The sequence below is a fragment of the Adiantum capillus-veneris genome, chromosome 7 (assembly GCF_014529385.1).
Source record: "Adiantum capillus-veneris isolate H3 chromosome 7, ASM1452938v2, whole genome shotgun sequence".
NCBI classification, from domain to species: domain Eukaryota; kingdom Viridiplantae; phylum Streptophyta; class Polypodiopsida; order Polypodiales; family Pteridaceae; genus Adiantum; species Adiantum capillus-veneris.
In genome coordinates this window covers 140,139,195-140,211,283 of record NC_140937.1, presented here as the reverse complement: position 1 = coordinate 140,211,283, position 72,089 = coordinate 140,139,195, and positions in this window count along the sequence as shown.

The window sequence follows — 72,089 nt, the reverse complement described above, 5'->3', positions numbered from 1 at the left end:
TAGGGGACTTTTTCCACATCATCTTAAAAAACCTTAATTAGCTAGTCACTGGGCTAGTTGAGCCAAAAAAATAAAAAATATAAGTATATTATGGCCCATTTGTGTGTAAATATTTCATTGTATATAGGGCCTAAATAATAGGATTTTTCATAATTATTTTGGTATTTATTTAAATATTTCTACCTATGGTGTGTTATTTATGCTATGTACATTGACTCAACATTACCATATTTTTTCTTACCATTTTGCGTACTCTTTATTCCATATAAAAATAATTTCATGCAAGCTTCTCTTATTTTTGGTGTAACTCCATCCCAACAAAAATCCAAAAAAACTAGTTTATTTATGTGTATATTTTTTCACTAGTGTGATTTTTTCCTTCCTACATCTATTCTTTATTACTCTCATAAATTAGACAACCAAAAATATTCATCTTTTTATGGTAGACTTATAACGAGAGAGATTTATTTTGACCCCTTTATATTTTTTCCACCTATATTATTTATATTTGACATGTACATATTTTTTTAGACCCCTCAATATTTGATTTTCTTAGTTATACTATTCATTTATATCATGATCTCAACAATATCTTCAATTATAGACCTACCAAATAAGATAAAGGGTATGTGGAATGCATGCATGCACCATGGGGAGCTCACTCTTGGAGGTATTCAAAAGAATCATCCAAAGAAAGACCTCACAAGGACTTTGTGCAGTGGAAAAAACAGTCGGTTTTGCTGAATTTTTAAAGATAACATGCTCCCCGAATTTGAAAAGGTGATACAAGCAAACGTTGTAGCTCGTGAGCTGAACTTTTATCTCAAATTTTTTCATATTTTTTTGAGCTACGAGCTGTGAGCTATGATTTTATTGGTGGACCCCAGTTTGCTATGCAGCCACACTCCCTCTTCCACTTTATCATTTTCCTCTTTCACACACACTCCTCCCTCTCCTTCCCACTCCCAAACCTGCAACTCCCATGTCCTAATTCACCTTCTTCACCATTTCCACATCTCTCACACCTCCATAGCCTTCATCCTCCATTTCTACACCCTATGTGTCCCCCTTTCTCTCTACATATATGTCCATATTACCATACTCTCTTCATCTTTGTAAAGAACTTCAAAAATCAGCAAAAATCCAAGGATAACCTCTGCAAATGAAGGCTTTTATCATGAATTTTCCAAGGTTTGAAGATAACATAGCTTCATCGACACGCGCTACTTCGCCATGCTGACCGCTTCTTCTATCGGTGCTGTAAAGAGGTGAATGTCAACTTCTCCAAGCTTCAACCTTGCTTTACAAGCTTATCCCTTCTCTAACTTCTCTCATCATATATCTCACCATTTGGTGAATGATTTTGTAAATATTTTTTAGTGATAATTACTAACTACTAACCACTAACCTTATTGTAAAATGCACCCTCTACTAGAGTAGGCCCAAATTATTCACTCAATCCTCTCTCCTTTCATCCTCAATAATTCTCTTCCCTTGAGCCCACATCCATGTGACTCAAAGGACAAGAGAGACCCACCCTCATTAAAAAAAATAAAAATATGCATAATCTTTTATTCCTTCCAATAAACTTGATTAGGTCTAATCCTTATCGGGGATTCTAAAACCTATAAATAGAGCCCTTCTCTCCCTTGTAAATCATCACATGATCACACTACACCACACCATTCTCAATACATAACACACCACTCTTCAAGCCTAGTTGCGTAGAGTGTGTGCATTGTGAGTGCTCTATTCCATCACTACACATAGGTGCATGGAGAAGCTTGAAGTTAGTTATGCCATCTAGTGGAGTGGAGTCTTCACCACACTTGTAGCCTACTCTTGTACATAAATAAGATTTATAGTTTTGGGTGTAATTGTATGCTGCAACTACGACTCTTCTCTCCAAATTGACTTGATAAGTTGGCTCATCAGGTGGTTGAAGGTATATTGTTCTTGAAGTTTGTTGTGCCATTTCATGCTTGGTGGTTTGAGGGCTTCTTGAATTGTTTGCCAAAACTTTCAATTGTAAGAGGGTGCTCGGTGAGAGGGCTCCCGTGACCCTAAGACAATTTGTGTATTGGCACCAAGGTCAAGTTTTGTGTTGTCTCTCTATTTCTCATCGAGCTTTGTGTGCATCTAGTCTTTAAGGCTAAGACTGAGTTGCTCAAGTTTATTTGTGCTCTTTACCTCTCTCTGGTGTGGTGAATGTTTGTGTTTGGTGTGTGTGTCTATCTTGCATTCCCCTCTCTTTGTGCGTTTGAGTACAAGGAGATATCACGTGCGTCCTAGTTCGCATCTACAACTAGGTGGTTCCCCTTTTCTTGTTCGGTTTCTGGCTGTGGGTTGTTGTTGTCTCTGATTGTGCTTGCCCCAGCCCCAATTGAGCAGCACGGGAGCCTCGAAGGGTGTTTAGAGGCCGCTCTTCTTGTTGCCTGCCCCGGACCGCCTCACTGTTAATAATCGCAATTTTGGCACTTGACTTGAAGTGGGATTTGAGACCATAATCATTGTGCTTAAGTCTTATAGACTTTTCCTAGAAGTTTTTTAACGTTTGGATGTCATTTGATGCTGTGAGGAATGTGATTTCTTTGTCGATGAGCGATTGGCTTTTGGTGATTTTAGTCACTTGAGTGTAGCTTGAGTTAGATGCAAGTTGTTAGTTATTTTTTGAGAGAGTGACAGCCTCTTGTAGCCTCTATGTGCTAGTCGAGTCAGCTTCATCCCATGGATTAACAATTTAATCGTGGTTCTTGCTAAAACTACAATAAGATAGGATAGTGAGGTTAGACACACGTCCCACATTTGGCACCGCTGCCGAGGATAGAAGAGACCTAAACTACGGAAAACCATGCGAGTCTTGTGAAGTTATCCTTTAACTTCCTCTAGGAATGCCTAGAGTAGAAACTTTCTTTTAGAAACTGCATAGCCTAAGATTGTCATCTTTTGCTATGTAGAGGTAGCTTGGAAGTAATCGTACTTTCTGAGTGCCTTTAAGATTGTAGGATTGTAGAATTAGATTAGGATTTTGAGAATGATTGATAGACGAGGCAAGTCTTAAGATCAATGCTCATAAAACCATAAAAAACAAGAAAACAAGTGTTTGTGGACACTTTCCACAACTCCATTGCATGAGAACTTAAGAGTAGGGTAAGTAGGATCAGAGGTGGATTTCAGAACATTGCTCTCTCTGATAGAATCAAGTGTGATTTGTTACTGGAAGTTGTAAAATTTAATATCTACGGCAACTAGAAATACCACGAAAAGACTCCAAACCACTCAATTCGATTGGAGAGTAAGCTTAAAAGTTATATGAGCCAGTGGATAAGCTCAAGGACACTTTGAGGTAAAAATTTCTAAAGTTGGCCAAAACTCAAATTATTTGCTTTTTCTTGACATTTTGGGCCAAATTAAGTTTTGACTTGGTTCATAGGCTTAAAATAACTCATCAAAGGACTATCCTTGGAAAAAGTACAAAAATTGGTTCTTTCAAGTGTGAAGTAAATAATCGTGATTATTAACTTTCTGCTCCAAATTGAGACTCATTGCATGTGTACAAACAACTTTCTAAATGGACATTGGATTTGAATCACCAAACTGGCAAAAAACTGGGTAAAAACTAAAGTTTGTACTAACTTTTTGAAACTTGAGTGTAAATTGGGGGAAAATTTATCCAAACTTGATGAAAATTGATTTATAGGCTTATATTGATGTGATAAACATGTGTACATGATCACTTGATCAAACAGATGCAAAAAGTTGTTAGTTGTAAATAATCACGATTATTTATATCTGTCCCATTTTTCAACTTTTTTTACCAAGTTGGCATACCACAAGCTTTACCATGTTGTAATAAGCCCACAAACCAAATTTGGTAACTTGGAAGTAATTGTACTTTCCGAGTGCCTTTAGGATTGTAGGATAGTAGAAATAGATTAAGATTTTGAGAATGATTGGTAGACGAGACAAGCCTGAAGATCAGTGCTCGAAAAACCATAAAAGAGAAGAAAATAAGTGTTTGTGGACACTTTCCACAACCCTATTGCATGAGAATCTAGGAGTAGGTAAGTAGGATTCGAGGTGGATTTTAGAACATTGCTCTTTCTGAAAGAATCAAGTGTGAGTTGTTATTGAAAGTTATAGAATTTCAGGTCTACGGCTAGAAATAGCTCGAAAAGACTCCAAACCACTCAATCCGACTGGAGAGTAAGCTTAAAAGTTGTCTGAACCAGTTGGTAAGCTCAGAGACACTTCGAGGTAAAAATTTCTAAAGTTGACCAAAACTCGGATTATTTACTTTTTCTTGACATTTTAGGCCAAATTAAGTTTTGACTTGATTCATAGGCTTAAAATAGCTCATGTAAAGAGTGTCTTTGAAAAAATTGCAAAAAAGTGTCTTTGAAACTCGCAAAAAACTGGGTAAAAACTAATGTTTGTACTAACTTTTTGAATCTTGAGTATAAATTGGAAAAACATTTGCCCAATCTTGTTGAAATTTGATTCATAGGCTTATATTGATGTGATAAACATGTATACATGCTCAGTTGACCAAAAAGATGCAAAAAGTTGTCAGTTGTAAATAATCGTGATTATTTACATCTGCCCCATTTTTCAATTTTTTTGACCAAGTCAGCATACCACTAGTTTAACCATTTTATAATAAGCCCACAAACCAATTTTGGTAAGATTTGGATCACTGGACTCAAAATTGTGACCAAATTTGCAAAGTTAGTCTGCGAACAGAAAACTGATGACCATTTGACCAAAAATTGTCCAAACTTGTTGAAACTTGTCTAGGGACCTTAACTTGAGGTGCTTAACAGACTTGTGTCAAGGTTGAGACAAAAATTTGCAAAAATATAGCTGGAGTAAATAATCGTGATTATTTACATCTACGTCAAAAATTGACAATTTTGCATATTTGAGTATACCATAAGGTCAAGAATATCAAGTAGACCCCACAAATCAATTTTGGTGAAATTTAAATCACAAAATTGAGACTTAAGCCAAATTCTTGGAATCAAAGTCTGCAGACATGAAACAGTTGATAAACTTGAACAGAAATTGTCCAAACTTGTTGAAACTTGTCTAGGGACTTTAACATGTAGTATGCTTGGCAAATCAAGCCAAAAAGTGCAAAAAACTGACAAAAGTAAATAATCGTGATTATACTGCTACAAAGGGACACCAATTTTGACTTTTGAACTTGTACAATGTTAGACCAACATAATACAAAGCCACCAGGCAATCTTGGGTTCAATTGGATCCAAATTGATATATGTTCACTCAGTTTCCAAGTTGCAAATTAATCCTCTGATTTTTTGCCAAAGCCGAATCTGAAAGTCAATTGCTGACTCCCATAGCTCGATTTGAAGTGATACACACACACCAACCACAATAGTTAGCAGAATAGCTTTGTGAAAGAATAGCTAACTGGATCAAAATTGATACAAGAATCAGGTTGTAGACGAGGAATTGGCAATTTGACAAAAGTTGCAATCAAGTCAAGTGAAAACTGACAACAAGTCAATCCAAAGGTAAGTACTCTATCCAGGGCTTCACAAGTCTTTATGTTGGTCATGTACTAGGAAATCAAGGCATATTTGGAGAAACCTCCAATAGAATATGCACCGAAGAAAGCATAAATCAAGGCAATTCCTTGCACACTATCCTTGAAGAAGTCTTAGACACTTTTTTAGATTCAACATGTGAAATGTCTTCCTACTCGACTCACTCAGAGACCGGAACGACAGTGCGCTATAAGCATATACTCTCATATTATAAGACTAATCGCTATGGAGATCAGGTTTACCTAGATTCTAACGAAGAGTATGCTATTCACATTGATGACCATGGTATTGAGTTCAAAGAAGAGATTAGGGCAAACAAACAAGGAAAAATGTACATGGACAGAAATGGAACTCAGTATTTGCAAGTTGAAAACCCTGATGTGATAGAAAAATGGGGGTTAGAAGTAAACACCATAATCCCAGATATGTCAGTGAAAGAGGGACCACCAACTTTAGAATTTGAGGAATACAATCAAGTAGATTTGAAGCCTTTGAAACGGCTTAGTACAAATAATCCTAGGATCGGAGTTTATTGCTGGAAAGATAGAAATGTAAAAGATATTTTGTGGACTTCGCATGCCAAACCAGGACAACTGACGGCCATGAAGATCATCTATATCTTCAAGATCAAGGATAAGGGATCAATAGACTTACCAACCTACCTGTTTAGGGAATGTTATAATAACAACTTTGTTATGATGACTCCTAAGGAAGTATAACAAACCAAATATCAAGGGTATTCCATAAGGGATTGGATACTGGGCCAAGGACCAGAAACCATTCCAAGAGACGAACATCATGAGAGATCTTCTGAGAGTAATGTTAATAAACCAGAAACCACCTCATCACGCAAAAAACCCGGTGACACTAAGGCCAGTCCAGGGCTACATGAATCACTATTTCCAACACACTCGTTTGAAGGACTCGAAACAGGACCAACTGCCAGGAGACCGGGAGTTGAACCAAATAGACGTATCAAACCAACTGATTTACAAACATGGGTTAAAAAATACAGTGGATATGACTACTTAGCAAGCTTTAAGCAAGTGCTAAGAGCAGAACGTATATGCAATTTCCATACTCAATTGGAGGGGTTTGGAATGACATTAGAAGGAAAAGCATTGACATGGTTTTAAAACATTCCACTAAGGTCAATCATGGACTTGAACACATTAGCTCACGGATTTGTAGTTGCTTGTTCCAAAACGGGATTGAACACAATACGGTAGCTCAAATCTACAGCTTTAAACAGAAACAAGGTGAGTCTGTTAGGGATTGTGCAACTCGAATAAAGAAATACATTGCAAGATGCCCAGAGCTATGCCCTGAGCTAGGATACCTACAGAAGAACGATTGGTATCATTGTTTCTAAAGGGACTGCTAAACAAGAAACTTCATGCTATACTTTATAGCAAGAAGCACACAACCCTAGAAGACTGTGTATCAGATGTTATTGACTTAGGAGACAATTGTGATATTTTCAATGCAAAAGATGTCCCTAAGGATAGACAAAGCAAGAAAACAGTATCCACCAAACCAACACAAGTAGGAACGGTTGTTGCAGCACCACTTTCAGCCATAGAAGACATGCTCAAAAGGATAAATGACATGATGAACAACATGCAAAAAGCACCTACGAGGGGACCAAGACAAGGGATACCTCAATAGGGACAAACAATTAGGCCACAAAAATGGTGTACAATCGAGGATAAATGGACCAAACATGAGACCAATGAGTGCTACTTCCAACCAAAGTATGAATGGAATATTTAGTACGTGCATATGAGGCCACAAGGACAACCCCATGTGCAGATATCAGCCTAATATGGTCCAAGATCAAAGACCACCAATGCGTATGGAAAGAACTCAACCCATGTTGGGTCCACAACCTCCATATCCAGGACATAATGTAGTGCTTGTAAAGTACATGTATTCATAAGGAGTCATAGATGAACAAGCACTAGTGTCTGTTACACCTTATGCTGAGCCTAGCCCATCTACAATAATGGTAGAAGGAGATTGGTGTAATTCACATCCACGACCAGTGGAGGAACCTGTGACTTATGCTCCACCAGAGCTCGCACCAATGTATTATGTAGCTAATGAAGGTCTCAGATCTCCTATGGTAAGACCCATGATTAAGTCAAGAACAAAAAACTATCATAACTATGGCGCAGATGATCATTGGAAGAGTGAATGCCCAGAGCCTGACAAAAACCTCAAACCAATTGAAGCTTATTGCATACAATGTTGCAAAAAGGGAGTCCACTTCCCGGAAGATTTTCCTAAAAATCTTTTAAACAAGGGTAAAATGGTAGTAAATGTAGTCCAGGTGATGCCTAGTAGCTCATCTGAGAGTGAACCGATTGTTCCAATCAAACTAGAGCCCAGGATAAGAAAAAGACACGTAACTCCTCAAATGATTTGGAGAATACAAAATTTCCCTCTCAAAAGACCAAAAGAAGCAGAAGCAAAAGGTATGAGATGAGAAAACAAAAACAACGAGCTGAAATCGAGGAGAAAGAAAAACATCTATTCCAGGAAAAGGTGAAAGAAACTGGAAGCAAAAACAAAGAAACAACCGTGAAATCTAGAGGACCAATTTTGGTTGATAAATTTTTTGAGCCTATTAATGCAGCCTTGGAAGCCTACTAAGCAGGACCAAAACATGGAAAACAAATGGAAGAATTATCCCTCTCCAGACAGGGAAGTAGCTAAGCTTGAAGCTTATCAAAATTTGGTAAGAATCATGCAAGAAAGGATGGAAAAACAAAAACCCAAGCTTGAAAGTATGGCAAAACCTGAAGAGCTTGTGTTAAGAGACAATCAAGAAAAACCCCACCTAGAAATAAAAGAGCCAAAACTTGAAGTGGTGTGGTAAAACCCCACCTAGAAATAAAAGAGCCAAAACTTATAGTGCCAGATAGCGAAGATGCCTTAGACAAAATTGCATTTGCGGAGGAAGACTGTCCAGGACACTTATGGAAAAAAGTTCGAGAGATCGATGATCGGAGCCTAACTCTAAAGTCAGCTCCTCCTATAGACGAAGTTTGGTTAGACAACCTACCTCGTGGTATGGACATGGACGTACAATCCTTGTATGGAGATTGTAGATCTGAAGCTTCGGGAATGTCAAAACCATTGACCTTGAAAACATTACCCTCATACTTGGGAGATAACGAGAATGAGTCCATAGTATGTAAGACCACTCAAGTAAAAAGAGTAGAACAGACCCTAGAAGTAGATAACATTTATTCAATCATGTCTACACCCATCCAATGCACTCTTACCTTGGGATAACTGTTAAAACTTAGACCATAATTATGGAATGATCTACAGAAAACCCTACAAAAGGTGGGGATAATAGGGCTAATTGCAAAAATTTTGGGAGAATTGAAACACGAAATGGGCAACAAAGAGATGTGATCTGTTTCAATGAACAAAGTTGGAGAATACTACAAAGGGGAAGAAGGAAACACCACCCTTCCAGTGAAATATAATGACATAGAAACCATGGCAATGTTGGATAGTGGAGCAAGCATAGACATATCCACGAAAGCAATATGAGAATCCTGGGGATAGCTAGCCATTAGACAAACTCAAATGAAACTGCAATTGGCTGATGGACACATTGAAAGACCCTTAAAACTGCTTAAAAAGTGATAGTTAGTTCCTGTGGGATTGAATATCAACCCACTTTTGCCATAGTAGACTTTGGGAAGAAACTCAATGACAAAATCATATTGGGAAGACCTTTCATGCGATAGGTACAACTTATCCAAGATTGGGGAAACAACTATCTGTACTTGAAGCAAGTGGGATCCAGAACAAGGGCTAATGTAAAAGATTACACTTATAGAGATGTGATGAAAATACCCATACAAAAGTTTGATTCAGTCTCTTTGGCTGAAACTAAGCTGCTTCCATCTTGGTTGAACAAAGCCACTTCTATTTGGATATGCAGAGCTTCAAAAAAGGGGAGTTTAAAACGCGAAGAATGTATCTTAGAAAGGGATCACACAGACAAAGCATATATACCTGAACCCTTTCCAGAACATTTGTTTGAACCATTTGAGTGGACTCAAATTTTAGCGACAATGGATGTATGCGTGAATACATCTATGCCTACTCAATTTTGCAATGAAGATGGCTATGACATAATTCCCATCCAAATGATCTCAACCCTCCACATTGAAGATGAAATTGAGGAACACAAGGACTTGATGGAAGCTTAACAAATCTTTTTAGACCTCTACTACGATGCAACCGATGAGTTAGAAGAACATTTAGCTACTTCAGATGATTGAGGGTCGGAAAAAGAACATGTGAAAGCTAAGCTACTCATGAAAGGAGGGGAGGAAAAGTTTTTAACTTTCCTAACCAGAAACAGAAATGGCATAGATGAAAAAGAGACACCAAAAACGTGAAAACTAGACCTATGCCATTAGTCCCCAGTAGAACACGATTCCTGATGCAGATAGATGCACATGATTGTGTCAAGCATAAAATCACTAGTAGATATCCTTCAAACAAAAACCCGAAAATGTCAAAAACATTGAGAAAAATGAGGAAGGATACTCAAGAAAGACCAAAGAAGCAGGATAAGAAGCCAACAATGACACGAGTTGAGGAGAAAAAGAAATATCAAGAGCTGAAAAAAGCTCTAAAAGGAGATATATACGACTAAAATGGAAACCATAGAAGAGGATAGTAAAGCTATAATGAGTGTTCCATCCCATTACAAGAAATATACTCTCCAAAATCAAAAAATCGTAGTCGAACAACCTGTTAGGGAACTACGGAAACAAGGTGAGTTTTATGAAGGGCTTGAAAACGCAAAAAAGATAGAATTGGCTAAACCAGGAGGAGTAAGTAGACGTGCTTACATTGCACATGACCTAAAAAAAGAAAGAAGAAGAGCTTTTGTTAAGCTACTGAAAGAATACCAAGATATCTTTGCTTGGTCTTACAAGGATATCAAGGGTGTTGATCCAGAAATCTGTCAACATAACATACCCATGAGAGATGATGCGAAACCAAGTAGACAAAGGCCATACACATATAATGAAGCATTTTCCAGGAAGATCAAAGAAGAGATTGAAAAACTAAAGGAAGCCGAATTCATTTACAAAATTGAACACACAAATTGGGTGTCTCCAATTGTGGTAGTACCCAAGAAGAATGAAAAATACGAGTGTGTGTCAACCTCAAAAAGGTGAATGCATCTACCATTAGAGACAACTTTCCTCTTTCAATCACTAAGCATATTTTAGAACGACTTGCAGGAAAAAAATCTTACAGCTTTTTAGATGGATTTTCGGGATACAATCAACTTTTGGTTGACCCAAAAGATAAGCATAAAACTGCTTTTGCAACGGAATGGGGTATTTTTGCCTATTGGGTTATGCCGTTTGGGTTAACTAATGCTCCAACCACATTTCAAAGATTGATGATCCATGCTTTTAAAGAATATCTTAGGAAATTCTTGGAAATATATATGGATGATCTATGCGTACACTCATCAATTCTGGCTGATCATTTTGAACACCTCAAAAAGGTATTCAAAAAATGTAGACTTTATAGGATTTTCTTATATTTGGAAATGTGCACATTCATGGGTACACAAGGAAAAATTCTTGGACATATAGTGTCAAAATGACATAGCTACTGATATGGAGTAAATTCACGTCATTGCTAATTTTCCCAGACCAACAAAACAGCCAAGGGGGTTTAAGCCTTCATGGGACATTGTGGATATTACGAACGATTCATTTACATGTACGCTATAATTGCAAAACCCATGTATAGCTTGATTACACACTTTGAGTGGACCGAGGCATGTGAAGAATCCTTCATAAATCTCAAGCAAGATCTCACCTCACCTCCAATATTGAAAGCACCATATTGGAATAAGATATTCCACATACATGTAGATGCTTCCAATTTTGTCATCGGTTGTATACTAGCTCAACCAGGAGACGAAAAAATTGACTTTCCCATTTCTTATGCTAGTCGACAGTTGAACATGGCAGAAAAGAATTACACTACCACTGAAAGGAAAGGGTTAGTAATGATCTATGTCGTAAAAAAGTATAGACATTACCTATCAGCCAACAAGTTTGTGTTCTTTGTGGACCACCAAGCATTGTTGTACTTGGTCAACAAGCCATGCAGCACAGGAAGAGTAGTGAGATGGCTCATTATTCTTCTAGAATTTGTTTTACTGTGGTTGTAAAACAGGGCACTACACATCAAAGAGCAGATCATTTGTCAAGGATTGTTTCAGGAGAATCACCGAAAGGGGTAGACAATGATCTACTAGGTGCCTATTTATTCTTCGTGGAAATGATACCTCGATGGTCGAAAACATGGTATCATTGATGACAATAGCTCAAGTGGATTCACAAATACCACTTCCTATTACAATCGTATTAGTTGAGCAATTGGCTATGTATCAATTACTAGCTGCTAGGCTATACAAAAGGAATCAAGATGGAATATTTCTCTTATGCATTAATCCTGAAGAGAAAAACCACTATCTAAGTCAATCACATATTACCATAGTGGGACTTCATTTTGCAGAAGATCAAACTATGCAAAGAATCTTGAGACTTGGAGTATTCTCACCAACTATGAGGAGTGATGTTCGCTCTTTTGTAAAGGATTGTGATCAATGTCAGAAACAAACACCCATACCTCATGTAACATTGTTCCTAATGTCACCTATTCCTAAGTTGAGTAACTATCTATCTACTTACTTATTAAGCCAATCATTTTCTGAGGATATGAGTAAACTTCGTCAAAGAGCAATTGAAACTGAAGAAAGAGATTATGCTCTTATTGGAAACCAATTGTATTTGAGAGGTAAGGACCAACACTTACATCTTTGTGCAAATGAAAACGAGTATATTCAGATTTTAGAACAAGCACATTCTTGATTAGCTGGAGGTCACTTTTCTAGTGAGACCACTGCAACAACAATCTTAATGGCAGGCATATGGTGGCCAACACTTTTTGCAGATGCCAAAGAATATGTTTGAAGGTGTGATGCTTGTCAACGAGCAAAAATTCCAACACGTGTAGATAGCATGCCCTTAAGACCAATGATGGGGGCTAGAGATTTTGCAAAATGGGGTATAGATTTTGTTGGGCCAATACAGCCACCTGCTTATAGAACCCAAGCTCAATATATCATTGTAGCTACATACTATTTGACCAAGTGGGCGGAGGCTAAACGACTCAAAAGAATGATACCAAAACCACTGTCATCTTATATGAGTATGTATTACGAGATATAGACTGCCAATAGAAATTGTCAGTGATCAAGGAACTCATTTCCTCAATGAAGTAATCGAGTATCTGCTTAATGAGTTTATGGTTATCCATAATAAATCAGCTCCCTATCACCCACAAGCAAACGGACAAGTTGAGCATACAAATAAAATTCTTAACTCGGTATTGATTAAAGTGGTTAGTTTAGAAAGAACGTGCTGGGAAATGAATCTCCATGCAACTCTATGGCCTTATCGAGTCTCATTCAAAACAGCTTTAAATGCTACACCCTTTAACTTTGTTTATGGTCTTGATGCCATACTACCAATAGAATTTCCATTGCCAACATTAAGGGTAGCTAAAGATCTTGAGTGGAGTGGACATGAATTGTGAGAAAGACTTGAAGATTTAGAAAAGCTAGATGAGCAAAGGCTAACTGCTCTAACTCACACCTATGCATAAAAGCAAAAACAGAAAACGTTTTTTGATTCCTACCTTATTACAAAAATCTTCAAGAAAGGGGACTTAGTTTTAGTCTATTACCTTAAGCAACACATTTCCAAGTTTAAGAAAAAGGAAACCAGACAGTTTATCATTGAAGATGTATCTCCAAGTGGAGTAGTTAAGTTTTCCACCCTAGATGGTGAACCAATGGCTAATTGGATTAGTGGATTCCATTTAAATAAGTATAATCTCTCGCTAACCAATGAATTGCTAGAAAGGATGCATGCAACCAAGCAAAGAAAGATAAACGACAACAAGTTATTGATGAAGCCCAAGAGGAAGCGCGGCTTTGAGTACTCACCGGAGAAAGGGGATCAGATGATAGTTCGTCTCAGGGTTCCGATGATTGAAACTGAGGTGCCAATAGACAAGGGATGCTAGTGAAGCTATCAGTAGATCAGATAATTTCCCAGACCCACGATTATATTTTTGAAGCGGATCAGTAAAGAAGAGGTTTGAACATTGCTTTTGTTGAGGTTCGCAAGACTCTTGAGAATTCTAAAGCATGGCATAAGAAGGAAGATGATAGCCATCTATGCGACTTGCAATTGAAGGAAGATGATTGGGTGCTCTTTTGGCTTGAGAAGGCACGCCTAAGGAAACGAAAGGGAAAGAAGAGGCTTTTTCCAAAGCTAAGAATGCGGTACTATGGCTCTTTCTAGATTCAAGAGAAGATAAATGATGTATCCTTCAGACTCAAGAATTAGCAGATACCGATTCCCATCAACACTCTGGAAATAGATGACCGATAATGAGAATTGCAGAAAGATGTTGTCTCAACAGATGAGGAATGGCTAGATGGAATGGACCTTTGCATCAAAGTACAACTCAACAATCATAGAAAAAATCCATTGATCGACAGGAGAGCTCGAGTAAATGCAGTCAGTTATTCCACGTACATGAAAGCAACAAGTAAAGCATTGACAGCAGGAATAGAGACTATCAAAGGATGCAACAAGAACCCAACACCAACATTGGGAGTAGTCAACCTGAATGTGATAGTACATGGATGTTCATGTCCTCATCAGTTTGTATGCTTACCAGATGAGAATATGAATGAGACGATGATTATTGGAATTCCCTGGATGCGAGCATACAAGGCAGTACCAGATTGGGATACAAATCAGCTCAAGCTATCACCTAAAGGCGGACAACTTGTTGTTCCAATTGCACCAAGCAAAGAGGAATGGAAAGGCAATCAACAATAAAGCAAACCACAAAGCAATTATTATTCTCTATCCTCTCGACAAGTAAATGCTACAGCATGCAAGGAGTGAGGCAAATTTGGATACCAAAAGCACAGCTTAAGGACAAGCCGATTCAAATCTGGGTGCCCAAAACATCATCGACAATACCAAAGGAGATTCCAAAGGTCAAAACACAGAGACGAGCTTCTCCGAGCAAGGAACCTAACATGAAATGGGTTTGGAAGAAAAAAGAGCACTTATCTTCTCCGCAAACTGTAAATCAAATCAAGCAATGGAGAGTTAAGTCTCAAAAGACTCCACCACACAGCATTCTGCACCAAGCAAACCAAACTACCAATTGTGAGAAAAAGCTCAACAACAACCATTGTTGATACCAAAACCTTAAACAATCAGTGTGCTAAATCATCTTGATCGTACAATCAATCAAAGAGCACACAAGCTACAAGATTTTCTCTTTGGAAGACAGCAAACAGCAAGCCTCGACATCAGAAACCCTTGAGTTAATTACTCAAGACCCAACTCTTGCACAACATAATGGTTTGAATTGCATTGATCTTCAAATCATGGTAGAGCCATCCACGGCTATGCATAAGACACGATTGTTCAACCCATGCACACAACCGTCCCGGAGTACGCCATCTAGGAGGGGTGGAAGGGCACTAAGAAATTAAGGGCAATGTTTGAAGAGAGAGGAAAACAGTTTGATGTTAATGTGTGTTTTTTTGCAAAATTACCTAATAATGCCCTTATAATTCATCAACAAGGGAAAATTCACTCATAATATCTTCCCGATGAGTGTAAATAGTATATATACTATCAAAAAATCATTAAAAACTAGTCATTTTTTGTTAATTTTCATCATTTTTCTTAATATTGAGACTTAAAAATGAAGAATCCAACAAAAAATAATAAATCTTTGTTTTTCAATAGATTTTCCTAATTATTGGATTGTCACTTTGCTTTTTTAGTGCATTTTGCTATTGTCTTTGATTTTTTCAATAAACAAATAAAAAATTAATAATAAATAGCAAAGAAGCTCAGATGGAAAAATGGAAGACACGGTGGTGATAAAAAAGACAAGGCAGACAAGTACAAAAATCTTCAATGAAAGCGGGAAGCCTAAATTAGGTGGCCAGACCTACTTTTGCAAAATTCTTGCAGAATGAGCTACAAGAATCGGATCGGGGAAATTTTGGAGTCTAGCATAAATTTTACGGCCTAGTAGGACTAAAAAGGGAATATGGGAAAATATGGTTCAGAAAGTCCGGGTATAGATATCCCAGGTAGTCTAAAACCACCTCATTTCCACTTGTTACCTTTGGAGAGAGAGATTTTCGACCTCTTTCGCGCATATTTTTCGGAGTCTACAGCTGCCCATTTCAAGCGCCGTCTCACACGAGACATGAGGGATAAGTCTTTACTCATCAATGGTCCATTTTGTACGGCCACTAGCTAGTCTAAACCCCTAGAAATAACCCTAGATTCCAAGCAATGCACGAAGATCTACGTCCAAAACGTGTGACCATAGCGACTTGTCAGCTCGACCAAATCATATGGGATTTGAATTGTAGCATGCCGTAACATAGTAGAACCTTTCTATATCATCAGTTGACCATTCGGCAGGGGGTGAGGGGGTCTCCAGTAGAAAAGCTAGGTTTTTGGCAGATGCCAAAATTTGGATCTGACTCCACAGACAGCTTGCTACGAGGTCTATACACAATGTATATGATTGGTTTTGTAAAATCAATCAAGCAAAGACCTCGAAAAGAAAAAAACGACTCGAAGGCCACAAAGCATCAAATTTGACATACAAGGTCAAACTGACTCCAAATGATCTAGAATTGGATGAGTTGCTTCACAACTATGTTGTGGACAAGTCCATAGAATTAAAAGTGACTGACCAACTCAATAGGTAGTGTAGTCATAGAAATCGGTGATTTTAGAGTCGACAAAGCACAAAGTGATATGGGCAAGACCAAACTTTACCAAATTCAAGTTAGGACTTGTTTTAGGTGTATAGGATGTGTTTAGGTCAAAATGTGACTGCTGTAAATAATCACGATTATTTACTTTTGCACTATTTTTTCTTGGAAATTGTATCATCACCTCACCTATTATTTGTACACACCTATTACATGCCAAAAATCAAGTATGAGCCACAATGATCACATATACTTGGGAAAATTGCCCAAAAAATGCAAAGAAGTCCTTGTAATCCAATTTATGAGTTATGGACCACTTTTTTTTAATACAAATCACCTCATATCACATAGACAAGGTCTATACAATGCATAGAACTAAATTGTACCAAAAAATGTTAACTTTGGTTGAAAACTGAACAATCGCGATTATTTACTTTCATGCCAAAAAGGGAAAATTTTGCTATTTTGTCATCATACATCCAAAGTACATGATGTGCTAAGTCCACTAGCCAAGTTTGAACCAATTTGAAGCTCAAAATCTCAAATTTCCTTTATATCTATTTTTTCAGAGACCTAAAGCCAAAATTTGGGGGTACCATTTTCACCCCATGCATCCAAATGAGCCCATATTTCACTCAGATTATGTATTTGGTATATACTTCAAGCCTGTGATGCCAAGTTTGCAAAAAGTTGAAGAATTACTCAGCTGTAAATAATCATAATTATTTACTTTTGTAGCAATTTTTTGTTTGAACTTTATAATTTTGTTCCTTACATGTTTTTATGCATCTATGCTTGTTCAAAAACTGATTTGAAGCAAATTGAACCAAAATTGTCCGCATTTCAGACTGAAGGACATTTCAAAGAAAGATCTGTCAAATCTGCTAACTTTGACACTCTAATCACTCAACAAGGGCCATGCAAGCAGCAAAGAAGACCAAGAAGAAGCTCATCCAAAAAGAAAATTTGCAAGGACTACCAGCATACCAACTGGACCCGGATTCAATCAAAACCACCATGGAAACCTATCTTTCAAAAGAATAGCTTGAAGAGAATCACACCATAGTATTCACTGAAAAATTCAAGAGCGAGGAGGGACATCAGGTAGAGATGAAACTCCTACCAAAAGAAGCGTATGATGTCGCTGCAAAGCCCAAGACCAAAGAAGCCAACAGAAGGCTCAGACTCAGAGATTTATATGAATAAAATCCATGTGGAGTGGACTTCCAAAAAGATTATGAGCTTTTGTTCACAATCAAAGAAGATGGAACCACTTAGATTTCTGACCCTCAAGGGAATAAAGTTGAAGTGGTGATCACCAAGGAGACAGTGGAAGAAGTTCTCAAACTGCCAATAGAGGGCATGACAATGAGAGCAAGGGATAGAAAGATGGCAAGTACTTTCACCAAGGAAACTGCCACGGCCACGTTTGCAGACCTCATTCACAAACACATGGAAGAGCCCCAGGTTGTACCACCAACACTTCCACTTCCTTGCTAAGAGGCCACCAAGGTATACAACGCCCAATCATGCGGTTGCCACCACCTTTATGCAAGTCTTCAAGTCAACAACCAGGCAACCGGTTGACCATGCACATTATGTTTTGTCCACATTAAAAGGGACAAAGAAGGAAGGAAAAATCACATACCTGGGTGCACCAGAGGTTTTGACCAAGATTGTGTACCATGCCATCGGCATGGCCGACAACTTACCACCTGTCCCAAATCAGAACACTTGGATAGTGTCAGCTCAACCATCTCCTTAAGCTACAAGATCTTCCAAAAGATCATACAAGTCAGATGAAGAGTCTACTGAAAGCTCGCCAGAACGGCACACTAGTGAAAGCTCACATAACAAGAAAAGGAGAGCGCGGATAGAAGAGATGAAGAGAAAAGCCATGACAGCACACAAGGAGGAGCCCGTACAAAACCAAGACTGATTTGAAAGAGAGAAGCACTCATACCAACGTAGCCACCAACCACAAGGAAAGGACCCAGAAAAGTAGATGCCCGCTTCTCATAATAATCAATATCTAATTCTCCTAAATGATTTTCTCATATTAAACTGATCATTTAATGTGGGGAAGTGCCAGGGGAGAAAAGGCTAGAATATTGGTTAAGCTAGCAGACCGGCCACAGTAGGGATCCAAAGGAGGGAAAATAGGGATCCAAAGGGGGGGCCATCTACAAAAGATCCATGTGCAACAATGGGCTAAAAAGACCCTAAGGTTCAGCCCATTAAGACTTCCAAAATGCTAAGGTTCCAAAATTCAAAGGTTGTGTCCAAAGGGTAAAAGCTTAGGGGGAATTGGATGCTTTGTGTGCTCTCCAAAGTCAACACATATCCCTACATGCGAGGGGGCGAGCTCTTCTTCTAGGGGATGAGAGAGAAAGCCACACACACACACACACACACACAGGCTCCCTTTACACAAAGGGAATGAGGGACACATGTCTGCTCCCTAGGCCAGATGCCCACAAGGTGTTGCCAGTTTCTATTGGATGGCCCTTGAAGTGGACCAATGAGAATTAAGCTAGAGTAAATCTAGTTTAATTAATTTAAAAACATTTAATAAAAAGAAACCAATGAGAATTAAGTCTCCTAGAAGACTATTGGGCAGTCTCACAAGGGGTCCAATGAGCATTCAGGAGCCCAATGGCTTGCCTGATTCCTATTGGCCAGGAGGCAAAGGGGTCCAATGAGAGTTTAATTTAATTATTTAATTACCTAAAGCTCTCACAAAAGGGGAAAGGGGGACACATGCTAGAAGGCTATCACTTATGCTGCTTAATAGTCATTGTCTTGACTTGGGGAGAGCCAATGAGGGCTTAGCAAGAGCAAATAGCAAGAGGGCTTGCCCAAGAGAGAGAGGGGGCTGATTTTTGGAAGGAATTATCACACACACACTCACACAATCTCATGTGTGAAGAAAGAGAAGACTATCTCTTCCCAAGCTTTAATGGAGAGCTCATCACCTACTCCAAGCTTGTGAGATAGAAGCCTACATCAACACGCTCTTGGCATGTGGATGCAAATCCAATCAAGAGCCAAGCTTCAGTGCATGCTCGTCTCCTCTACCAAGATAATTACTAAGCTAAGCTATGCTAATATGAGTGATTATGAGAGGAGATGTACATCTTTCTCGTACGATACTCCTTCTTCCTCTAATTCTACTCTCATACCCTGCTAGCTCTCACCATCTTCGAAGGTGTGTGAGGTCTTGGGTCTGAGAACGGGGATAATTCAAGTTGTGTTTGCTAAGTGTTTTGCTTAGTGCATGAAGCTTTCATCTTCATTGCACTAGCTAGTCTTGAAGGAACACAAAGAATTGTATTGTACAATGTCTCTCTTGATGGGAGAAACCATAATACAAAGCCTTTTGGAGGTGGGACCGGCTCCATGCAAATCCGTTCCTCAACTGTTGTCATTAGCTTAATTTCTCTCTCTTTTGAAAGTATTGTCGATGCTATCTAACTAGGTGTTATGCTTTTTGTTGCTCTCTCCACCCAAGCACTCTTGTAATTCTCATTATGAATCTATTCTAATGAAATGCCCACTATGTTCATGCTCATTTCCGCTACACACAAGTTATTAAGCCATTAAATGTTACACCGCTGAACTTAAAGGACCAAGAACCAAGGATCACAGCAGGAAGCAAGGCCACATAGGTACTGGAATAGATGTATCAAGAATCATAATATTTAAAGCTGAAAGAAGCACAAGAAGCGGCAAGGAAAGTGACAGAGGCGGCAAAACAACAAAAGAAAGATGAGGAAGCCATTGCACAAGAAGAGACACAACATGCTCAAGGTGACATGTCTCACCGTATCTCTTCTTCTGTTTTCGAACACCATGATCACCCAATGTCGAGCCCACCACCATCACCAACAGATAGAGCTACAACCACTGAGCAAACAAAAGAGACAGAGCCTGAATAGCAAAAGTCAGTTGAATCTACACAAGAGCCTGAACAACAAGAAGTAGCTAAATTAGCAGAAAAGGCAGCTGAGTCTACACAAGAACAACAAATAGAGCACAACAACGAGGCAGAAAAGGCAGCCAATCCTGCACCTGAAGAGGACACCACAAAATTTGAGCAGCCAAGAGATCAGGAGGCCGAGGAAACACCCTCTACCTCAACACAGCAAGAGAAGGCCAAGGATTCACCCTCTACCTCAACAGAAAAGGATTAGCCACAGCGAGAGAAGGGCAACAACACCAACCGCCATGATGTAGCCAAAGGATACACAAGAGACTGCAAAAACATCAAGTCAGCTGCAAAAAATGAATACTGGAAATCAAATGACGAAGTCATCCTGCAAGTTAATGAATATGCTTAGCAAATGGAGGATATGATCGAAAGACTTTGCTCAACAGCACTTGGCCGTAGCACAAGGGCCAAAGAGTTAGAGATGGTGATTGACGCACTCCAAGGGAAGTTAGACGATTGACTCAACGTCATCACTGACTTACAAAGGCAGGTGCAAGAGTTGAAAGCAGAAGCTGAACAACATTAGCTCACAAGGGATAAGCAACATAAATAAATGGAGGAGCAGGGTGAATTGCTTACAAAATTGTCAAATGCATGCAAAGCAAAAGATGATCAGCTGATAGAAGCTACAAATGAGCTCCTAACTACAACCCTATCAACTCAAAATATCCATTTACAGCTAGATGTGGAAAATTATTCCCTACAGTACTCAGACAAAGGACAAATAATCAGGTGATATTCTTGCGGCAACTACGAGATGCCAACCATCACTTCAATCAAAGGAATAGACGAGGTCTACAAGGCATTAGAGAACAAAAATAAAGACCTCAAGCTAGAGCTAAAGTTGGATCAGTATCAGCGCAAGACCTAGCTTTAATGCGGGTCCAAAGAGAAGATGAGATACTGAAGGAAATAGTTGAACTCAAAAGAGTCAACCAGCTACTCTGAGAGGGACGGCCGGAAACACTAGAAGTGGCAAGCACTCCAGAGCAACCTCAAATAGAAATCCACGTAGTTTCATTTGTTGAGATGGAGACATAGTTAGCAGTAGAGCTAAGTGGAGAGGAGGAGTTTCAAGTACCCATTACCGAAGCAGACACAATGCCAATGGTCTAACTCTCAAAGGCTGAAGAAGATGCAGTGAAGGAAAAAAATACACAAGAGGTAGATGAGCAATGTATGGCGGCAATAGATTGGGAGCTGAGAGTACTTCATTCCATCAATGTCACACAACTCACTCCCAATCAAATCAATGTGCAATGGAATCAACAATCCTTGCCCTATCCTTTGATTAAAGTTGAGTTCCTACAAGTGAAAGAAAGGCTTTACACCAACATGCAAGTGGAGGACGCAGATAAAGACCACCGAAAGTGGAGGCTGAGCTGGTTGAACAAGAATCTCAGGTACTTGATTCTCTTCACAAGAGCACCTGCAGCCCTGCAAAAGGATCCAACCTTATGTCTTGTACCAAGAGTAAGGACCTGGATAGGACATGAGACATTACTAAAGAAGCGGCCAGCTTGGCTGAATTACCCCAGATTGCCTTCTCTAGAAAAGGGAACACCGAATAAAGAATACATAGTGAAAACCCTAACAAGTACCATGTCATTCTTTAAAAGTCTTCCAGATTTGTCATATGAAATGTTATACAAAATTTTCCGAATGCTGCTCACATGCATCGAAGTGTTCCATGAGCTAGAGTAAGCAGGCACTTCTTGGATGTCATTCCTTGAGGGTAACAAAGGGTTGTGCTATGATCTCAGTGGCCAACCTTTCGAAGAAGTCCTCTATGGCTTCTACACCAGGTGTATGTTTCTACCTTCTCATAATATGCTAGCATTTAAGGAAGCGTTCTACACAGGGTTTTTCACCTGGCAAACAAAAATATTTGGGCCAGTGATTAGCAACCTGATATCACGGTTTGTAGTCTACTCAATAGTGGAGCTGAAAAACAGAGTAACTGTGAAGTTCTTTCAAGTGCTAGTTAAAGAAAGGAAGATCGGATATCAAAAGGCTCTAACGACGCTTAAAGACCGCCTCGCCAGCCGTCAGCGTGAAGACTACTTCAGCCCATAAAGTTGTGTCAAGGGACAACATAGGCGAGGAGGGGGGAATGTTAGCAAACAGGCTAACCTGGATACCATTTTTCGAGGTTCTCTTTGTAAAAATACTTATTATTTTGATAAATTGAGAATATTGTAACTCCTATTTTTGTGATAAACCTTATAGTTGATGAGTCGGGGCTACAAGCTTCTAGATTGTATCAACTTGTCATTACCCATCTTTGGTAGAACTCCTAGATTATTAGTTTTGACCACCAAAAACCTTGGCTAAGGTATAAAAGCCATTTTTTGTAAGTTATTATTAGGTTTTGGATAATGAAATACACAGCGTGAGCTAACGACGCTCACTTCTCTCCTTCTTGTGCTTCCTACTCCCTCCCCGGTTGTCACATTGTAATCGCGTTTGTTGCATTGCAACCGCATGTAAGAGATTTATGCATTGACGTAAACACATCACAGTATTTTGTAGCTTTTGGCGTCGCCGACTCCTGGCCTAATTTCATCATAACTAGGAATTTACACTTCAAAATAAAAAAACTAAGCTTAGGCACGGTAGTGGGGCATCATTGCTAAGTATTTAGGTGCATTCTGGGCCGAAAACGACTAGGTCAAAAATCCACTGCTATTAATAATTGCAATTTTGGCACTTGACCTAAAGTGGGGTTTGAGACCGTAAGAATGTGTGCTTAGGTCTTATAAACTTGTCCTAGAAGTTTCATTACATTTGGATGTCATTTGATGCTGTAACGGATGTGATTTGTTTGCCGATGAGCAATTGGCTTTTGGTGATTTCAGTCACTTGAGTGTAGCTTGAGTTAGATGCAATTTGTTAGTTGTTTTAAGAGATATTGAAAACCTCTTATAGCCTCTATGCACTAGTCGAGTCAGCTTCGTCCCATGGATTGACAATTTAATCGTGGTTCTCGCTAAAACTGCAATAAGATAGAATAGTGAGGTTAAACACACGTCCCACAAGCCACTTGTTTTCAAGATGTAAGAATAGCCTTCATGATGAAAGGATGGGTAGCTAAATTTGGAAAAATAAACTTTCTCTTAGCCTGCTGGACAGATGGGAGTTGGGTCAGTGGTTTCTAGTGTTGTCAGAGTGTTTTTGATAAGTTACCTACTCGAAATGCAGGTTTCTCTCCAAACCTAGCTACGTACCTTGGCGGCTTGAAATCTTACTTTAGCATTGAATCCATGGAGAGAGGAAAACATCTCCATGTCGATATTGTGAATTATCAAGGGATGGCATCCCATGGACTTCACTCCTCGCAGCATTAGGACTTGAGAAAGCATCGAAGTGTCTGAAGGTTTTACAACTAAATGGTGTACGTGTAGATGACTTCTCATGCAACACCATCATTTCAAGCTATGCCAAGCATGGTGAAAGTAAGAGAACCTAAGTAATGTACACCCAAATATAGGAGCAACGTATAGCTTTGAGCATTGGTCCCTTTTTGAGTATGTTAAAAGCTCATGAGAATGTGCACGCTCTAGAAATGGGAAGAAGACTATATGCTATGGTGCACAAAAATCCTGAAAGTGATCAATTAGTCATGACCACTACTCTAATGAGCATGTATGGAAAATGTGGTAGCCTAGTGGATGCCCAACATGCCTTGGGTGAGATATCAAGAAGGGATGTCACAGGATGGAATGCATGGGTTACTGAATATGCTTGCCAAGGTGACCTCAAGTGTGTCTTAACAACATGCAAAAGGAAGTGCTACAATTGGACCAAATCACATTCCTTGCTATCCTTATTGTGTGTAATCAAGAGGGCTAGTGGGTGCAGGCCGTGTATACTTTAAGCTCATGAAAGCTGTAATTCTAGTCGAAGAGAGGTCATCTAAATAGACTCTTTACATATATAAATTCACGAAACAAAAACAACAAAGAGAGAGAGATAGAGGTGTGTTGAGAACCTTAATGCTGCTGATTGCTGGAGCAGATTTCACACGAGTTTGATGAGGCCCACTGGAGCAGATTGCACGCGAGTTTGATGAGACTGTTATGATTATTGTTGTTGATTGCCATTACAAAAAGCAAGCCAGAGAAGATGGAGATTTGCTATGCAAAGCAGGCCATGCAAATTTGCTTTATAAAGCTGTTATGTGCATTTTTTTGTGCCCGTTTTCCGTTAAAAAGTGTCGCCACGTGGACAAACCTCCAGCCAGAATCTAAAATCAGCCACGTGGGTTAACGAGAGGGCATCATTGCAATTTTTCCTTCTACGCTAACGAAGTAAAAAGGGCCATCCAATTGTCACAAACCCTCTATCAAGTCCAAAAAGATTGGCTCACTGGCCCATTAAATGAAATCTTGTAGGTTACCAGCTAGGTGGAGATGTAGAAACGCTCAAGGCAATGAAGGGACAATGGACAATCAAAAGGCTTATAAGCTTTCCTACAAGCCATACCTCTCGGAGGGGGGCGGGGGGGGGGGGGGGGGGGGGGGGGGGGGGAGAGAGAGAGAGAGAGAGAGAGAGAGAGAGAGAGAGAGAGAGAGAGAGAGAGAGAGAGAGAGAGAGAGAGAGAGAGAGAGAGAGAGAGAGAGAGAGAGAGAGAGAGAGAGAGAGAGAGAGAGAGAGAGAGAGAGAGAGAGAGAGAGAGAGAGAGAGACCTCTACAGGCAAGGTGCATGAGAAAATGGACTCAAACCCAACTTGGCAGTTGTTGTGGCTTCTTAGGTCAAGTAAGTTTCTATCTATGTCCATATGGAAATCACAAATAACCAAGCGTTTGCCCTCCCCGGTTCTCAACTCTCAGACCAAGAAATTTTCTTACACAAAGTGGAGGTTGTGCATAATAAGAAACTAGAAGGCATCCATCAAACTTTAAGATGCACTAAGAACTCACATTTTTTGGCCTACATAGAGGTTGTGGTACTTTAGGCTTTTCTATGGGTTAAAGTTAGGATTTAGATCGTGAAAATTGCTAGTTGCACTCACTCTGCTACATGCCTTGACAGTGGTGAATGAGCTGAGAAGGGCTAGGGGCAGGCTCATTAGGGGTCGAGAGAGTGGATGCCTCTATGGAGATGTCATGTATGAAGAATCTAGTACTCTTGATGATGAAGTCTGTGATGCAAAAAGAACAAGGCTTGGCCCAAGAGGGACACACCAAATGATCTTTGTTTCTACAGTTTGATGGTGTATCTGCTCCAGACTGACTAGGTCGTGTTCTCGGGAGGCTGGGGGGCATGCATCTCTTTAGTGGAAGTAGAAGGTGCATGGTGGCACCCTCGCCTTCCATGTTGGCTCTTTTGGTGGTTTGTGATTGTAACATTAAATGGTCTAAAAAGTTACGTGTAGCGGAAATTAGCATGAACATAGTGGGCATTTCATTAGGATAGATTCCTAATGAGAATTACAAGAGTGCTTCGGTGGAGAGAGCAACAAAAAACATAACACCTAGTTAGATAGCATCAACAATACTTTCAAAAGAGAGAGAAAATTAAGCTATTGACAACGGTTGAGGACCAGATTTGCATGGAGCCGGTCCCCCCTCCAAAAGGCTTTGTATTGTGGTTTCTCCCATCAAGAGAGACATTGTACAATACAATTCATTGTGTTCCTTCAAGACTAGCTAGTGCAATGAAGATGAAAGCTTCATGAACTAAGAAAAACACTTAGTAAACACAACTTTAATTATCCCCGTTCTCAGACCCAAGACCTCACACACCTTCGAACATGGTGAGAGCTAGCAGGGTATGAGAGTAGATTGAGAGGAAGAAGGATAGCTTTAGCTTAGTAATTAGCTTGATAGAGGAGATGATCATGCATTGAAGCTTCGCTCTTGGTTGGATTTGCATCCACAATCCAAGAGTGTGTCAATGTAGGATTCTATCTCACAAGCTTGGAGTAGGTGATGAGCTCTCCATTAAAGCTTGGGAAGAGATAGTCTTCTCTTTCTTCACACATGAGATTGTGTGAGTGTGTGTGTGATAATGCCTTGAAAAAATCAGCCCCCTCTCTCTCTTGGGCGAGCCCTCTTGCTAATTGCTCTTGCAGGCTCCCCATTGGACCTCCCGAAGTCAAGCCAATGGCTATTAAGCGGCATAACTGATAGCCTTCTGACATGTGTCCCCCTTTACCCTTTTGTGAGAGCTTTAGGTAATTTAATAATTAAACTAAACTCTCATTGGACCCCTTTGCCTCCTGGCCAATAGGAATCAGGCAAACCATTGGGCTCGTGAATGCTCATTGGACCCCTTGGGAGACTGTCCAATAGTCTTCTAGGAGACTTAATTCTCATTGGTTCTTTTATTAAGTGTTTTTAAATTAATTAAACCAGATTTACTCTAGCCTAATTCTCATTGGTCCACCTCCAAGGCCATCCAATAGAAATTGGGCACACTTTGTGGGCATCTGGGCTAGGGAGCTGACATGTGTCCCTAATTCCCTTTGTGTAAAGGGAGCCTGTGTGTGTGTGACTTTCTCTCTCATCCCCTAGAAGAAGGGCTCGCCCCCTCCCATGTAGGGATATGCAAAGAGTTTTTAGTTACACACAAAGCATCCAATTTCCCCTAGGGTTGACCTTTGGACACAACCTTTGAATTTTGGAGACTTAGCATTTTGGAAGTCTTAATGGGCTGAACCTTAGGGTCTTTTTAGCCCATTGTTGCACATGGATCTTTTGCAGATGGCCCCCCCTTTGGATCCCTATTTTCTCTCCTTTGGATCCCTACTATGGCCGGTCTGCTAGCCTAACCAATATTCTAGCGTTTTCTCCCCTGACACTTCCCCACATTAAATGATCAGTTTAATATGAGAAAATCATTTAGGAGAATTAGATATTGATTATTATGACATTACCTCTCTCTTGAAATCATAGTCGTCCTCGACTATGGTGTAGAGAAGATAAAGCATATTCATGAGTCCTTTTCTTAGCGGGAAGAGGATCCCTATGTTACCCTACGACTGGATGACTAGTCCATTTGGCGCTTGAGAGCTTTAGGCTGCCACAATCATGTCTGCACATTAGTCCTATCAGTCTTCCATAGTAGAGTGACAAGCTCTACTTGGTGTTTGGGAGACGTCGTCTCCGCAAACTTGATCTAAGCATGCATACTACTTCATTTCTGTGCACAATAAAGAAAAAGAGAGTCTTACAAGACAAAAAAACTTTGTTCATTTTTAACATTTGGTACATTTGCTTACTCTTGGGAAGCATTGTAAGCATTGACAAGGTTTAGGTTATCCTTTAATTGTATGCCTTGCATCCATCTGCATCTTCAAAAGGATAATTCTTAAACTTAATAAGATATCGTCGGATAGTCTTACCGCCTCTTAACACTAGGTTGGTAATGGGACACTTTTATGTCCTGGGACACTTTTATGTCTTGTTAAGTGACCATTTTCCTTGAATTGTGTCAAGAGTTTGAAAATGGATTTTGAGGTGCTATCTATCTAGAAAGTTGTCTCGTGAGCTGAAAAAAACTCGACATTTTTTTGGAATATCAATTCCATCTTTAACCTTGTCCTTGCACAAAATTTCACAACCTAAACTGTGTGAAAAAACGAGTTCTGTTTTTTGTTTTTTTTCAACTTTTTGCAACTATACCACTCTAGAATCTATGTTTGTGAGGTCTATAATGCTAGAGATCTATCTTTAGTAGTCCTCAACATGTCCTGATGCTTCTAGGGAGAAATAAATGTTAAAGTTGTAAGTTATGACCAAATTGCAAAAATTGTCAAATCCTATTTTTTAGCCAATTTTAGCTCTTCTATGATTTTTTTGGTAGCTTTCATGATATCCAAAAGCAATTTTGATTTTCTATGTCGCATATTGTAACATGAAGCTAATATTCCTTGAGTTTTGGGGCACCTAATACCCTATTTTTCATAGTAGACAACGATGGTTGATTTTTTCAATTATAGAAGAAAACAAAACATTCTAGTATATCAAGTATATATTTTTCAATATTGTTAGTTTCTTGTGACAACTACATGAATTTTGTAGGTAGTAACCATATCTAGTCATAAGGATCAAATTTGGCTAGATATTGAATAGTTTCTATGGGATTCTACAACTCATAATGTTGAACCCAGTTTTTTCATGTTTGCTGTATTTAGCACTTCATCTTTGTCCCCAAGATTCCCCTTGGTAAGAGATGTATTATTCTTTTGACATGATCCATGGCTCCTTATGAACCTAAAGGACAATAGGGAACTAAGAAAACATGCACATATTATTTTTATTGAGCGTGGCTATAGAAACTTTGATGATAGGTTTGCAGAATGGTAAAAATTCAACTTTTTTGTACCTATTTCTTTTGGAAAAACAAAAAATAGTGCGTGAGAAGCAATCATGTGTTCTGATAACCAACCCATTGAAGTTAACTAGGGAATTTATCTCAAGTCCTACAAAAATCCCTAATCTTATTTTTATGCAACAAAACATAAGAAATGACTGTCTTGATGAAAATGTACTGGTCCATCAACTTTGGAGGCTTGGTGTGACCAAAAGATGAGAATTTTTACAAGTTTCTTATTTTTTACATGTGTAATAGGCCTTGAACTATAACCTCATGAAAGGATTCTACAAAATGAGTGGATCTACTATGGTTTTGGAGGTTTTTTTCAAAACCCTAAAAGGACACTTTTATGTCCTGTTAGGTTACCAACCTAGTGTTAATACCTTGTCTTCATGTCGGAGAATGGACTCGTGCTACAGCACCTCCTCTTGGTCCTCGATCTCCAATGGGTCTTCAATAGTTGGTTCTTGAGGTGGCTCTCCTTTGTAAGGCTTTAATAGGATCACATGGAAAGCATTGTGTATGAGCCAATGATTGGGCAGCTTGAGTTGATAGGCCATATCATTGATAGACCTAATAATATGGAAGGGACCATAGTACCTTTTTGCTAGTTTAGCATAGTACTTTTGGTGGCCCGTAGGATTCTTGCCCGTCGTATACCTTAATCGAGCCTTGGGAAACTTTAACAAGACCCAATCATTTTCTTTAAAGGCTTGGGCTCTTCTGTGCTTGTCAGCAGTAGCCTTTTGCCTTTGCTGTGAGATAGAGATAGCATCCTTAATCTTTTGAAAAGATTCTTGTAGGTCTCGGCTATACTCATTTGCAGCGAAGATCTTCCCATGTACCTTAAGTAGCAAAGGACTTTTTGATCTTCCCTCAATTACCTCGAAAGGTGCTTTTCCCGTGGAAGTATGTACAGTGTTATTGTAAGCATACTCCACTAAGGGTAAGTACTTCTCCCATTGGGATCTTTGATCTACTTCCGTTACATAGGCTTTTAGTAGATCGAGAATTGTTAGGTTAGCTATTTCACTTTGGCCATTCGTTTGTGGATGATAGGCCAAAGAGAAGTTTAGCCTTGTTCCTAAATTCTCAAAGAGACCCTTCCAGAAATTACTGGTCATTCTAGGATCTCTGTCTGACACTATAGACATTGGCAAGCCATGGTATTTGAAAATTTGTGAAATGAAGAGGGTTGCCATTTGATGGGCTTTGATAGTCTTTTTGACAGGTATAAAATGAGCTTGTTTACTGAACGTGTCTACTATTGTCCATATTCCCATATTCCCATGGATAGACTTAGGCAATCCAAAGATAAAATCCATGGATATGCTCTCCCATGGTGAATTAGGGATTGGAAAGGGTTGAAGCAATCCAAGTTGCTTCCCTCTATAAAATTTTGTCTTTTGGCATACCACACATTTAGAAACATACTCTTGTATGTTCACTTTCATGGTAGGCCAATAGAAATATGTTTCAATTCCCTTTAAGGTAGACTGAATCCCTCTATGCCCCGCATATGGTGGAGCATGAGATTCATACATTACTTTCTCATGTAGTGAGTTAGTAGCGCATAGTCTATTGCCATAGAGAAGATAACCATCTTGTAAAGTAAATGGTTCTTCTTTCTTCCCTAATGCAAGGGCTGAAATCACATCTCTAAAATCGGGATCAATAGCGTACGCATCTATCATTGAAGATAGATAATTGTGAGTTGCTATGGAAACCGCATTCACTCTCAGCCGTCTTGAGAGTGCATCAGCTACTTGATTATTCTTGCCAGCAATGTGAGCAATATGAAAATGAAATTGCGAAAGGAAGTTTGCCCACCTCATTTGTTTGTCGGAGAGCTTGGTCTGCGTCATGAAGTACTTAAGACTTTGGTGATTCGTTCGCAGAATGAAAGGAGTCCCCAATAAATAGTGATTCCATGAGTCTAAGGCATGTAGAACTGCAAGGAGTTCCTTTTCATATATGCCTAGAGCTTGCTCAATAGGGTCGAGCCTTCGACTCTCATAGCCTATGGCATGCCCTTCTTGGAGTAAAACAGCTCCAAGGCAATCACCACAAGCATCACATTGGACCTCAGATGGTTTTGAGAGATCCGGTAGTGTAAGCACAGGTTGAGAGATAATCTTTTCTTTAACCTTTTCGAAAGCATTGTTCTCCTTAGCAGACCATGTATACCTAATGATTTTCTTTTTTCGGTCATGTAATGGTCCCGCAATTTGTGAGAACTTTTCTATGAAGCGTCTATAGTATGCACACATACCTATAAAGCTTCTTAGTTCATGAAGATTCCTTGGTTTAGGCCATCCTTTTATTATCTCTAACTTTGATGGATCCATTTAGATGCCATCTTGAGAGATAGTGTGACCTAAATATTGAATCTCTTGCAAGAAAAATTCACTTTTCTTTCGATTAACATAAAGTTTATTCTCTCTCAAAACTTGAAATATTACCTGGAGGTGTTGCTTGTGTTCGTCTAATGAATTAGAGTATATGATAATATCATCAAAGAACACTCCAGTGAAGGTTCGATGAGGCCTGAACAGCTTCTCCATCAAGCGATTGAATGTGGCTGGTGCATTGGTCAAGCCAAAAGGCATGACAATGTATTCGTAAAGACCAAATGTGGTGCGAAATGCGGTCTTTACAATGTCTTGATCAACTATCCTTATTTGATGATAGCCACTTTTTAAGTCAATCCTACTGAAGTAGGTCGATCCTTGTATCTTATCAAATAGGTATTCCACCCGTGGAACGGGAAACCTATTCTTGATAGTGATCCTATTTAGTGCTCTATAGTCGACACACATACGATATATGCCGTCTTTCTTTTGCAGTAATAGCACCGGTGAGCAAAATGGAGATGAGCTAGGCCTAACCATGCCCTTCTCAACTAACTCATGCACTTGCCGCATAATCTCCTCTTGTTGAGCTTGACAAACTCTATAAGGAGGTTTGTTAGGCGGTGAACTTCCTGGAAGAAGTTCAATTGCATGGTCATCATTACCTCGTTTAGGAGGTAGCTCACAAGGGATGTCGTCAATAAAAACATCTTGAAACCCCTTGAAAAAATTGGATAACTCTAATTCCTTTTGGTTGCTTTTATTTTCTTTTGTTAAAGCATTAGGTTCATTTTGAGAATCTTTAACAAAAATCATGTACACAGAAATAGAGCTCTTTATAGACTTGTTGAAAGCTAGTGTATGTACAATGGGAATCTATACAATGTATGTACCCATTTCCTTAGCATCTATATACATGTCTTTTTTCCTGAACTTAAAGGAGATTCTCCTTTCAGGAAATTTACATCGGTAGCCAGGCGGTCAAACCATGGTGCCCCTAGGATTACATCCTCATGCTTGAGAGGATAGATAAAGAAGTCCTCTTTGTCCACATAGCCTTGGACATGAAGCCTCAATTTCCCAATTAAGGGAGTGACTAAAGATTCTTGCCCCTTGAAGGCACTGTCTGCGGGTAGGACATCTCCCATCTCGTAGGATTGTATGCCTAGCTTGGTGGCCAACTCTATAGATATAAAATTGTGAGTAGAACCAGGGTCAAAGAGAATAAAAGCATCATGTTCTCTTACCTTTCCCCAAGCATGGCATAGAGGAGATCCTTTGTGATGAGTTTGCTGAGTCTCCTCCTCTTGGATTTCAACCAAGGAAGCTCTAGGAGGATCTTGACGGTTGTTCTTTTGGGGACAAGCGCGGTACGCATGCCCTTGTTCGCCGCACTTGAAACACGGGTTATCCTTGCGATAATGCTCAAGCTCCTCAGGAGAGAGTTTTTTCTTACCTTTTTAAACTCCCTTCTCTTTAGCTTTGTTGGAGTTGCCCTTAGGAGACTTTTGGACAATGTCCTTCCCCTTAGGCTCATTGGAACCCTTGTTTTTCGGGGGCTTGTTATTTTTTTTAGCCCCCGTTTGGAAATTGATTCGAGAGGCCACCATAGTATGGTGTGTTACCGCCGATATGGTACGTGGCCTTTGGGAGTTGACATACTCCACCATTTCTTCGGTTAAGCCCGCACAAAATTGTTTCTTTTGCTCTCCAAAATCCAACTTTTTAAAGATAGTGGCTTTGAGTTGTAGGTCCCAAAACTTGTCTACATATTTGTGGATGGATTCATTAGGAGAGAGCTTTAAGATTCTCCATTCGGTGAGTACTTTGTCTTTGGCATCGGTGGCCAAAAACTGCTTCATAATGGAAGCTCTTAAAGCTTTCCATGTTCGTGGAGCTTCACCGTTGGCTCGTAGGCTAGACCACCATTGCCTGGCGGACTTTTGAAAGTGCATAGCTACATGGCGTAGCTTAGAGGACTCCGTGAAGCCCTCATCTCCAAACGCTGCATCGAATTGCTGGATAAAGGCCAAGACTTTGTCCGTAGCACCAAAGGTACCATCATAGGTAAGGAAAGAGATGCTCTTCGCTCCCTCTTTGAATTTCTTCAACTTGGACGACCTCTTCCGTGCGGCATAGGATTTCCTATGGCCTCTTCTTTTTGATGGTTCAAAGGTTGCACCATCACTTTCTTCAGAAGGTGAAGAATTTGAAGAAGGTGGAGAAGAGGGTGACCTCTTTCTCGCCTTTTTCTTGTCTTGATCTTCGTTGTCTTCACCATCACTTTCATAAGAGGAAGAGGATGAAGAAGATGGAGAAGAGGGTGTCCTCTTTCTCGCCTTTTTCTTCTCTTCCTTTTTATCATCCCTCTTTTAATTATGGCGTGGAGAAGAGTGTGATGGTCTTCTCCGCTTTGGTGGTGATGGAGAGCGTTTATCCCGTCGTCTTCATGGAGCCATCTCCGCCGAGGTGGCGGGAGACTCACTTCTTTCTCGTTCCTTTGGTGGAGGCTCTTGAGTTCTCCTTTGGGAAGGAGATACATCATCAAGAAGTAAATTCTTGAGCCCTTCGTAGGGATTCTCTTCTTCTTCCCGAATTGGAGAGAGACCTCTTTTGGGAGTCTCACAAGGAGGCTTCCTAGGTGTTCTCTCGTCATGGTGATGAGCTTGGAGAATCCCATGAGCATGGAGCTGCCGTTGCACTTCACTTTGGAGAGATGGATTGCCCATGGCTTGTTGAAGCCTAGAAACAAGATAGTTAACAAGCATTGAAGCATCATTAGTAGCTTGCTCATGAGAAAAATCAAAGTTATCTCAACATTAATTTCACTCTCTTTACTATTGTCAACCATTCTAACGACTTTTAGGTGTACTTTGGCACTTCAAGCCCTAGTTGCTACTCCTCTTTACCCCTTTAGAAAAAGCACTGAAGCTACTGTACCCGTGGCTCGAATACCATTAATTACAAGGAATAGAAGAGAGGGTCTTTTGACACCAAAACAGCACCGGCTCCTGTCAAGCTTCTAATAGCTCAATAGTGGTTAAGCCGTAGGCAAGCCCCGTAGGACTCCACTATTAAGACCATAGCTCTCGACGGTGATGCCCCATTAACTGAACAAAGGCAGGCGCACTGCAAGGCTGAAAAATCCCTATTCTACTCACTCATATGCAATTAATAATACCAACCATTTATAGCTAGCTTGAGGACCTCCCTTCTTGAGCAAGAAAAGAGAAACCTTTTGCTCTGATACCAATGTAACATTTAATGGTCTAAAAACTTACGTGTAGCAGAAATTAGCATGAACATAGTGGGCATTTCATTAGAATAGATTCCTAATGAGAATTACAAGAGTGCTTGGGTGGAGAGAGCAACAAAAAGCATAACACCTAGTTGGATAGCATCAACAATACTTTCAAAAGAGAGAGAAATTAAGCTATTGACAACAATTGAGGACCAGATTTCATGGAGCCGGTCCCCCCTCCAAAAGGCTTTGTATTCTGGTTTCTCCCATCAAGAGAGACATTGTACAATACAATTCTTTGTGTTCCTTCAAGACTAGCTAGTGCAATGAAGATGAAAGCTTCATGCACTAACCAAAACACTTAGTAAACACAACTTTAATTATCCCCGTTCTCAGACCCAAGACCTTCAAGACTAGCTAGTGCAATGAAGATGAAAGCTTCATGCACTAAGCAAAACACTTAGTAAACACAAATTTAATTATCCCCGTTCTCAGACCCAAGACCTCACACACCTTCGAAGATGGTGAGAGCTAGTAGGGTATGAGAGTAGATTGAGAGGAATAAGGAGTATCTTACGAGAAAGATGTACATCTCCTCACATAATCACTCATATGAGCATAGATTTAGCTTAGTAATTAGCTTGGTAGAGGAGATGATCATGCATTGAAGCTTTGCTCTTGGTTGGATTTGCATCCACAAGCCAAGAGTGTGTCGATCTAGGCTTCTACCTCACAAGCTTGGAGTAGGTGATGAGCCCTCCATTAAAGCTTGGGAAGAGATAGTCTTCTCTTTCTTCACACATGAGATGTGTGAGTGTGTGTGTGATAATGCCTTGCAAAAATCAGCCCCCTCTCTCTCTTGGGCAAGCCCTCTTGCTAATTGCTATTGCAGGCTCCCCATTGGACCTCCCCAAGTCAAGCCAATGGCTATTAAGCAGCATAAGTGATAGCCTTCTGACATTTGTCCCCCTTTCCCCTTTGTGAGAGCTTTAGGTAATTTAATAATTAAACTAAACTCTTATTGGACCCCTTTGCCTCGTGGACAATAGGAATCAGGCAAGCCATTGGGCTCCTGAATGCTCATTGGTTCTTTTGTTAAGTGTTTTTAAATTAATTAAACTAGATTTACTCTAGCCTAATTCTCATTGGTCCACCTCCAAGGCCATCTAATAGGAATTGGGCACACCTTGTGGGCATCTAGGCTAGGGAGCTGACATGGGTCCCTAATTCCCTTTGTGTAAAGGGAGCCTGTGTGTGTGTGTGTGTGTGTGAATTTCTCTCTCATCCCCTAGAAGAAGGGCTCGCCCCCTCCCATGTAGGGATACGCAAAGACTTTTTAGTTACACACAAAGCATCCAATTTCCCCTAGGGTTGACCTTTGGACACAACCTTTGAATTTTGGAACCTTAGCATTTTGGAAGTCTTAATGGGCTGAACCTTAGGGTCTTTTTAGCCCATTGTTGCACATGGATCTTTTGCAGATGGCCCCCCATTTGGATCCCTATTTTCTCTCCTTTCGATCCCTACTGTGGCCGTCTGCTAGCTTAACCAATATTCTAGCTTTTTATCCCCTGGCACTTCCCCACATTAAATGATCAGTTTAATATGAGAAAATCATTTAGGAGAATTAGATATTGATTATTATGACAGTGATTGTGCTGATCGGTGGACGTCTCTTATGGATTTTATCGTTTTCTTTGTCTTTGCTTGCAAGGAGGACATTTGGGGTGGGGTGGCAGCTCTCCCATCATGGTGGCATCCCCATTTGGAGGTATTGTTTATGTATGTACTCAAATTTACTTGCTTATAGTTTGTACAAGTGGAACCCTGTAGAGCCGAACTCTGGAGTTATGGTTTGTACCGTTGGCTCCCTATAAAGCCTCGAACTTGCTGGTGTTATCTTAAGAATCCATGGCTCGTATCGAGCATGTGTTTCTATGTATGTCTTTTTGGTTTCTCTTTAAAATATTCACTCACACTATGTGATCCTTGCACAAAAATAAAAATAAAACAATTTAGAGTGAAGTTTATGAGGATTCATTAAATTCCTTACGTTGCACATAGTTAGGGCTAGTGTAATGGAAATGACCTATGAACTTGGAGGATAGCGGAATTAACAGAACCAGAGTGAGCATTTGTATGAGACTACTTTGAGAACATAGAGGGTGAACTTAATTATTTGTAGCAACATAACCATTAGAATTAATTAACTTGGCATGAACAATACTTTTTCAAGAGAGAGAATGAGAGAACATGACAATAGTTGAGGACCGGATTTATGTGGAGCCGGTCTCCCTCCCATAAAATTTTGTGTTATAGATTCTCCCATAAAGAGAGACTTGGTAAATTATGATCTTTGTGCTCCTTGTGACCTAGGTGATGCAATAAAGATGGAAATCTTCATACATCCCAAGCATAACATAAACTTTGTAAAAGTATTAACCATCCTCGGCCTCAGTCCCAAGGCTTCAAACACCTTCGAATGTGGAGAGGGCTAGCGGGGAATTAGGGTAGGGAAGAGGAAGAAGAAGTAACATACAAGATAGAGACAGTTCCTCACTTATCATCACTATTCTTGCATAGCATATCATGATAGCATAATAATGATGATGAAGAATATGTCAAGATTAAGCATTGAATCATGGCTCTTGGTTGAATTTTCATTCCATAGCCAAGAGTGTTGGTGTAGGCTCGCAGCTTCTCAACAAGCTTGGAGAAGGAGATGGATCTCCTTGCTGCACTTTTCCAAGAAAGAATGAGCATGTGAGTGTGTGTGTGTGTGTGAAAGTATACCCCCCAATCACACCCCCATATTGCGTCGGTCGACCCCCCCTTGTATCCCATGCTGGAAGTTGATTGGACCCCTACGGTTATATGAGTTGGCGAGCGAGTATTTTCGAGCAACAAAATAAACGAGCGAGTCTCATTTGGGTTTGTCTTTCCCAAATGTATAGCCTACAGTAGTCACTACCGCCGAAGTGTTTGTTTAATGGAAATCCTCTTCCCTGTCCATATGAAAGTGACTGCCATCGATGTCATCTAAAATAGCCCCCCGCCTCAAATGCAATATGAAGTGGAACTAACTCCATGGTGGCTTCCTACCTAGCTAAGTTAGGAGCTACATCATTCATTGACCCTAACCCAAGACCTGTACTCTTGCTCTCATCACCATGAAAATCAGTGGCATAGTAGTCCTCCCTGGCTGACACACTAAACTCACTTGGTCACTACAAAGTGGATTGTGAGCAACGAGGCTTGATCTCCTTCTTCTTTAACAGCTTTTCCCAATTGCAAGATTACGTTTAGTTTTCAAACAAAGTGAGAACATTTCATTAAACATAGGACAATGATTGGTTCATTTTGTATCTATCTAAAATTAATTATAAGAAAATTAAGTAAACTTAGTATGGATGACCCGAATTCAAACAAAGACAAGCTCTCTTTACAATCAATTTCATAATACAATACTCTCTAGTAATTTAATTTTGCATCTACATAATGAATTAGTGAAAGAGGTGAAAAAGACCCCCCTCTCGACATGCCATCAGTACCCAAAAGACGATTGAAATCTCTCCAAGGTATTGTAGAACAGCTTTGACCACTATTTGAGCATCGATGGCACGCTGGGAGGGTTTAGGGTTTCACCCTTTTCACTTGATATCGTGGCGACAAAAGAGTATCCCTAACAAGGCTGTCACTAACTTGCCAATGGTGACACTCCCTGAGAGAGAGAGAGAGAGAGAGAGAGAGAGAGAGAGAGAGAGAGAGAGAGAGAGAGAGAGAGAGAGAGAGAGAGAGAGAGAGAGAGAGAGAGCACTGTAATAGCATACCTTGCACTACTCTTGCTCGAGCCTCTTTGTGTTGCTATCGTCAACCGCGGATTTGTTTTTCTTATGCAAGTGCTATTTTTATTACAAGCATGGATCTAAAGGAACGCTGAAGAGAAGCATCTCAAAATAGCTCTGAAGAGCCTAAAAATTATGTAAACATTTCATTTTATGGACTTAGCTTTGAAAAGCCTAAAAATTGTGTACAACATTTTATTTTATAGGTTGTATCAGTCCCTGCAAGCAAGCAGGCAGTGCCATTAATGCAAGAACAAAATGATTAAAAAAATCATTGATACAACCAGTCTGCGTCGGCACGTTCAATAGGCCTTTGAGGTTGCCTTTTCCATTCAATGGCACACTATCAAATTAGGCACTTTTGGAAATTTTTGCAGTGCGAAGAACATTGTCTCTTCAAAAAAATAATTATTGTCCTCCTTTGGCACCACCGCAGGATGAGATATGTCAAGATGATGGCCGTGGTGGTGAACAAGACTGCTATCGTCACAGTCTTCAGGTTAATTTGTGGCCGTCCCACATGGATGGCCTCCTCTTTTAGCATGCCAATGAGAAAATTTTCCAATCTTCCTATGAACGCTTCACTGCACATCTCATTGTTCAAAATTTTGGCTTGCAGTCTCACAGGTTGTGAGTCCAAAAGGCTCCTGCTTTATACAGAACTACCCAAGGTTTTGTCTTTGATGTGGCGAGAGGGTGTAGAAAAAAATGGTGGGAGGAGTGGAGGGCTAGGAGGAGGAAGGGTAGAAAATGACAAAAAATAATGAAGTTCCAAAGATGCTTCTAGCAACAGTACAAGGTGTTGATGTTAAGAAGAAGTCTTAGGAGAAGTCTGACGGTGATGGTGTGGTGTTCTCATAGAGGTGAGAGAGTTAGAAGTCTCTGCCATGGTGTGCTCATATAAGAAGCAAGAGAATTTCATCCAGCCTGGGACCCAGCTTATTCACCAGCTTTAATCTAAATGCTCGAATCATCTCAGCACCATTGAGACCGCCGTCCCAGATCATTGCAACTCAGATCATTAGCTGTGCTCATCGCCTCTCTACTCTGTGAAGCTCCCTCACAACCAGAGGTGCTAGCACAGAAGGCCTCACAAGCTAGACTTCAAAATTGTAGGCGCTCTCCAGCTATGCTTAGCACAGAATTCCTCTCTCCATTTAGACTTCTCCGCGTGCCGCTCCCTTTTAAAACCTGTTGAAACTAGTCCGCGCCGACGCGGACTGGTTCGAGCAGGTTTTGTTGTTGCAATGAGACAATAGGATTTTGTGGCTTGGGACGCACGTAAAGGGAATTCACTGGCGGAGCGCCATGCCTGCGTGAGTGACAGCGAGGACAGCTTGCAACAACTACCAACAATAGCCTCGCAAGCTAGACTTCACTGTAGGCCACTCTCCAGCTATGCTTAGCATAGAATTCCGCTCTCCATTTAGGCTTCTCCGCAGGACACTCCCTTTTGAAACTTGCCAAAACCAGTCCACGCCGGCGCAGACTGGTTCGAGCAGGTTTTTCTATTGCAATGATATAGTAGGCTTTTGTGGCTTGCGACGCACCTAAAGGGAATTAACTGGCGGAGTGCCATGCCTGTGTGTGTGACAGTAGGGACAGCTTGTAGCAGCGACGACTACCGACAACGTCTCTGGCGACAGCTAGTTTGCAGGTGGTGAAAGAATGATAGAAAAAAGCATTATTATTTTTTCAAAACCACTGGCAAAAGTTTAATGATAATAAAAAAAGGTCCCTTCCGCCATAGGTGCCGAGCCCGCTGGTTTGCTCCTACAAACAGTCCTCTCCGGCGCGGACTGGTTGTGGCAGCAAATGGGCCTAGGGTGTTGTGGCTAGTGGCACATTTGAAGAGCGTTCGATGGCAAGCCATTATAGATGCGTGTAGGTGACGGCTTGGGATAGTGTGGACGCCCCTCCAAAATAAGCTATGAAGCTATTTTTTTAAAATCACTAGTTTGCGGATGGTGATAGTTTAAGGATAATAACAAAAAAAAAACCCTTCCGTCATAGGCGCTGATTCCACAGTAGCCTACTGCTTTGCTCCTACAAACAATTCGCGCCGGCGCAGACTGGTTGTGGCCGCAAACTAGTAGGGTGTTGTGTCTAGTGGCACACTTGGAGGGCATTGAATGGCAGACCACCATACATGCATGTAGGCAATGGCCGAGGATAATAGAGTTGTGGACGCCCCTCCAAAACGAGCTATGAAGCTATGCTAGAGCAACGGTGTAGATCGTCTGCAGAAATCACAAAAGCATCCAAAAATTGTACAATAGCAAGCATGGAGGCCGTGTATGGTACAACAACCTCTAATGAGTTCATATTGAACAGTTGCGGAAACTCGAAAGTTTAGGAGAGTTTGTTGTGAACATTGTAAAGTGTCTAGCTCATGACAAAGACATACAATGTAAGCATGAAAGTTGTTGTAGTGATGGTAGAGGCTAGACAACTGGCGGATGTGGATTGGGCCGAGCTCCTTCTTAATATTGGTCAGCTGCTGCAGCTGGAGGTAGACCCGGTGGTGACCACACTGAATGGCAATCTATCTCTGAATACCAAAGCCGGCTAGATTCTGCGGTAAAATTTTCCCAACAATCCGATGGTGCCTGTCTAGTCAACTTTTTCATGCCTTCCCATGTTGAAATCCTGGCTCTATTATTGTGGGGAATTGCAAAAGGAGGCCTCCCAGCACTTTAACCTAGTAGCAACGCTTCGGCGGTAGTGACTACTATAGGCTATACATTTGGGAATTTCCATAAATAATAGGAATCTTTGTGTTTTGGTAAAGTTCCCTATGAAATAAGTCTCTCTCTCTCTCTCTCTCTCTCTCTCATGCAGTGCTGCCCATTGGCAAGTCAGTGATGGCCTTGTTGTTGTTATGATATGATAAGCTGGCACTACATATAAGCATTTAATGCGTCTGGTTTTATGCATTGATTAAGAAATGTTTTTTTAATTTCTGATAGTTCGGTGGAGACCTTATAGACTTTTTTTGTTTCAGTGAGCTTCATAATGCCATAGTAAATAAATTTGAACATCATTCTTCAACCCTCCTGCTTGCTTGCTCTTTTTTTCTTGTGGATGAGTGGATACATTATTATCTACGGTCCTCACCGTTATAAAAAAAACTAGTTCTTGTTTATTGTAGTAATTAGTTGCAAGACATCAAAGTTGCTACACTTAAACAAAATTTTAACATTTAAGATGAAGAATTCTCTTTGTTTCCTATCACGTTGTTTGGAGAACACGTGAAGCTTGAACATGGAGAAAACACCCTTGGAACACAATGGACCACGAAGTTTCACAGTCCTACAAGATAGCTATCTCCTCTTCATTGTTGCAAAATCAAAGTGATTTAAAGGTTTCACCATTAGTAATCAAAGAGGATATCGTTGCCCATGAGTTTGTGCATCAAAAATCACTTACAAAAGTGGAGTTTTTTTAGGCCTAAGGAGGTGCTCAGGTAGCATTGTAGGCCTGCAAGGTTGTGTGGTTGGACTGTTGTGCCTTTCTTGGATACTCTTGGGGCCAAATTTTTGGTGTACCATTCATTTTTTCCTTTGGATCTCCATACTTTAATGAGAGTAAGGAGCATAGCATAAAAGTTTATTTTAGGGGGATGAGGAGATCACCCATTTCTGAAGTACTTGGTTTAGGCCATGGTTCTAAAATGTGAATTTCTAACAACAAAGCACTGATTTGTGGTGGTGGTGATTAAAACATGCCTAGCATAACTATTTTATTCAAACATTATTACACTCTTTCTAATTTGTTCTTAAATTCGCTCCGAATTTTTCTATGCTCGGTTTCTTTAGCTCGGTGATTAGAATCCCCCGACCCCTACAAGCCTAGCCAATCACATGCATAGTGTATATTCAATAACCATGCTAGCCTTGGAACAAGTGTCCCCCTTTCCCCTTTGAGAGAGAGGACTTGATAAATTCATAAACAATTAATTTAATCAGCTAAAAGATAATTGGACCCCTTTAGAGGCCAACCAATATCCCTTAGGCACCTTATGAGGGAAACATGGAGAGGAACTTGACATGTGTCCTTGTTGCTTCTTTAGAGTAGTCTTGCCTTGTGTGAGGGTGTGTTAGGGCTCTCCCGCCCCCATGATTAGGGATTTTGGTTGACTTTGGGAACACCTTAAGCCCCTCAAGCACCTTAGTCATGGAGCACCTTAAGCACCTCAAGCACCTTAGTCCGCAAGCAAGACAAGCATCTCAAGCTTGGGCTGGGTTCCCACATCAAGCACATCCCTAGCTTGCCTAAGGTCTAAGGACTTTTGACACTAAGCTTTGGAGGTATTTAATGAAACTAACCGTAAGGTCTTTAAGTTCCATGAGCTAGCCTTTCTCTTTGACAGACCATCTCTCATTTGGACCCCTTTAACCTTGGCCCTATGTTGAGATAGATCCATAAGCACATGTCTATATTCTAACCCTTGTTCTCGTTTATTCTCCCACATTAAATGATCAGTTTAATATGATAAATCATTTGGGTTGGTTAGATATTAGATTTTATGACAACTAGTATTGACGCTTCTTCTCCGGATGCGAAGAAGAAGAAACTAATCTTCGAGGAACATCTATTTAAGGACTCTCTCTTTAGGTCCCTTGCTAAGAAGGCTTCTTAAAAACTGAAGCATTTTTCATGGATGCAACAAACTCTCGCTCCTAGGCCTCCCTGTAGTGTAGCATTCAATTCGCGAGTGAAAAAGGCTAAAGAGGTCACAAATTGGGAGCTGAAAGAAGAAGTAGAGGAGCTCTCCAAAAGAAAACAACAAGGCAATGCTTCATATCAGAGGTAGATCACAAGAGATGGCTTGAGGCCATAGTGCTACTTGCTCAGGTGCAAGCTAAGCAGATAAAAAATATGCAGCTTCCATTAGGAGAAACTTGGACTCAATTTTGGGCTCTGTAAGAAACACGAACTCATCATATAGAGAGGTAATTATGAAAAATGCAGAAGTTATTTTTTGGAATTCTATTTCTCATAGTACATACGTAAAAGTTTCCTCAATCACTTAAATGCATGCTTGTACAAAGTGCTTTTCGAGAGCCCAACTTAAGTGTACACAAAAATCCATGTCTATGAATCTTAATGAGTGATGTGATGTGCGATGAGAGAAAGCACATAAGGGTTGTTTTCAAAACACAAAAATAATTTCACGGATGCATCCGGAACGTCTAAAAAGCTTAAGATAGCTCTTTAAAACGCTGAAATCTGACGTCTCTAGCTCAGGATATAGCACTTTTAAGCATAGGGCCTCAGTGGGGTCAGTACCAAGCGAATAGAGGCCCTTTAGACCCCCTAAAGGGCCTCTATTCGCTTGGTACTGACCCCACTGAGGCCCTATGCTTAAAAGTGCTATATCCTGAGCTAGAGACGTCAGATTTCAGCATTTTAAAGAGCTATTCTAAGGTTTTTGGACGTTTCGAATGCATTTGTGGGCTTAAAAAATGCGATATCTTAATCCTAGGGCCTCATGAGGTCAGAACCAAGTGAATAGAGGTCCGAGAGACCCCTCAAGGCCTCTATTCGCTTGGTTCTGACTCCTTCATAGTTTTAAATAGTACTTATCAATCACTATCAAGTACAATCTATTCAAATTTAAATTGCGAGTACTTCATAAAAAGGTGATTGATATTATGCGAGATGCACAATTACAAGTACTTTACTTTATAGGATAGCAACAGCAGATCATAAAAAGGCGTTCGGCGCTTGTGAAAAATGAGACACCTTTTCAAAATGAGAAAAAAGGTTTTTTCAACGTAACATTAGCGTTCTTGCTATTGGCTAAGGAGCATTCTCTCACTAGAGCTAAAAGGCCCGAAAATGTGTCCATTTCTTTCCTAATGTAGAAAGAGAGTTTGCCCTAAAACCCGACCCTGCCAACCAGATTCATTTCTTTAGATCCCTTAAGGTCAAAAGGAAAAGGGATCTATTATAGAAGTCATTGATGGGAGGGGGAATGTAGTAAGAGAACAAACATTAGGAAGAGAATGGGGTCCATGAGGGCCTCTTTATTTTCCATGAGATTATAGAGCTGATTATCATTTTGACAAATAGATACGCGCCATGGGTGCAAGAATGGTGGGTGTGTAAGAGAGGTGTAAGAGTGGTCAAAGGATGCCACTTTTTACCCCAAAAAAGGGGATGGACAACTTAATGATTTTCAGCCTTTTATAACTCCTACATATGATCTTAGATTTGAGCGGAGATGATAAATTTGTAATCTACACATTGATCTCTTTCCACGGATATGTTACATGGTATGGTTTTTCCCACTATATTTTAAATTTAATTTTGGGGGAGGGGGATTTGAATTCAAATAAATAAGTCATTTTGTTTGTTTGAATTCAAAAGTTGTCCTTTGATTGATTTCCTCTCTAAGCGCCGAGCTCATTCATGTTATAGGATCCAAGAGAAGGACAACATTTAATGTTAAAGAGTGGCACCATGCATTGAGTTACCTAGACCACTTGATAAGTTCTTTGTAGCATCCCTGTTTTTGGTTTCTATTAATGTTGTGTTCAAGCCCCTTATGCAATCATTTCCCCCTCAAGGCACATGCAGTGCTTGAGGGAATTTGTATTCTTTTCAATTTAATATAAATTCTCTCCACTCACAATTTGAGTATGACAAAAAAACAGTTTGAAAACGTTCAAATTCCACTTTTTTCGTAATTTTTTTAGCACAACCTTAAGGTTTCTTTTTGGTCTTTTGGAACTTTAAAAACTTTTGAATGAGAGTCTGAAAGATAAATGACTTCAAGATTCACTTAACACCTCATAGGTGTGCCAAAAGTTTTTAGACGTGCTTAATTTAAGGAATCTAGCAAGATTCTCCCATGGGCCTCAAGAGAAAAAAGCAGTAGAGGGCATGTGGGGAGAGAGAGAGAGAGAGAGAGAGAGAGAGAGAGAGAGAGAGAGAGAGAGAGAGAGAGAGAGAGAGAGAGAGAGAGATCTTTGGATAATGAGGAGTGTAGGAACATAGAGACATCGTTTTTCGCACACTCCCCATGTTGTCTCTAGCATCAAGCTGCATCTTTGTTTGTAGAGAATTCCCTAATTGCAACCACATAACGCCATTTTAGATCATTTGGGAAAATCTCGGTTGCCAAATTCTAAACATGTATGCTAGGATTGTGTTATTTTCTAAGCTCTAGTTGCCTTTAATTTAGATAAATTATCATGATTGTATGAGTCAATTTAAACTCTATACTATACAATTTATAAATAAACCTCCAATATAGTTCTTTGAAAAAGGATTTGTATGACATCAATGCTTTTCTTTCAAATTTGAAAAAAACTTACAGATTTTAAAAGAAACGGGTACATTATATTCCTAGAAAAATTCATAGATAAGGGGCTTTACAAACATATCTTGAATGCACATGATATGGTAGTTTTACACACAGTGAACCCAAGGAGCCCTCTATGCTAGAAATAAAATCTCTATGATCTACATTGGCAACCTATAGACCCCGGGCCATAGGGTGCAGCAAATGGCTCCTAGGCCACAATGTTCCCTCTATGCTAGAAAGAAAACCTTTGCTCTCAACATTGGCACCCTACGGCCCCAAGGCCATAGGGTGCCTTGTATGCCTAGTAAGAAACCATTGAAACTCTCTATTAGCATCTAAATACCGTAGGCCACAAGGTGCACTCTATGCTAGTAAGAAACCATCTAAATTCTATGTTTGTAACCTATGGCCCAAAGTCCATAGGGTGGCCAAGGAGCCCTTTAGGAGACTTCCCCACAAAGACCACCATATGGCCCCAAGATGATTTAGTGGCCTAGGGGCCCTTCTTAAGACTCTTCTATTTGGTATCATATGGCCCCAGGGAAACAAGATACCCTCTATGCTAGTAAAAAACCCTTTATGCTCTTTGTTGGAACCGTATGGTCCGAAGGCCATAGGGTTCTCTCTATGCTAGCCAGAAACCCTCCATGTTGTATGTTTGCACCCTATGGCACCAAGGACACGAGGTGTCCTCCATGATAGTAAGAAACCCTCTATGCTCTATGCTTGCACCCCATGGAACTATGTTGACACTCTATGGCTCCAGAAATGTAGGGTGCTCTCTATGCTAGTAAGAAACCCTATATGCTCTCTATTGTCACTCTTTGGTCCTAAGGCCATAGGGTGTCGTCTATGCTAGAAAACCCTCTATGCCTAATGCTGGCACCCTATAACCCCAAGGTAGCAAGGTAGCCCTCCATGCTCTATATAGGCACCCTAGGGCCATAGGGTCCCTCTATGCTCATAAGAACCTCAATATGATTTATGCTGGCACCCTAGGGCGACAAGGTTCCCTCAAGGCTAATATAAACCCGTAATGTTTCATGTTTGCACCCTATGGTGCTAGTACCACAAGGTGTTTTCTTTGCTAGGAAGAAACCTCGTGTGCTTTATGTTCACACCCTATGGCCCTAGGGTACCCTATATGCTAGTAAGAAACACCATATGCTCTATGTTGGAACCTTGTGGCTCTAGGGCCATAGGGTGCTATCATAAGAAAACATCTATTGTCTATGTTGAGACCCTATGTCCCTAAGTCCATAGGGTGGCCAAGGTGTCCTTGAAGAGCATTTCTGACTACATACATATAGAATATTTTATGGTCCCAAGACCATTGAGTGACCGAAGTGCCCCTTTAGAGACTCTACATTTGTACCCTATGGACATTGAGTGACTTATGTGCCACTTTAGAGACTCTATGCTAGATCTCTATGGCCCTATGGTCATAGAGTGCTCTCTATGCTAGTAAGAGACCCTCTATGATCTTTGGTATCACTCTTGGGGTCATAGGGAGCCTTCCATGTTAGCAATAAATTATATATGCTTTATGTTGGCACCCTATGGCCTTAGAGCCACAAGGTGCCCTCTATGATAGCAAAAATCTCTATATGCTTTATGTTGGCACCCTATGGCCCTAGGGTTACAAGGTTCCCTCTATGCTAGCAAGAAAATCTATATCCTTTATGTTGGCACCCTATGGGCCCAAGGCCACAATGTGCCCTCTACTATTTATGTTGGCACCCTACGGCCCTAGGGCCACAAGGTGCCCTCTATGCTAGAAGGAAATCCTCCATGCTCTAAGTTGGCCTATAACCCAAGGGCCAAAGGGTGTCTTCAATGCTAGTAAGCGGCAGTATATGCTCTAAGTTCGTATCCTATGGCCTTAGGGACATAGGGTGGCCAAGGTACATAGGTACATTCACAAACGGATTTTGATTACGATGTCATTAAATCACATAGAATTCTTTATAGTATTATAATTTTAATAAAAAATCAAGTTTTTTTAGTGATCTTAAATACCATATATATATGTGATACACTTTTTGACATAATTTTCAAGGATGAATACACATTCATAATAAAATAGTCATGAAAAAATCCAAGTGATAATTTTTTTATAAAATCTCAATGTATTTACAGTCTTATTAAAAGGTGCAAGTTAATACTGCGATCCAATACACAAAATTGAATCATTATCATACATCATACAATTGTTGCTTTGTTACACAATTGAAGGTTTCTTTGCCTTCAAATGTTGACATAACACTCAAACATTTAAATCAAACTTGCAATCACTTTAATTCACAAATGCATTGATTTTTTGGTGGATGGAAGGTCTGGCTCACCATGCACTTCGATTTCCAAATCCTGGGGGCCAAAAATATTTGTGTTGCATTCTCCTTCTGGTGTTGCACATGTTCTATAACTTGCATTGGCTTCTACTTCCATAGTATTGCCATGCAATCCAATTCCCAAATCTTGGGCTACTGAAATATGCTCACTGGATTCTTCTTCTTGCCTTGCACATGTTCTAGAACTTTCACTGTCTTCTTCCATTGGATTAGTCTTTAAATTTATCTCCAATCGTAGAAGTGGTTGACCTTCAAAAACTTGTAGATTCTTGTCATCTTCTTCAAAAACTCTTTGGTTGACATGGAGATTGATAGAATCTTTCTCACTAGGGTCAATGGAATGAGCATCCTCTATACCAACGATCTTGAGTAAAACTTTGTCAGAGCCGCAATATCTTGTTGAAGGACTGCAAGTTTGTCACACTTTTAGAAAAACATAATTACACAATAACAGATTTACTAAATGACAACATATCTACGGTAAATTTATATGCTCCTCCTTATCTAGAAATTCCTACCCTTTATCTAGCTCCATTAGTTATTTTTCCATGATGATGGTGTCTAGTACTATACTTGGAGAAAAAAATATGCCTTTAAGCTCTAGAACACAAATCTCATTTTCTATTGCACTATCTTCTTGCATTGGATGATTTCCTTGAATAATTTTTACCTAAGCATCTTATGGCCTTAAGGCCATAGGGTGCTCTTTGTAGATATCTCTATGACTTTAAGATAATCCAAAATATGTCTATTTATGGCCTCAAGGCCATAGGGTTAGGATTGTTAGCAGGTCTCAACATATAAATAGATCTATTGCTTCAAAGCCATATGGTACATTATTTGTGTGCCACCCTATGGCCCTAAGGACATAGGTTGTCATAGAGCCACACGATTCCCTCTATGTGCACTAGTTAGAAACCATCTATGCTCTATGTTGGCACCCTATGGCCCGAGGTCCACAAGCTCTACATTGACACCTAGTACACCTTCTAGGTCTAGTTCCATAGGGTTCCCTCTATTCAAATCAGTGATCATATGGACCTAGGGCCATAGGGTGCCAATGTATAAACTCAAGGGCCATAGGTTTATGTCTGTTGTAATGAGATATCATTCGACCCTAGAGACATAGGGCTCAAGTGCTTTAGGTTTCCCTCATTTTAAAAGAAAGACCATATGGCTCTAGAGCCATAGGATGTCAATACATAATCTAAAGTTTCATAGGCTTCCCTTTGTTCCCTTGAGAGATCCTATGACCCTAGGGCCATAGGGCTACCATGGTGCCCATGTAGCTGCCTTTGAATGGCTTAAATGCTCTTGGAGAGCTGTTAGATTGATATCCTATATTTTTTGGGACACATGATGTTAATCATGGGTTTCTCTAGGAGTTAGAAAAATTCTATAATACACCTTTTCATGGCCTTATGACCATATGGATATGATTTTTGTAGAATAGAGAGAACTCTATACCTTCAACATTGTAGGGTAATTTTTTCTTGTAGCACACTATGGCCTTAGGGACATAAGGTGGTCTTTGCATGTACCATTGTATGGCTCTAGGACCATAGGGAATTTATGAAATACTTTTTACATAAAGAGAAATAATATTTAGCCTTTGGGACAAATTATGTACTTTAATGAAACAACTTCTTTGCCTATTTACTTAGCATTATGTAGATCCTAAAGATAAAGGTTCCCTCTATGTTTATTAGAAAATTATTTCCCTAAGTCCATAGGGTAGCCAAGGTGCCTATTAAGAGAATAATGTAATAAATGGGTAGACTAGGTGTCCTTCTAGAGCATCTATATTGACATCCTTGGCCGTGGAGTCGTAGGCTACAAAAAGGAATTTTTATAGGTATCAAAGGAGAGAAAATTATAGTCCTAATAATTTAGAATGATTTATATACGTGCCACCCTATAGCCATTGAACTATAGGACCTATATGGAATCTTATAGAGAAATAGCATAAATATATAGCCTTTGGGCATAGGATATATTTTGGTGATCTCACCACAACCCCTTGATCTTTTTAGTCAACATAACATAGATCATAGTGCCAAAGGGTTTTCCCTCCATTTTAGTTAGACAACCCTATGGACTTATTTCCATAGGGTGGCACAGGGAAATAGGGTGCCCTTTGTAGGCTTTTATGAACATAGCATGGTATCCTTTGATACAAGGTTGTTGATAATAGGTTTTAGAAAACCCATATTTTAGCTTATGGCGTAATGGCCATAGGATTCTCTTTGTGGATATCTTCAAGACTATGAAAGCCAAAAATATGCCTTTTTATGGAATTAGGACTATAGTCCTAATATTGAGAGAATTATAGTCCTAATATTAAAAGAGTTATAGTCCTAATATTGTAGAATGATTTATATATGTACCACCTATAGCCCTATGGCTATAGGGACAATAGTCATAGGGCTATAGGGACTATATGGAGTACCTTGGAGAGAAAATGAAATCAATCTATAGCCTTTGAACATAGATTACATTTTGGTCATCTCGTCACAACCCTTTGATATTTTTACTCAACATAATATAGATCATGGTGTCAAAGGGTTCCCTTTTTTATGTTAGTTAGACAACCCTATGGAATTATGTCCATAGGGTAGCAAAGGTGACCTATGCTTTAACATATTAATGTACTATAAACATGGAGTACTCAATGGCCCAAAGATCACTGGTGACCTAACTGTATCTATAAGGGCTTTATATTGGGACCCTATGGACCAAGGGGAATAGGGTGCCCTTTGTATGGTTTGACCATAGCATGGTCAAACCATACAAAGGTATGATCTTAACATAAGAGTCCATAGTGTTACATAGATCTTATTTATCTTGGCTTCTTAAGTGTCACTTAGACCATCACACAATACGTCCAATTTTGCTAAAAACATGTGATGCATAAACTATGCCACCCTTATGGCCTGAAGACCATAGGGTCCTTTGCAAGTGTAGACTATAAAAGGAGTTTGGATTTGGACAATAACCTATTCCCTTATGGAAACAAAAAAGTACAAACATACTAACAATATATTTCAAAGTGCAAATGGGAGCATTGAAAAGAGAATCAACAATAGCTCTGTAGGTGCTCATTTTAAATGCTAGATAGTTTTCTATGTCTTAAATTTCATGGTTTTCTTGATTTTAAAGTCACATGATTACAAATAATTATTTCTTATATTATTAAATTCAAAAACACATTTACTTTTCTCAATGTTCCTAATAACCTTGTATGTAAATTTGGTTGTCTGACAAAATCTTTAAAAGTATAGGATGTTGGAATTTTTGAAAGAATTGAAAGGGTGGCATATCTTTGATATGATAGGAAAACATGCTCAAGAAACTAATCAAGGTCACAAAATTCAAAAGGAAGTTTTTTGAAAGTGCAAACACATCCACAATGCTCATTAATAGGTCTAAGATGTTCACTTCAATGCATTTGGTTGTCTTTGATTTAGCACGTAAAAATACAGTCCAATTTACAAACTTAAACAATTGCTAGACATTATACAATCATTTCTTTGCAATAAGCCTTGATACAATGTTCAGATTGCTACATGACAAGCTAAAAAATTGTACAAGTCCTAGCTTCTCTCTATTACAAAAATTTCAAGATATGAATTTCAATTCTCTGCATCATCTAGAAGAAAAGCAAAATCATAGTTTGGACCAAAATACTCGTACTTTATATCTTTGATTAAAATCTTGTTGCAATTGAAGAACTAGATCTTCACATAATCCAAAGGACAAATGCTTCATAAACCATTTTCACTTTGATACTCGATGTCTACTATGTAAGCAAGTAATGGCATTTACAACAATTATTGAATATATGTTTAATCTAGTTATTTGCAATACAAAGATAATTATTTCAAACTCTTACACATCAATTCACAATAGAAGAATTTATTTCATTCTCAATAGTATATTAAACCTTAATCACAAGCTAAGCAATATAAGTCCTTAATGTATATGAACCCTATGATTCCAAGGCAATAAGTTGACCTTTCTCTGTTGTTGTAGTGCCTCTTTAGTCCCATAGCCTAATGAGAATATGTCTATTACTTGATCATCTCCTTTGATAGAGATGCATTTGATTGCACGACACACCAAAAAGCTTTGGCTGTGGTCACAGCATCATACTCATCTCGTCGTTGATGTAGAGAGTATGCATTGGCTCTAATAGTGACTCTTTGATACTAGAGTAGTTGGTGTACTGCTCTTCTTCATTGGAGAATGCCCAAATCCCAAAAACTACTTTGCTAAGAGCACATGTTTATACGGTCTTTGATCCCATTAAGGAGCTCAAAGGTAGAACATGCATTTCTTACCATTTGTCTTTTTCAAAAATTGCCTTCTCTAGGGAAGCAGCATGCTAATACTTGACTAAGCTAGCAATTAAAAATTTTGATGGTTGATGTGCTACCCCACATACTCCATCAAATACTTTACCAAATTGGATAGCACTCCAACCACTAGATATAAGACTTTTGTGTGTTGTATCTATGATACAAACACCAATACGAATTGTAGAGTTGTTCTCACTGTAGAGAAACTCAATGCCTTTCAAATTCTTTTCAACACACTTGATTGTCCATGGTAAACTGAATTTCAAACTAGAAGTGCCATTCTTTTGTGCAATGATCCACTACACCTATCCCCTAGTGATCTCAGGAATTGGCTCTTTCTCCTTTGCTATTTGTAGCAAGAGATTTAGCCATTGCATATAGCTCGTGAAGAGAGATTTGTAGATCTTATCTGTAATGCTATATGAGACTTACATTCATCCCATGAAGTACTATTATTGCTGATGGATCTAGCTCTTTAAATTCCATCAATATTTGAGGTTCAAAAACCCTGGTTTGCTTTAAGTTCGTTGCACGTGTAGTGAGGTCGAGCATGCATGCTTGATGTGGTTGCTCCACTAAGTAGATCTTCCCTTCTGTCAGCTCCTATTGTAGTAACTTGACATCATTATCTTCTAAACCGTTTAGGCATCTAAAGTTTTTTATGCTTGGTTGTCACCCACGAGCAGCTGATGTCTGATGATTCTCCAAGATGTTTATCCATTGATCATAGATTTCATCATTGTAAATGACTATGTGTGCTTCTTTGGTGGCAAATGATTTATGGTTGAACGTGATGTTCGCCACATTTACAAAGGACTTCAAAATAAATAAAAGAAAATAACTTTATTTCAAGACATATTTGTAACATAACAAGCATAGGAAAGTGGAGCTTACATCCCAAGGTGCTCGACTCGGATGATCGACATGAACTCCTGCTTTGGGTTTTGTTTGTTTAGAATATGCAAGCCATTGACTATGACCATGCTTCAAGACATCCACATAAGGTTGGTGCTTCATTTCTCTCATTCTCTCCATGTTCTCCATTTGGATATTCAAACAACAATCTCTTTGGGAGCATCTACCACTATCCTTGCAGTTCTTAACTTGTAGAACTCTTTTCTCAAAGCATACTTAGTGTTGTTGTTATGCAGAAAAGCTCTAGCGGCTATGATGGAATGTTGACCAGATAGAATAGAGTAGTGGTATGCTGATAGATTGTCCCCATGCACTTCAGCTATTTGTAAAGGTATTTTTGTAATTGGGTTATACGGCATCAGGTCTGCTGCATTGGAGACTTGGCTAGAGTGCCTTGCAGATTGCTTCAACAGGTATTTCACATACACATCTGACAATGGTCTGCATTTATATCCATTTGGTGCAAGGTTGCATTGCTCAATTGGGATCAATTGGGTGAATTGTACACCAAATTTAAAATAGTGTTTAATTCCAACATATCCATCTAGCCCACTCTTAGAAGTTCTGGAAACTTCTTTATCAAGATCTTTTTCTTTTGGCTGTAAAATAGAGTCCAACACAGCTAAGATACTGAGTCCACAACCACTACCACCAAGGAGGTTTCAACTGCTAGGGTTGCAAGTCCACTAGAATCTCTTGCTTCTTGAGTCTGTAAGGGTATAATTGAAAGGGTTAATTTTATTTGCGAGTTAATCAATTCGTGTTTTTTTGGCTAAAGGTGATGCTTTTTTGAGTTTATAGAAGCATGCATTTCACTCATATGTATGCTCTCTAAGGTGGCATTGTGGTATGTGAAATAAGTATCGAGGGAAGGAGAGAGAATAAGGATTAGACGGAGAGAGAAAAAAATACTTGTGAAATAGAGATAGGATAGGGGTGTGAGAGTACCGACAACAAAAGAGAGAGAGAGAGAGAGAGAGAGAGAGAGAGAGAGAGAGAGAGAGAGAGAGAGAGAGTTTGAGAGTGGGAGATGAGGGGGAGAGAGGATGCTAGAGAAAAGATAGGTTCAAAATGAAAAATGTCCGGCTCAAGTTTGGGCAAGAAGGTTCTCAAGCGGGCTCAAATTAATTCATTTAGTAAATATCTCACATTTTAATTGAGATGAAAGTGGAGTGAAGTGAAAATGGAGTTTTGCTGTGAACAAGGAGGAGTTAAAGAAGAGAAGGTATTGTGTGAGTGTGTGTGTGTGTGTGCACAGTTTCTTGTCACATGTGTGTGTGAGAGAGAGGGAGTGTGTGTGTGTGTTTACCTGCATTAGATATTTAGTGTGATTATCCCTCTCAAATTTAGAGTTTGCCTGTTCTTATGCGTATGAAAAGGTTCCAAATCCGAGTCCACAAATAATGTTTCCCAAGCCCTAAGAGAGGCAGTTAGTGGTGGTTACTCATTGCACTATTAGATGCTTATAATATTCATAGGGGAATAATAATCATAGTGACAAATCATGCATATTTTATTGCACTCTCCACTTTAAAAGTTAGTGGTGGACTAGTAGATGATTATAATATTCATAGGGCCATAATAGTCATATTGACAAATCATGCATATATTATTGCACGCTCCACTTTAGGAGTTAGCATATGATTTTTGAGAAGTGGGACCCCTCATGTCACGAATACATGCCACTCTTCCATCACTATCAAATTCGTTTTGAGACCATGCTACTTTAGCCTATATAAATGCTACGAGGCAAGCAGCATATGCAACACAAGTGACTTGGAGGTGCCAATCAAGAGAGATTTTTTTTTTCCTCTGTACTTATACAATTCCTGTAGGATATGAAAACTACTGGTAATGCGGTAGTTGGTAAAATCCATGAAGAGCTTCACAAACTCCCCCCAACGCACCCCTTGAAGAAAAGAAGATGTTTACGTAGAGAGAGCGTGACACAAACAAGGCGATCCGGATGTTCAACCACCTTAATCGTGCTCGCAAAACCGGAGACTAGGAACTCAATGAAGGCTTTGAGACAATGCAAGAAGCTATGGGCAAGTGGGAGACATGGGGGTACATAGACAACTCTCGAAGGGCTGTTTTGCAGGCTGAGATTGACCATTTGCTTGTCTGCAAACACACAATCAACTTGGTCGACATCTCCAGCTCTAATGTGGTAGAAGATTGAGGCAAAGTTTAAATAATTATGCACTAATTAATATATTTAAATGAATATGCACTAGCACATGATAAATTGTACTAGTGTGATGCAAGTTGTACTCTGTGTGTGTGTGTGTGTGTGTGTGCAGGTTTGATTCCCTACCTAATCATGTAACAACTTATTTTAATTATATGATGCTTTTTTTAACTATATGATGGTGTTCTACTCTTCTGTGCCTTGGTGAGAATAATTCATATGTCAAGGTTTGGGACCGTCCCCTCTCTCTGTCTGACTTAATATTATTGAAGTAGTTGTGAGACTTTTAATAGGCCTAGTCTACTAACACATCTTCAAGATATGTCATAGCTTAGGGTATTGTTGATATCTTCTAGCTAAACTGAACCGCCAAATGTAACTACAAGCTGTTTGAAAAGCCACAACGTAAAGAAAATCTATGTGAGTTTTTTATATAATTCAAGTAAAAGATGAGCATGTCTTTAGTATTTACCCTACCTTTAGTAGAGTGCTGTTTCCTGTCAATGTAGGTAATGTTGCAAACAAGGATGAATGCCTAATAAGCCAATTTGAAAGTAGGAATCTAAAAAATGTTGATGGTTGTACTTGTTTGGGCAGAGACCTCAAAGTAATGATACACGCATAGACTCTTGCAAATAGTAATTAAAAATACTTTACTGATTTGAAGAACTGCTTATGTACATAAACACACACATATAAATAAATATATATATTATATAAACAAGTACTTAAAAACATTTTACCGAGTTGAAGAACTGCTTACGTACATAAACACACACATATAAATAAATAAATAAATAGACATATAATATATATATATATATATATATATATATATATATATATATATATATATTCTTAGACCGATCGTGTAAAGAAATAGTGATAAACAATCAAAATTTATGCAGCATAACAGCGTGAAAATTCAAAAAAAAAAACCCATTCCATACTTGCTTCCGTGAAAGCTTGCCTAACTTTCATTAAACTTTGTATACATGAAACCAAAAAAATCATGACTATATTCACAAGCAATCAAAATTTTGGCAGCATAATGGCGTGAAAATTCAAACAAAAAAATTTCCCATTCCATACTTGCTTCCGTGAAAGCTTGCGTAACTTTTGTGTATACATGAAACCATGATTATGTTTCCAAACATAATCATGAACAAAAATCATGATTATGTTTCCAAACATGAACAAAAATCATGATTATATTGACAAGCAATCAAAATTTTGGCACCATAACGGCGTGAAAATTCAAACAAAGAAAAATCCCCATTCCATACTTCCTTTCGTGCAACAGCCCAATGCTCACGGGAACAAGAAATTACATACGCAAAAAAACATGTGTTGGTATATTACTTTGGTAAATCCAAAGCTCTCAACTAACTTCTATCTAGCGTAATAAATATGAAATCATGGTTGAATTGATAAGGACGATCAACACCAAAAACATGTCATAATAATAATACCAAAAAAGTGGCACCCAAACACGATGGTCACACCTCGTCCCATACAAATCACAAACTAGAAAACACCATAGATAGTACCAATGTTGATGTCAATCAAGGGCAGTGTGATCCGGGCTCATATTGTTGCCAGTCAATCTCCTCATCGCTATCTGCATCAACTGCTAGAATAGCACGTACACATGGAGCCTTGAAACGTGAAAGATGTTGCTGGAAGACCTCTGGATCACTATCTATGCATAGACAGTGTCTAGACAACTCACGCAAACATGGCCCAAGCCACCACATCGAGGAAACATATCAACAATCTAGGTGTGCTCCGCAATAAATGTCCGCACAAACCAGCTAAAAAAAGAAAAAAAACATGCGCATTTTTATTTTATGTAACATAGTCTAATAACACATAGTAGGAAGCATATATTCTTACCAAAATAAGTCTACGCTCAATGGAACCTCTAAGAGCGCATCCTCCAATGTACTCTCCGTCGGCACGCTCCACTAGTATTCCAGACTTGGCATCGAAAGAGTTGTTGTCCATGCTCTCTCCATCTCCTCGATTGTAGATAGGACGTTGATCTTTATGATAAAACAATCCTAAGAATAGTGTTTCCACCTACAAAGTACAATTAAAATATGATCTAATTGAAGAAAACTACGAGCATTCTTTTTAATCAACAAATAATTTTACTTACTCTCTCAATCTCAATGGTCTTTTGCACATAACCATCGGGGATCAAAATAAGGATGGTGTGCATCATTTTGAATCCCATCGCAATGGCATGGCTAGACACAATACCAAAGTGATCAGTGGAACTTAAGATGATGTACCACCCATTGTTTGCCACATACTTAGAAGCTATTATGGCCACTTTCTTACTTAACCTTTGAGAGAATTGATCCATGGAGGGACCTGCATATTACACATTGTTAATTTAATTAAAGTTCCAAAACTATCATAGACTGCCCATTGTGGGTTTGAAGAATGCATACCTCATTGTCCGAAAAATTTTCAACTTTAAAATTTGTTGGAAAATCCACAAACAAAAGAGAGGCCACTTCACTGCTCTTTTCCCCATCAACATGGACTGAATGAAGAAAATCCAAGATCCTGCATACAATCAAATACATGTATTTAAAATATTCACAATACACACCACACATAGTCAGTCTTTCTTCTCACATATGTTTACCATTTCTCAACATCGAGAGAAATTTTGTAAACATCTAGCATGCTGCCAATAGCGGTCACATCATAATCTATCGAAGGCACTGCATAATCAAAAAACAAAATATTACATCAAGAATTGTTGAGTAGACAAAAACTGACATCTATATATCTATCTTTACAAGCAAGTTTACCTGTGGAGGCTTCAATACCTTTTTTGTTATTTTTGGGAGACTTCTTGGACTTCTTGGATTTTACAAAATCCAATCGCTTCTTTATAGAGGAGATTGTACTATTTTTTACTCTTTTCAAAGAGGTGGCTTTCTTGGAAGCTGAGCCAATCTCCTAGATACCATTTTCATTTCTTTCAAGAACGTGCTCTAAAGCAAACAAAAATATGTTTCTCACAAACATAGTCTAAATAGTATGAGAACTTTAACAATTTTGTATTTTTTTTGAATGCCAAAAAATAACCTTTATATAAGTTCCCTTCTTCACGTGGGTAGGTGCCTCGAGTATAATCTAGCCACCAAGGGCAATACTCAATTTCCCAAGAAATCAAACCATAATCTATCATCCATAGTGGATACATACACTCCTCACAAGAGAGGTCTCTCCAACTTTCAACAACAATTGGCAACTTCTCCAACAAAGTCTGATCGTAAAGCTGAATTAGCCATCTACATAAAATGTACTTAACTTTATTTGAGCTACTTTACCAAGTGACTTATTTATTATACAAACTCTAAGTGCAAATAGAATAAAAACCATAAAGATATCAATTGTATTACCTGAATAACACTCTCCTCGAAGATTCCATAAGCTCTAGAATTTTTTCATCAAATTAATTTTTCAATCCAATAAATCAACTTCAAATGACATGTCAACTTATAATTCTTTAGAAATTCAAACATGAATGGTGAGAAGAGAAAGTGTTTACCTTATAAGCTCTTTCTTTTTTTCTACTCTTCCTCGAGCAACCATTTCCTTTTCTGGCAGTGAAATTGAGGGATCATTGATCTCTTGCATCTCTTTGATAAGAGACAAGTCAAAGTCTTCCTTTTGTAGAGCAAGTGAAAAAAAGAGAAAGATTTTACAAAATTATGCCAAGCTTTAGAAATTACATAAGAAGTGTACTTTAATGCTGAGAGGGCCATACCCAGACTCGACCCTACTCACCTCCCTCAGTCCTCCAGACCGTTCCAGGGAGTGACGTAGATCTATCTGCAGGTATCCCTCCCACTTGGGACCGACATTCAGATAGGACTCCAGCCTATCTCGAATGCCAACCCAAGGGGGTACATTGCTCTGATACCACTTGTGAGGGCCATACCCAGACTCGACCCTACTCACCTCCCTCAGTCCTCCAGACCGTTCCAGGGGGTGATGTAGATCTATTTGCAGGTATCCCTCCCACTTGGGACCGACACTCAGATAGGACTCCGCTCTATCTCGAACGCCAACCCAATGTAAGGGCCATACCCAGACTCGACCCTACTCACCTCCCTCAGTCCTCCAGACCGCTCTAGGGAGTGATGTAGATCTATCTGCAGGTATCTCTCCCACTTGGGACCGACACTCAGACAGGACTCCGGCCTATCTCGATTGCCAACCCAAGGGGGTACATCCCTTCATTCAATGATTCTATTCGCTTCTCATAATCAATCTGTCCTCGACAGCTTTCCACACCCAAAATCGTGGTCCTTAGTCTTGATTCTCTTTATCTTTTAACTTGAGGATCTGCTCTTGCTTTCTTGTTCTCCCTTGGTTCATGGTGATAACTCCTTTTTCCTGACAAGCAGGTACGACAGTTATCACTTTCCCCTAAGAAGAGGGATCTTGCAATCCTACCTGGTCTCTCTCGTCCCCGATTACTCATTTTTTATCCCACGTAGTCCTAGCGTTTAACATAAAAGTTTTAAATCAACATCCGGCCATCTGACCCTTCGGATCCGCCCACCCACCGAACCATTTCATGAAAATCCCTTCCGGAGGTAGTACTTAACTACTACAAAATCAGGAAGAGAGTAGTCTATCAGACATCATCAAACAACAAGGAGCATGCAATCTCTTGCATACACTCGTTCAGGAAAATTCATCTGGTTGTTCCCACCATATCTTTATTTAGAAACTTTTAATTCATTTTGTTTCCTTTATTTGCTATAATTAGCTTGTAACTAGTTTTATTTTCCACCAGATCTTTATTTAGAAACTTTTAATTCATTTTCTTTCCTTTATTTTCTATAATTAGCTTGTAACTAGTTTTATTTGCTATAATTAGTGGTATCATAGTCTGGGTATCGAAACCTGGCTCCGATACCACTTGTGAGGGCCATACCTAGACTCGACCCTACTCACCTCCCTCAGTCCTCCAGACCGTTCTTGGGAGTGACGTAGATCTATCTGCAGGTATCCCTCCCACTTGGGACCGACACTCAGACATGACTCTAGTCTATCTCAAACGCCAACCCAATGTCAGGGCCATACCCAGACTCGACCCTACTCAGCTCCCTCAGTCCTCCAGACCGTTCCAGGGAATGATGTAGATCTATCTGCAGGTATCCCTCTCACTTGGGAACGACACTCAGATAGGACTCCGGCCTATCTCGATTGCCAACCCAAGGGGGTACAGCCCTTCATTCAATGATTCTATCTGCTTCTCATAATCAATCTGTCCTCGACAGCTTTCCGCACCCAAAATGGTGGTCCTTAGTCTTGATTCTCTTTATCTTTAACTTGAGGATCTGCTCTTGCTTTCTTGTTCTCCCTTGGTTCATGGTGATAACCCCTTTTCCTGACAAGCAGGCACGACGGTTATCACTTTCCCCTAAGAAGAAGGATCTTGCAATCCTACCTGGTCTTGCTCGTCCCCAATTACCCATTTTTATCCCACGTAGCCCTAGCGTTTAACATAAAAGTTTTAAATCAACTTCAGGCCATCTGACCCTCCAGATCCACCCACCGACCGAACCATTTCATGAAAATCCCTTCCCGAGGTAGTACTTAACTACTAGGAAATCAGGAAGACAACAGTCTATCAGACATCATCAAACAACAAGCAGCATGCAATCTGTTGCATACCCTCGTTCAGAGAAATTCATCTGGTTGCTCCTACCAGATCTTTATTTAGAAACTTTTAATTCATTTCCTTTCTTTTATTTGCTATAATTAGCTTGTAACTAGTTTCCTAACTAATCATGCAACACATTTTGTTTCGACCAATTCATCTTACCTCCCCATTCTGGCCAAGATAATCGGTTATAAGCCATCAAAATGGCAACACCTTCACAATATTCTTAGAATTAAGTGTTTGGGAAAGGCTCCTCATGTAATTTAATCATTCCTTCCTAAGCATTTTATTTTGGGAGGTATAGTACCATGTGGTGACAGATGCACAGGGTAGCCCCTATATTCCTAGCCTTTCCAGTTCCTTTTTAAGAAACCAAATCAAACAAATTTCCTTAATTAAATTCACACCATCCTCCCTGAGAATAACCTTCTCAGCCAACTATTGGCATCAGGCCATACCCGGATTATGGCCGATTTCCAATAAGATACCGCGGGTACTTCATCCGACCGGGCAAAAATAAAACAAACCCATTCATCCCTTATCCCTCGGGCATGAATGACCTAGGTATAGCAACTTTCCGGTTATACTGCCCTAGCCAAAAAGGGCCAATCTCCGACAAGTTCCCCAAGAGAATCCTCTCAATGGGCCGGCCTTTCAATCAAATTGACTCCAAGAAGATCCATCTTGGTTCTCGGTCATTTTCAGGCAATCTTCAAAACTCCTAGTTAAATCTATGTTTTGCAATGGGCTATCCCTATCACCTCTTGAGATTCTTTTTAACTCCTAGTTGGTAATTTCTAGGTTCATTCATTTATCAACCTTAATTCCTACTTTGAATAATTATCTACCATCCAAGTTTATTTAGAAAATACAAGCGAGTTTTTGCCATAGGCATGTGATGGTTAATGTCTCTTCAAAAATGTCAATTTTTTAAGTTCAATCCTCGTTTTGTCGATTCCTAGGTTTTTACAATCCTTTGCCATCCATGGGGCACCTCTATGGAAGCTTGTAGAGTTTTCGGTTCAAACAACACGGAGATCAATTCCGCGAAGTTATCCCCTATCTCCCCCATCCCGTATTTACAAACAAACTTGAAATTGAAAACTTTAGAAATACTCTTCAATACCAAAAGTTGAACTACTTCTATCGAGCTTAGACAATTACTCTTTTCTTATGGTACCTAGCTTTCCATTTTAGGAAGCTAGAAGGTCATCCTATAATTTATGAGTTTTCAAGCTTTCCATTAAAGCTTAAACCTAAAATACAAGGTAGTCACTAAAGCTTACACCTAAGTGCAAAGTTATCATTATTGCTTAGCTTAAGAGTGCAAATCTACCTTCGAAACTTAACTTAATGATGTATAGATACTCTTAGAACTTAACCTATCTGCAAGGTTTTCATTAAAGCTTAAACAGAAAAATGTAAGGTAGTGACTAAAGCTTACATCCAAGTGCAAAGTTACCATTAAAGCTTAGCTTACGAGTGCAAATCTACCTTTGAAGCTTAACGTTATGATGCGTAGATACTATAACCCTAATTGCAAGGTTTCTATTAAAGCTTAAAACCTAAAAAATGCAAGGTAATCGCTAAATCTTACATCTAAGAGAAAAGTTAGCATTAAAGCTTACCTTACGAATGCAAATCTACCTTTGAAGCTTATCTTTATGATGCATAGATACTCTTATCACTTACCCTAATTGCAAGGTTTTCATTAAAGCTTAAAACTTAAAAATGCAAGATAATCGCTAAAGCTTACATCTAAGAGGAAAGTTACCATTAAAGCTTAGCTTACGAATGCAAATCTACCTTTGAAGCTTAGCTTTATGATGCATAGGTACTCTTATCACTTACCCTAATTGCAAGGTTTCCATTAAAGCTTAAAACCTAAAAATGCAAGGTAATCGCTAAAGCTTACATCTAAGAGAAAAGTTACCATTAAAGCTTAGCTTACGAATGCAAATCTACCTTTGAAGCTTAGATTTATGATGCATAGATACTCTTATCACTTACCCTAATTGCAAGGTTTCCATTAAAGCTTAAAACTAAAATGATGCACAATAATCCTTTCTAGTATTAAAACACATGTAATTAAACCTACTAGAAATGAAGATTAAGTCCTCTAAGCAAGAGGGATGTGGGGTTGAAGTCCTTCTTGAAGAGATGTGAGGCTCAAGGAGGAAGGAAGGGATTTATGGTGAAGAGGAGGGAGAGAGGAGTTTCTTCACAAAACCCTCAAGGGTTTTTGGCCTTCAAGAGAGGGAGAGAGCAAGAGCAAGGTTTAATGGAAACCTTGAGTTACTTAAGCATAGTCTTGAGCATGGCAAGTATGCAAGTAGCTTAGCAATATGTGTGTCCAAAAATACAAAGGAGAGGGGGTGCTTATATAGGAAAAAGGTGTGTGTAATTCTCTTCTCAATTCCTATTGGACCCCAATTTCTCTTATTAATTCCTAATGGACCCCAATTCTCCTCTCAATTCCTATTGGACCCCAAATTCTCTTCTCAAATGCTATTGGACCCTATTTCTCTTCTCAAATGCTATTGGATCCCAATTTTCTTCTTAGTTCTTATCTCTTAACTTTACCTTTCAATTAAGTTAGTCCCTTTTTCTCCTAGTTCTCGATCTGGATCAGTTCCCACGTGGCTTTTGACAAGAAGTATAAAATAATTTTAATCTTAAACGAAAAATATAGGGATGATGTAATTTCTTATCTGAAATATCCTTGTCTTTTCATTATGGAGTAAAGTCTCGTTGTCCGTATAGCTTCTTTGTCGGTCTTACTTTTTCTAAATTATTTTCTAGGCCGAAAATTTTCTAAATGGCTCTAGGGTTTAGGGAGGGACCTTACAAAGGCAAAAAAATATACCTTCCATATGAGCATTGCCAATAAACTTGCAGGAGCGTTGTACCAACTCCCTTTAGATGCCTTTTTCACGCAAGCAAGCTCTACCTCTATCCATCAAACCCAATCTTGAGAGTCTTTCAGTAAAGGATCTTTGCTTGCAACAGCCAGTTTTTGGAACAAGAAGATCTCCTGTCCAAAATTTGTGCTCGCAGAACGGTTCTACCAATCCTAAACCACAATATCTTATATTTAATGGCAATAGAATGACATGAAAGTAATAGCAATATCTTTAAAAACAACAAATGAGCCTACTCATTTTGAGAGCGCAAAGCTAGCATAAGCTACAGATCTACACTTCTATCAACATAGACAAATTGACACTTGATAGAATAATGTCTCCACTTTATCATTGAAAATTCTACAACAACAAAAAGGAAAATTAGAAAGCATAGAGTAATACAAGACAACTTTACATTAAACAAAAAACAAATCACTTACGTGTTTTTATTAAGTGCATCCAAGTTTTCAAATGGTGATTGCCATCCCAACCAATAAAATTTTTTCCCCTTAAGTCTTCCCAGTCAAGGGGAAGGGAATTATCAAAATCATCGCTTATTTCTTGCCAAATAGGCCCCCATTCATCTTTGTCTAAGTCGGAAACATAATGTTGATCATGGCCTAGATTCTTGAGTGACACAAGAAATGGAGCTCCAAGCACACTGTATCCAGACATCTCAAACATTTTCACGAAGCCCTCAGTGCTTGGACCCACCGCTCTAATGGCTTAATTTTCCATCAATCTGCAGAGAGGAATGCGAGGAGGTTCCCCACCTCTCTTTACAATAAAACCCTCTACAATCTCCTCCAATATTTGACCATGAACATCCTTTCCAAACACTGTTGGATGATTAGCAGGTTTAGCAACAATTGTTGCTGCTTCAGACACGCTTTGGGCCACTAATTCACCTTGTGTAGCATGAATATCTATGAACTCATCTTCTTCATGCACATCACTCAATATATCCTCTTCTTCATGCACATCACCCAAAATATCCTCCTTCTGACGGACATTGGAAGAAGCAATGGAAGATCGTGCATTGTCCTTATGCCCTGTAGTGCCAGACCTTAATGTGTATCCTAGTCCTGAAAGCAATAAACAATAAGAACACAACTAGTTTAGTGAGTATGTGGAGACGAATAAAAAGAACACAAATAGCTTAATGTAACTGAACTTACTTTGAGAGATACCTGTCCTGCCATGTTTAGATGGTGTACGAACCATAATCTATCAACCATAAACAAAAAAAATCTTCTTAGCAAAGACAATACAAATATTACCTTCAAAATTTCGGCAGCATAACAGCGTAAAATGCAAATTAAAAAAAAAAGATCCAATTCTCAACTTGATCACAGCAAGGAAAAATACAAATCCACTTAGACATTTGTATAGCTCTGCTCTACAATGAGTACTACAACGAGTTGTGCAATATGAAAATTCATCATTGTAAGCGTTACTGTAAGTGTGTGTATGCATGATTGTTAATGTAAGTGGGTGTGTGTATGCATGATTGTGTGTGGCGCCCGCATGGTGTCTTGTATGCAAGTGTTTATGATGTGTGAATGCAACTGTGTATATGTGTGTGCGTGTGTGTGTGTGTGTGTATGGATGTATGTTACTGTATGTGTGTGTATGCAAGTGTAATGTGTTTATGCTATGTGTGCAAGTGTGTTGATGTGTGTGAATGCAAATGTGTATATGTGTGTGTGTATGTGTATATGTGTGTGTATATGTGTATATGTGTGTTTGTGTGATTGTTACTAAGTGTGTATGTATGCAAGTGTAATGTGTGTGTGTATGAATGAGTGTCACTGTGTCTGTGTGTGTGTGTGGTATGTATGCATTGTTGTGTGTGAATGCAAGTGTGTGTGTGTGTGTGTGTGTTTACCTGCGCTCACCCGATCCACTGGAGGAGGTAGCGCATGTAAACACACACACACACACACACACACACACACACACACACGTGAGTAGAAAACATGCACACACACACACACACACTCACACAGTACCTTCTCTTCTTCTACTCCTCCTTCTTCACAGAAAAACTCCACTTTCACGTAAGTCCACTTTCATTTAAATTAAAATGCACACACAAACAATAAAAATAATACGTTGTGTATTTACACAAACACACAATCATATATATATATATATATATATATATATATACACACACACACACACACACACACACACACACACAGATATACACAAAATGGATGCATATAAATAATTTTACTAAAAAATAACTACGTTTTTTACACACACACACAGCCATATATTAAAAAAATGTTGTTGTGGTATAAAAACCCACACACACACTCAAATATATAATTGTATGTGTTTGTGTTTGTGTGAGAATTAGCGATTAGGCAGAAAAACTTTTTGCAAAAAGCAATCAGGCACAAAAACTAGGTGCACAGTCATATATATATATATATATATATATATATATATATATATATATATATATATATATATATATATATATATATATACATACACACACACACACACACACACACAAGAAACAAAAGGTAAAACGTACCAATTTTTTTAATTAATTTATATACACACACACACACATTCGCACACAAAATGGTGAGACTTAGGTGCACAGTCATACATACATATATATTATATATTTATTTTTTTCACAAAAAAACTAGGTGCACAGTCATATATATATATATATATATATATATATATATATATATATATATATATATTATACACACACACACACACACTCACAAGATAGAGACAATTATATATATCTTAACTTTAAAAATTGCAGTGTTGTTTACACACACCCACAAAATCACACACACACATACACAATCATGTATATAACTTAACTAAAAGAAATTATTTACACACACAACACACACCCACAAAATCATACACACACACACACATAGGATGGAGGCATATATATAGCTTAACTAAAAAAAAGCTACGATTTTTATACAAAGTCATATATATATATATATATATACACACACACAAAATGCTACATTTTTTATACAAAGTCAAAAGATGGAGGTCACTCATAAATATATATATATATATATATACACACACACACACACAAAAAAAAAATGCTACATTTTTTATACAAAGTCAAAAGATGGAGGTCAGTCATATATATATATATATATATATATATATACGTTTTTTATATACACATACACACACAATCATATATATTAGACTGCATTAAATGTAGTCCTTGAGCCACCATTTAGAAATTAAATGGCCCCTCAAATTTGATGACATATTCCACTGCTACGTATAGTTTGAATGCACATACGTTCACAACCTTCATATATTAAATGGCGTACTAGCTAGTTTAAATGCACTTCTTCAATTATGATTTTCATTATTCTTTGAGTCGTCACAAGATCTTATGGAACTGTCTTTTTGTCTACCTACCAATCTTTCACTTTCATTAACCTTCACCAATTTCATTAACCTTCAGCACCTTCAATTAATCCACCGCAATTTTCCTGCATCTCCACCCTGTAATCTTTTTCTTGAGAGAATACGTCCAACATGAAAGTGACAATAACTTGGAATGTTGGGGGTCACATAGGCAACCACGAGATTCAGTTGAAGGGAAACTCATTGTTGCTTAGTGCTTACTATTTGCAGAGTTTGCTGCCTCAATCTTGCCATTTTCAATCACTATCTGCTCTTATTGAAATTCATTGTGGCCTAACAACCATCATCAATATTTCTTAATAGATGGATCTTTGTCGAGCTTTTTTGAGCTGCTTCATTCAGACACATTTATACAGGTATCTGACAGTGAGAAAGAAAATAATAAAGAGATATCTGAAGATGTTTTAAGCATTGTGCATCTTGAAAGTAGCGGTGATGATATAAGACAGCTCAAAACTCAGTCAATCGTCATTTGGATTCAACAAAATCCAGGGAAAAAAAAGTACATTATGTGGAGCTCCTTTGCAAGTTGCTAAACTTCCACAACATTATGATGGAAAATTGTGCTTTGAGTTGCCTTCAACTCACGATAAAACAAAACGAATGTCACGGATGGAACAACGCTTTGATGGTCACTTGTGGACTCACCCATTTGTTACAACCATGGCAATACCATGCACAATTCATCTAAGCCACTGTTTGGGATGCATGCAGTGCAATTATTCAACATGTCCTCATTATATTAAAGAACAAGAATTTACTAGTAGAGATTTTCATGGATATTTGGACAGAGAGGTCAAGAAGGACTACCTTGCAATGGAAGAGAAAACAACAATAAATTCTCATTATTGTCAAAAGGTTGTTCCTTGTGTTGCTGCTTGTCCTTGAAAAATCTATTATGTTTTGCCTAAAGATGGTACAATGTCCTGATTGGCAATACATGTTGGTAAACATTGTCATAATGTAAAGGCAGGAACCTCTAGGGCTGTTATTTCAAGAGTGCGGAAACTGGTAGGTGCAATACTAAAAATTGAAAAGGGTGGCCCAAGAAAAATTCAAATGTTGGTGGCTCAACAAATTGTGCTCAACTCCTTTATTGGTGAGGAAGCTGAAGTTACATCCGATGTACAATTCAATGATTTTTTGGAAGAAATGATGCCACTTGTTCAAACCAAAGGGTAAGAGAAACTTAGTTTTGTTGCTTGAATTTTTTAACTATTATGGATTTAACTTTCTTGTGATGCACCATGTAGGTTTTCTTCAATTGTTTCAAAGGAGAGGAAGAGTCAAGGTGTTGTTACTGGGGATGATATGATAATATTTAATTGCTTCAAAATAAGTGCATGTTTCCTTTTTTCTATGGGAGTAGATTTCCTGGACAGGGTGAAGAGGATGACAAGTGCTTCCTATTTAAAATTTCCACTAAGGGACCAAGTTCTGGGATTGATCTAATAAATCGGATGAAAAGAACTGAAACTGGTGACTTAAGAAATACGTTGGTACATTTTGATTTTACCCATAGAATAAATGGATGGGCAACAATGTCATGCTCAATTTATGATCCAAGGTAATCTTTATATATTTAAATATCTCGTATTTTTTAATCATTAAATAAAAGAAGATGTGTGAAAATATTTATGTTGAATATCTTGCAACATACGATCACTGCAAATAATTGCTATATGTGAAACTAAAGAGGAGGATACAAAGACCCAAGTTATTTTTTGGAAGAATCTTAATTCAACAATGGAAAATTACGGACATGGTGCTAACTTTGCAGGTTTTATGTCTGAGGTGCAAATTGGAATGCTATTTGAACAGTCTTCAATGGTGGGCCAGATAATATCATGGATGGATATGAACGATCGTGCCTATTTCATTGGGAGCATAGTCTCCACAAATATGTTAAAAACTGGATATCTCAACATCTAACAAGTCAAGACATTGATATGTGTGAAGAATAGAGAGCATGTAAGAACATTGTGCTTGCATCTCAAAAGGAACTTTCAATTCAAAAATCATGGAGACAGCATCTATCTACAGAGTGAATCTCAAGAGTGAGCAGATGGTTTAAATGGTGGGAGCAACGAATTTCACATTGGGGAGGAATTGGAACAGATGTAAGTACCTTTATGACAATTTATATTTTTAGCAAATTTATAAACTTTGTATACATGAAATTTATAAATTTTAATTCATGTTTGTTTGAATTTCATAGGCTGGTCTAAGTCCATGGGAGCAGGCACAAATGTTAATTTATCAGAAAGTGTGCATGTCAGTTGGTTAGCGGGTGAAGGTGGAAAGAGAAAAATATCCTTGTATGATGCCTGTGTAGCAGATGTTATAAACTCATATATTCAATGTGCAAAGCGTTTGGGATATACTATTGGGTGTTATATAGGAACGGGTCCCACAATGGATACCTTGCTTTCTCGAGTTGAATCTCAACAAACTCTAGCTCCAACCAACGTGGCCCATCTATTACATGAGGCTGTTGCAGGGACTCCAATGTATGCGCAACAATTTTGCATGGAGACAAAGAAACAGTACAACACAAAAAAAAGGCAAAACAGGAACAAGTAGCTCCCATGGGCCGGAATATGTAATGGAATCTAAGCAACGAAACCATCGCAGTCGACCCAAAAAAATCAGGTTTGATACCCAAGGACCAGGTATTTCTAACATTCCGCTGTAAATTAGTGACAATGATGATGATATTGGATCTCAAAAAGAAAAAACCACACCTTTGTCATCTCAAAGAAAAAATGTGTTTGAGAGTGATGTGCCATGCACTCAGTGGGCCCTCAGGAGAATTCCCATTCAAAGTCAAAGAAAATGTTTTGGAATAGTAGGGAGAAAAAATTGTGACAATATCTTGCACAGGCTCAGTTGGTCTTATTGCTCCAAGTACATGGTCCGAAAGAATGTTCAAGGGTAAAACAATTGAGCAATGGTTATGGTTTTTTAATCATGATGTTTTTTATACTCGATCAATCAAAAGACAAGTCAAATATTTACCTCCTACTCCGAATGTTTGGCTAGTAGCAGGAGGGACATATATCTCCACACAGGAACTTGCAGCGCTGCATCAGAGTGGATTTAGGATAGATAATTCAATGGTAAATCCACAACCTCCGGCTGGAGACTGTGAAGAAGGTGGTGGCAGCTCGAGGAAGAAAAAGTGGAGGCATGGAATATCTAAAGAGGCCATGAAGAAATTGGAAGCATGTAATAGTATGACAATTATATTTTTGGATGAAGTGAAAAGGTCTCAAGAGCATGCAGTTTTCTGAGTTCTCATTGAAAATAGTTTTGAGATTCATATAAACAAGAGTCCAACATGCACGTGTTCGGATTTTCAAAAGCGAGAGAATACCAACAAATCCTTTTTGGCATGCAAACATATGTACTATGTGTACACAAAAGTGCCCGGACTTGAACCTAAGGAGCAACATGATTATTCATCAGCCACACTTCTCATCAATGGACATTGCCTTTATTATTAGACAACAAAGGAGCATTTCTCCCTCCATTTGATTACAACTGGTTTGGTATGCATCTTTCACTAAAATAGAATATTGTTCTATGATATTAAAGTTTATATTTATTTTGGTTTATTTCACCTGTGATTATTTATCTTGAAAAGACATTGTTTATGCAGCACAGGATTTCAAATTTCAATCAAAAGACAGGAGCAACTTACAAGCTATTTGGGAGAAAATTACTTGCCTTTTAGAGTGACCATTATATTTATGGTGACTATTCCTTTTTCGTATTCTAATTTTGGTCTTATCTTGTAGTAGTTTAGCGAATGTACTTACATCCTCAAACTTACGTTGTTTCAAAAAGCTCAAGCTTGGGAAAAATAGTATTGTCTCTATTTGGCATGATTTTTGACTTTATCGCATTTATATATGTTGTGGATTATTTAAATCTAAAAATAGTATTGTCTCTATTTGGCATGATTTTTTACTTTATCGCATGTATATATGCTATGGATTATTTGACTCTGATGACATGCGCTCTGAGCATATTTGACTCTAATGGCATGAGCTGTGGAATTGGAGCTGATCTCTTTAGATAGTTGATTCGAGTGTTAGAGTTTACAGCTACTAGTGATTCATTAGTCAATCAGTAGAACATGGAGGAAAAGATAGAAACTGAGCTAGAAAAGTTACATGAACTGGAAAACATCTGATGAGAAATAGAAAAATTGAATGACTGGAATTAGTGTTCAGATTCAGATTCATAAGGAATGGATACAAAGAAGATCTGGCTGGAGTATACTCGACTACTGTATTAGGAATTATAGATCAAAAGTACAAGTGGAGATAATGTAGCTTAGGAACAGCTTCAGGACTACAACCACACACTAAGAGTAGGAAGTCAAAAGATAAAACAGCCCAAAAGTACAACCAACAATTGTCAACCCAATTACAATGTAATGGGTCCTATTTATAGCCTCTTGGAGTTATTGTGGTAATCGTCATGGTAATTACTGAATAATCCATTGCTCGGCTTTCCAAGAGCTGGTTCCCACCTAGTGAAACTACTTCCACCATCTATAAGTTGTGAAATGGTGATTTTTTTGGTTTATATTTTCACGTCATTATGTCCTCTCGGTCTCTCTCTCTCTGCGTGTGATATACAACTCTAGAATTTTACTTTCTCTCTCTAA